This window comes from Gastrolobium bilobum, unplaced genomic scaffold (genome assembly GCF_033153095.1).
Source record: "Gastrolobium bilobum isolate Gb01-03AN ecotype WA unplaced genomic scaffold, APGP_CSIRO_Gbil_v1 utg341, whole genome shotgun sequence".
In the NCBI taxonomy this organism is placed as follows: Eukaryota; Viridiplantae; Streptophyta; class Magnoliopsida; order Fabales; family Fabaceae; genus Gastrolobium; species Gastrolobium bilobum.
Genome location: NW_026899046.1, coordinates 437,747 through 509,835, shown reverse-complemented (window position 1 = coordinate 509,835; position 72,089 = coordinate 437,747). Strand labels below are relative to the sequence as shown.

Here is a 72,089-nt window from a genome sequence, read left to right as displayed (position 1 = left end):
ATGACCTGAGCCCAAACCTCTTCCCTTCCCCCACGTCATCCCTATCAACCCTCCATCCATCCTGTCCCCAAGGTGACTGCACCCCCTGGGTGAGACACCGAAATGTCTCACCTTGGGATTCTAATTTCCTAGGAGACCGCCCCAAACACTATAAATGGTAACCCCCCATCGTCATACACTGACATCGTCGAAGCAGGGGCTGCATCACTGTTATCATAACAGTGTCAGTCACCCCTAACTGATCCCAAGGATGGTTCTCACCAACCCACGTAGGATCAACATCTCATTCCGCTATAAATACCCCCTTCTACACGCAAGGAGAGGCATCTTATGTATCATTATTCTGCCCATAATCCTTGAGTCACACACACACATACCCCCCTCATTATCATCTGTTATCATTCATACTTGGGATAATACCTCCTAGCTTGGTCTTTACCTGTGCTAGAGGTATAACTCATACAGTGACTCTATTCCTAAAGGGAACATAATGGGCTTATAGATCCCAACGGTACATTGGCGCCGTCTGTGGGAAACTATAAACTTATATTCCCAGTTTCCTACCAAAGATCTACAAAAGGCATATACTATATCTTAAACGAAGCATGGCAGTTACAACGAGAAGAACACAACCACCCCAGAAGGTCAGGCACAAACAGTCCATTCCAGCTCCCCACCATCGGTCCAGTCAGCTCCAGCCCAGCAAGTAATGGTTGCGACTCTCCCTCAAGTACTGCAGTCTGTTGATCCATAGTTATCGTTGGCTAATGCCAGAGTAACGCAGTTAGATCTCCACGTGACAATACGTGAGGTTCAAGCAGAAAACTTGGCCCCATCCCCACCCCCACCACCAGGAGTCCATTACGGAATGCCCATCCCAGTTACAATCCCCCAAAGAGTACCACCCACCGTGTATCAACAGTCGCCCCAAAGCCAACCAGTTGTCATGTACAACGACCATAGAATGCTAATGGCCACCAGATACCCTCCAGAACCTTACACCCACCATATTGGTGCTCCTTACCCCATACCACCTATGGCTGCCGGAATGTCATTTCATGGTTACGCAGTACTACCACATAACGCAGCCATCGCCCAACTTCAAGGATCATATATGATCCTACCACCATCCCAGCATCGCATTCACCACGCCTCAACTCTTTCTTTCTCAGTTGAAGCCCCCCAAGCACCCCGCCCACCACCTGATGCGCACGCGCATAACCTGAACACGCGTGCTACTCCTGTCAATACCTCTGGATAAAACAAGCCCCTAACTGACAACCTTCGCCTAACCCTTATACCTTTGGGTTTCAAAGGTCCTTCCAATATTACTACCTACGTAGGCGATAGTGAACTTTTTGAATGGATTCAAAAATTTGAGGCGACAATGACCTTACACGGCGAGACAGACCTCCTCATGTGCAGAACTTTCCCTACACTTCTTGGCGGAAGAGCTTTGGCATGGTACACCACCTTGCCAACTGGGAGTGTTGCTTCCTGGGATGATTTAGCGAAAAAGTTTCAAACTCATTTCGCGACAAGTCGCCGAATGCCTAAATCTGTCCATTCTCTTGAGAAAATCCGCCAACAATCAGGAGAGTCACTCAGATCTTTCTTAGACCATTTCGACAAGGAGGCTTTGCTGGTTCAGGATCTTGACCCCAAAGTGTAGGTACACATACTCTTGTCAGGTTTGATACAAGGAGTGTTTTCCTATGAACTCGCTCGCTATGAAATAACCGACCTGGAAGAGGTCAAGAAAAAAGCCCAAGAGTTAATGCGGATCGAAGAATATAAGCGGAGCAGATCTGATGACGGGCAAAACTGAGAGAAAAAAGCCTGCAAAACTAAGGACCAAGATGAAGAGGACAGAAAAACCCAGAAGTCCTCCAGATACACTGGTCGCCCTTTAGGGTGTGGCTCCTCAGGACGCCAGTCACACAACGTGCTGCAAACTGAGTATAAGGAGGAGCGTAAGACCAACCCCTAACGCCAAGAATCAGCTAGAGAGCCCGCCGTGTACTGCAAATTCCACCGCAGCAACCACCATAGCACAGAAGAATGCAGATCTATTAAAGAAGAGATTGATGAACTAATCAAAGGAGGAGCCTAGAGAAGATACAACAATTCAACCCGTGAAGCTGGTTCAGTCAGGAGTCGCCCAGAGAGAAGTAGGTCGCCTAAAGGAAGGAGGACCAACCGAGCTGACTATAGGCCTCGCCGTGATCGAAATCAAAGAGAAGATTCTCGAAGAGATCACAGAGAACAGACTGAACCAAGCACCAGAGGAAGACGTGAAGAAGAAGATCATGCTGTCGTCAAACATAATGTCATAAACATGATTTCAGGTGGTTTGAGCGCAGGTGGAGAAACAGCAAACGCCAGAAAGAGACACCTGAAGCAGTGTTTGGCGGTATCCGGAAAGATCATTAGCAAAACAAAAACCAACCTGGCTCTCGTCAAACCAAAGATCATGTGGGACAACAACGACTTGGACGATGTCTTCCCTGGACATGACGACCCCTTAGTCATTCAAGCTATAATTGCCAATTTTGGCATGAATCGAGTATTCATAGATCACGACAGTTCAGCTGACATCTTATTTTTACCTTGTTTCTGGGCGTTAGGTTTTACAGTCAATGACTTGACCCCAGTTGTAATAGAACTATCAGGTTTCAATGCAACAGTCACCAAGCCCCTCGGCATGATAAACTTGCGGTTGTCAATGGGAACACCACCCACTTCAAAGTCAACAGACATTCAATTCTTAGTGCTTGACACCCCTTCAACATATAACGCCATTCTAGGAAGAAAGATGTTCACCGCCTTTGAGGCCAGCTTCTCCCACCCGCACCTGGCAATAAAGTTTGTGGTGAGAGACAACAAGGTCGCAACAATAAAATGAGACCAAACAGTAGCCAGAAGCTGTTACAACATATCACTCAAACCAGCGTCAAAGGTCACCTTTAGAGACCAACCGACATCCCAGCAAGTAACAACACAGGTAATTAAAGAAGCTCCAACAGGAATGAGAAGGAGCATGAACAATGCTTTCTTGTGGAATTTGATGCAAGAGACGATCCTCGGATGGAACACTCCAGACCTACCCCAGACGGCGCGTTAGAACACGTCGTCCTGGGCGATGCTGACCATCAAACGACAATAATTGGGGCGACTATAGACCCAGATGTGAAATGCAAATTGATTAAAATGCTGCGTGACAACAGGGACCTATTCGCATGGAAGCCATCTGACATGCCAGGAATTGACCCCGAGGTATGTTGCCACAGGTTGTCGGTGGACCCTAAGGCGAAAGCCGTCACCCAGAAAAAAGGAATTTTGGCCCTGACCGCCAAAAGATTATCGATGAAGAAGTTAAAAGGCTCCTCGACGCCGGTTTTATTAGGGAAATTAAATACACAACCTGACTATCTATCCCGGTGTTGGTGAAAAATCCCAGTGAGACGTGGAGAATGTGTGTTGATTACACTGACCTAAACAAAGTGTTCCCCAAAGATGCTTAACCTTTCCCTAGCATCGACCAGCTGGTGGACAACGCATCCGGTTTTAAAATGCTCTCCTTCATGGATGCATACTCTGGCTAGAATCAGATCCCATTGCTGGAAAAGGATGAAGATAAAACTGCATTCTTCACTTAGAACGCCAACTACTGCTATACCATAATGCCTTTTTGGCTGAAGAATGCCGGTGCCACTTACCAGAGAATGATGAACAAAGTGTTCAAAGAGCTGATTGGCGACATTATTGAAGTTTACATTGATGACATGATCACCAAGTCATGATCACCCGAGCAACACCTCCTATACCTCCAAAGCATGTTTGACAGGTTAAGAGAATACAATATGAGGTTAAATCCTAGCAAATATGCTTTTGGAGTACCAGCTGGTAAGTTTCTAGGTTTCATGCTCATCGAGAGAGGCATAGAAGTAAATCCAGACAAATGCAAGGCGGTGATAGAAATGAGCAATCCCCAAACATTCAAAGAAGTACAGCAATTAACCTGTCGGATAGTGGCTCTCACCCGTTTCCTAGCAAACTCGGCACACAAGTCCCTCATTTTGTTCAGCCTACTCAAGAAAGGAACAACCTTCCAGTGGACCGAGGAGTGTGAAAAAGCCTTCCAAGAGTTCAAAAGAGCCATGTCATGTTTGCTAGTCCTCACCAAGCAAGATAGTGGTGAGACCCTATACTTATACCTTGTCGTGGGCGAAGAAGCTATAAGTGCAGCCTTAGTTAGAAAGCACAAAGACGAGGGGCAGAAACCGATTTACTTCATCAGCAAAGTTCTGCAAGGAGCTTAACTTCGGTATCAACAGGTAGAAAAAGTTTCTCTCACACTTATCTTCGTCGCGCGAAGGTTAACGCCATACTTCCAGTATCACCCAATTATTGTCAGGACCAATCAACCAATCCGCCAGGTTCTATATAAGCCTGATTTCGCCGGACGAATGATGTCTTGGAAAATTGAGCTGTCAGAGTATCAAATCAACTATGAACCAAGAACTGCCATTAAAGCTCAGGCCCTCGCTGACTTTATAGCCGAGATGACACACAGTCCTCAGACCGATAGTCAAATTGCTGAAGCCCCACCGCTAGCAATGTGGAAGTTATATGTTGATGGCTCCTCCAACGCCAAAGGTTCTGGCGCTGGGATGATAATAGAAAACCCAGATGGGTTTGCAATTGAACACTCCCTGTCCTTCAGTTTCAATACTACCAACAATCAAGCTAAATATGTGGCCATGATAGCCGGTCTGATCTAAGCTAAGGAGCTAGGAGCCTGACACCTCAAAGTCTTCAGCGATTCTCAGTTAGTAACCTTTCAAATATCTGGAGAGTATTAAGCCAAAGGCCCACTAATGTGCAAATACTTGGAAAAAGTGAAAGAGATGATGCGAACCTTCGAGATGGTAGAAGTGGACATTAGGCGATCGGAAAATACCCGCGCAGACATTCTCGCCAAATTAGCAAGCACAAAGAACCCAGATAACAATTGCTCTGTCATTCAACATAATTTTCCTAACCCATGCATCTTCATGAGTATTTCAGACACAACAACTAAAGTCGCCAAAGAGACGTGGATCACACCCATCGTCAATTACTTATCTGAAGGAATCTTTCCACTTGATCAGAAGGAAGCCAAGAAGGTGGTGCGAAGAAGCGCTTATTTCTGCATGATACAATGGCGTTTGTACAAAAGAGGGTGTTCAACCCCACTTCTAAAATGCCTAAACCCCAACGACGTGGAGTACGTCCTAGAAGAAATCCATGAAGGGATTAATGGCCATCACATGGGCGGGCACTCATTGGCAAGGAAAACACTCAGGGATGGTTTTTATTGGCCAACCATGGAACGAGACGCCCACGAGCATGTCAAAAAATGTGAAAAGTGCCAAAGGTTTGCCAACGTACATAAAGACCCACCAGAAGAATTGACATCAATAACATCCCCTTGGCCTTTTTACAAGTGGAGAATGGACATACTAGGCCCTTTCCCCATGGCGGCTGGCTGTGTCCAATGGCTGATTGTCGCAATTGATTACTTCACCAAATGGGTGGAAGCTGAACCTGTTGCTGCCATTACCTCCCAAAAGGTGAGAAAGTTCTTTTGGAGAATTATCGTCTACCGCTTTAGCATCCCAGGAGAACTCATAACAGACAATGACACCCAATTCACGGACGCCAAGTTTCGAGAATTAATGGAGAATTTGCAGATCCGTCACCATTTCGCTCCAGTAGAACACCCCCAGTCCAACAGACTGGTAGAGTCAGCCAACAAAATGCTGGCCCGAGGAATTAAGAAGAAATTAGAATCACATAAAGGGGCGTGGGTGGAAATCTTGGAGAATGTCCTTTGGGGCTACAAGACAACCGCCCAATCCAGTACCAGAGAAACGTCCTTCAGATTAACTTACGGCACTAAGGCCATGATTCCTGTAGAAGTTGGCGAGCCCTCTTGGAGGAGAGACCACGTAACCGAGGTTACCAACAGCCAAAGCCTCAGAGAAGCATTAGACCTCTTGGTCGAGCTCCGAGAACATGCAGCACAGTCTGAACGCTAATCCAAAGATAGGTCAGCCACCCGGTACAACAAGAAAGTCATTCCTAGGAAGTTCACAGAAAAAGACCTAGTTCTTAGGTGAGCAGACATAGGAAACAAGAACACCCGGGAAGGAAAGCTCGCCCCAAACTGGGAAGGACCTTACTGAATTGCCAGCAAGCTGGGAGGAGGAGCATATTTCCTTGAGACACTGGAGGGAAAATCAATTCCTAGGGCATGGAATGCTGACAAACTCAAAAGATATTACAGCTGAACCATCATGTAACACATAACTTCACTCTTTACCTTTTCCAAGTTTTTGTCCCAATGGGTTTTGCTTGAAAAGGTTTTTAACGAGGCAAGACATCACCTTTAATCAATAAACACTTGTGTCAATTCTTCACTACTAGGAATTCAATTTTACATACGTTTTTTTCGTTACCATAAATTTCTTACTGGGAGGGTTCTCACCCCCAGCCAACATACAAGTTACCGGATGGTTCTCACTCCCGCCAAACGTTGGACTGGGATGGTTCTCACCCTCAGCCAACATACAAGTTATGGGATGGTTTTCACCCTCACCAAACGTTGGACTGGGAAGGTTTCACCTCCAGCCAACATACAAATTACAGGATGGTTCTCATCCCTGCCAAGAGTTGGACTGGGACGGTTCTCACCCCCAGCCAACATATAAGTTACGAGATGGTTCTCACTCCTGCCCCTATCCAACATACAAGTTACGGGATAGTCCTCACCCCTGCCAAACATTGGACTGAGACGGTTCTCACCCCCAGCCAGCATACAAGTTACGAGATGGTTCTCACCCCCGCCAAGAGTTGGACTGGAACGATTCTCTCCCTCAGCCAACATACAAGTTACGGGATGGTTCTCACCTACGCCAAGAGTTGGACTTGGACGGTTCTCACCCCCAGCCAACATACAAGTTACAGGATGGTTCTCACTCCCGCCAAACGTTGGACTGGGATGGTTCTCACCACCAGCCAACATACAAGTTACAGGATGGTTCTCACCCCCGTCAAGAGTTGGACTGAGACGGTTCTCACCCCCAACCAACATACAAGTCAACCGTTGAACTAGGATGTATAAAGTTGCCATTGATTAATTTATTGAAGGAAAAATTAAGAGTTAAATTTAAAGTAAACTTTATTGATGCAAAAGGAAAGTACAAGATCATGGTCGACATACTAACCATGGAAAAAAGGAAAAAGCTAGAAGTAAACTAAGCTAAACTTGGCGATCTCCCATAAGGGTCGCCTCCTCTTCAGCCAAATGAGCTTCTTCAACTGTTTCGGCAGCGACAGTATCCCCACAACCACCTTCCGCTCTTTGGCCGGATAAAGTGACACCAGCAAGATCCACTGAAAAATCTTGCCCGGTAGCATCGCCAGCAGGATGGACCTCCCTCACGTCATCATCCTCCTCCTCAGTCTCGGGACCTTCCTCGATCAATACCACCTTCTCATCTGAAATCCGACGAAGTAGTCGGTTACCCTCCACCACATATTCGGGGCTAAGACCGATAATGTCTACCTCAGGATGACAAAGGACAACTTGTTGAAGAGCATTGTCGAAGGACTCATAAAAAATCTGGGCCAAGGCATTCTCCAACTCCTGCACCCGCCCAGATGATCGCTCCAAGTTCCCTTTGGCGGCCTGCAAGTCCCCTTGCACATCGGCCAACTCGACCGCCAACCCATCTTTTGCTAGCTAGAGGTTATTCTTCTCCGCCATGAGCTAATCCAAAGATTTAGACAAGTTGTCTTTCTCTTAATTCAGGCGTTTAACCTCCTCACTGTCCTTTTTCAATAACTCATTGCTATCATGAAAAGATTTGTTGGCAGTATGCAGGTCATAAAATTCTTTCCCAAGGCGACCAACCTCGGCACTCAGATCATCCACCTTGCGCCCTATTTCAGCTAGGCGATCACCCTGTGCTGAACAACGGTGATCAGCAGCAAGAACCGCCTCTTGAACCGCCAAAGCACGACCAATAATTACTTGCGTGCATTCCACAATCTCTTGATGGTTAATTTGCTCTGGCACCACCACGTTCAGCCCTGGCTTGGGGAAACTCGAATTGAGATCCCTTTCTGAAAGCTTCAATGCCCTAGTCAAAGGGATTGCAGCGGATGGAGGAATTTCTGGAGCGTCCGCTGTCACAATAGCCCTCTCCTTTTCTGGGGTACGTATCACCATCACCCCGTCGTCGCCAAAGTCATCAGAGAAACTGTCTATGGCATAACTGTCATTGCCTGTTGATTGCCTGGACTCAGTTGGCTCAGTCCTCACCGCCTTTGCACCCCTTGGCGGGACCAAGGTTTCATCAGCAGGTCTTTTTTGCCCAGAGCATACACGTCCAGGAGAGACAGATCTGGAAGCAGGTTTGCCAGCTGACGAACCCCCCCGCCTTGTTCGGCACCTCCTTAATTATGGAACCAGCAGCCCTCCTCGCCAACTCCTCGACGGGAATATCTGTTGCAGATCAAATTTTCTTCTTTGGATGGTGAAGAACTTTCTTTTTTCCCTTATCAGCATCCTTACTCTTTGTGGAGAGAGCAGGCACAACTGACAGAACCCCGCCGCCTGCGGCTCTGACCTTGGTAGCCGCCTCACGTGCAACCTTCAACGCATCCATCGACAAGTTTTCAACTGCAAATTAAGAAAGATACATAAATGTTAGCAAAAGACAGAAGACAAATACTCATGAAAATGCCATCGTAAACGTTAAAAGTCACTGTCGCACCTCCATAACATAACACCTTCTTTTTGGACCATCGCCCCAAAGGCTCCTTAAGCTTTTCAAACAATTCAACCACCCACCTTTCCTCCCGAGACAAAGTTTCATACCCAAACGAATAGCGACTGGCGGAAACCTCATAATGTGCCTTTGACCAATATAGCTCAATCCAACTCACCCCACTTTTTTGGTCAACAAAGAAAGGTACCTCTCCCTCATCAATCACAGGCTGCACCCAAAAGAAAGTCTCTCGCCACTTCTTGTATGAGTCAACATATATTGTAAATATCGTCCCTAGCTTTGTCCCCGCCTTTATCGAAACCCAACCAAACCTCTTTAAGGATGAAGACACTTGGAAACAATAGAAAAATAACCTTATGGAACACACCCATTCAAAATATCGACATATTTTCTCAAATACCCGATAAAATGCCCAAGCATTAGGGTGTAATTGAGAAGGCGCAACTCGCAGATGGGCTAACACTCCCATTTCAAATTCAGAGAAAGGGAACCTAACTTTCTGGTCGATAAAGTGGGTCTTATATACAAAGAATCACCATTGAGCAATCCCCTCATGGCGTGGCTTGTCACAAACTCGGTCCACCTCTCTAACTGACCAACATTGCCATTTGTGGTCATTAGCGGCACCCTCAGTAAAATCAAAGTTACCTTCAGACCGATAAGCCTCGCCTAAAGCAGTTCTGTCTGTATAACAAGAAGAAGTAGTCACCACATCTACGTCTACCCAGTTCCTCGCCAAAAAATGTTCGTGGGTTTGAACAACCGCCATGTGTAGCTAAGAAATTATCCACCAACAAAACCTGAGAGGAGTGACACACAAACAGTCAAACACCAAACATTTCAACTGACATCAAGAGAAGTCAACAAAGCCACCAAATCGCAAACCTCCACACCGCCCAGCATTCACCCCCTAAACCACCAACACTCCCCCCTCACCAACAAACACAAACCAAGTATAGTTCTGACACAAAATGAACTTACCTGCAGAGTCAGAGGTCTCCGAAGAATTGGAGGTGTAGAAGTCTGAATAGTTAAGGGGAGAAGACCACCATGAGGGTAGCACCTTGTAAAGCCCCAAATCCTTGGCGATAGCATCCCACACGTTGTAGCGTATGATAGAGGATAAAGGGAAAATAAGTCGCCCCACTCCAAAAGCAGAGTGTCGCGAAGAACGGCGATGCACGCCAGACCTATGATCATAGGAAGAACGACCAGAAGAATTGAAACGCCTCCTTTGTGGAGGACGAGGCCTAACACCACTCCGAGACACACCATACCGACGTTTACCCGGTCTAGAAATCCTCCCACCAGGTATGGCCTTACGCCCACCACGAAAATCAGAACTGGAAGCGTCACCAGAATACGGAACCACAGGTCCCAAAGCCCTTTCTGGCAAAAGCCTTTGGATCTCTTCTTCACTGAAGCCCAGAAGCTCAGTATCCTACCATGAGGTAAGGACTCAACCTTCCTCAGCACGGCTAGCGAGGAACGCCCACATAGCCTCCCTCACCACACAACAATCAAGTGCCTCAAAAGCTTAATCAAACGCCTCCTCTTTAACAACTACCTCCAACTCAGGCAAGGTCTCACCAGTCAAGTCGTTTAACTCGACCATCACAAGAAAGGGAAAGAGCAGAACCAAAAAGCCAAAGAAAAATAAAGAAATAAGAGAAGTCACAATACAAACAGTTACAAGCTAGTAACACTATACCTGCAGCGATGAAGACGGTAGTGAGTAGGAAGAATAGAGGGAGAAAAGACCAGCATAAGCACTCACACAGAGGAAGTAAAGCCAGAAGAGAGAAAGCAAGAACACGAAGAGCCAAGAGAGTGGTGAAAAAGATTACAAAGAGGGGGAAAACCCCTTCAAATAGAGAAGAGGGAGTAATATGTAGCGTACATGTGTAGCGTCTCACAATGTTGATCGTGTGATGGGAGCAACCGTCAGGCAATAAGTGGTTCAGATGAAGGACCCTATGGTAATTGCAACACGACAAGACATCCCTCACGTCGCATTAATGCGTCACATCTCACGACGTTAGGGTATCCACAGTTAATGGCAATGACAGAGTTACTCATCATTACAAACCCTCGAAAACCGAAAAGCCACCACTCCTCTCCAAGAGACACGTGGTCAATCATGGAAGTTGCTCATATCCTACAAGTCACTTAGACCGCCAGACACTGAGCCTCCCTCCTAGTCGCCAAGACTCCCAATGTCCACCAAATCGCCAAAGAGTCTCATGTCCTACCAGTCACTATGACCGCCAGACCATGAGCCTCTCTCCTTGTCGCCAAGACTCCCAATGTCCCATCAAATTGCCAAAGAGTCGTGTTTCCTGCTAACTTACCAAACTGATGTTTTCCCCTAGGGCGTCCAAGGCAATCTATCTTGGCACCAAGCTACACTTGCTACCAAGTTGGGGGGCTCCTGTTCTGGACGGCCCAACCCTATACGGCCCAATGACCTGAGCCCAAACCTCTTCCCTTCCCCTACGTCAGCCCTATCAACCCTCTATCCATCCTGTCCCTAAGGCGGCTGCACCCCCTAGGTGAGACGCCGAAATATCTCACCTTAGTATTCTAATCCCCTGGGAGACCGCCCCAGACACTATAAATGGTAACCCCCATCGTCGTACACTGACATCGCCGAAGCAGGGGCTGCATCACTGTTATCATAACAGTGTCAGCCACCCCTAATTGATCCCAAGGACGGTTGACCCCTTTTCACCAACCCACGCAGGATCAACATCTCATTCCCCTATAAATACCCCCTCTACACGCAAGGAGAGGCATCTTATGTATCGTTATTTTGCTCATAATCTTTGAGTCACATACACACATATCCCCCCATTATCATATGTTATCCTTCATACTTCAGATAGTACCTTCTACTTTGGTCTTTTCCTGTGTTAGAGGTATAACCCATACAGTGACTCCTAGAGGAGAAGGAAGGTGGGGCTAGGGGTTGGCGACCGCCCCCCTCCAGAATTTGATGAGTTTTCTTTAATGATCTTTAAAATGTTATGGTGGTGGTTATGGAGATGAATGTTCTGGAAGTGGGTATGGGAATGAGCATGAAGATCGTTTTGGTGGAAGGTATGGTATAGCTTTGGAGACTAGAACATTGAAGGCTTTTTCTGAAAGCACCGATTTTAGTAAATATATATTATGATAAGAGCTATGTATGTATAGTCCGTAGATACTAATAATTATGTGTAACTTTTCGTTTGAGTTTTAAGCTTTTTGTATTTTTTATAATAGTTTTTTACTATTCCTTCTTTGTTTGTTGCCTCGTACTTAACAACATTAATTCTACCATGGCAATATGCTTGTGTATTTCACCTTGTAATAAAATAAACCATGGGATTATTGTATATCTTGTTAAGGTTTCTTTACTCTTCTTTTTTTTACTATTCCTATTGTCAATTCTGTGGTGTGTGAGGGTGGTTATTGTATATGTTTTCTTTTGTCCTAGCCCTGCTACTTAACAAGAGTATATAGTATTAAAATTTATATATATATTTTTTTAAAAAACATCATTTTGATTATTTTTTTGGATACAAGTGGGAATTGAACACATAATCTAACCTACCAAAATCCCTCACTAGATCAATTCTAATGGCTACCCAGATTCGGTGTTTTATTCAATAAACTTTGCATTTCTTGGATGAAAAATTGAGTGAACAAAATCTAGATTTGATGGTATTAAATTTCTGAATATTTATTACATGTTGCTATAAAAAAAAATTCGCCCCCTCTAATTAACAATCCTGGCTCCGCCTCTGGTAACTCCATCCCTAAAGGAAACATAGTGAGCTTATAGATCCTAACGATACAAGCTCTAATTTTCAAGGGATAGGATATTATGACACCCAAATTATGTTACACCCATGTGACATCCAGTAAATCTCACCGTTAGATCACTTATGTTGATCCAACGGTTATATTTATATCCATCTTTGTATGGTCATGATTTCCCAAATTTAATATTTTATATTTATTTCTACCTTTGTATGGTTATGATTTCCCATATTTAATGCTTTCACTTTAAATTTGCGAAATCATGACCATACAAAGATGGAAATAAATATAACCGTTGGATCAACATAAGCGATCTAACGGTGAGATTGACTGGGTGTCACATGGGAGTAACATAACTTGGGTGTCATAATATCCTATCCCAATTTTTAAAGGTTATATATCTATTATGTCATGGATTTTATCATGAAGCTAGGTCACCGAATCATGACTGATCGTAATTCGTTATGGGTTCGGGTCCTTCGTAGCAAGTATAAGGTGGAGGAAAGGCTCATTCCAAGTATCTCGGCTTCCGCAAATGATTCTGGTTTATGGAAGGCTATTGTTAAGTATTGGCCTCAAACTCTAGAGAATTCTCGTATCATTTTAAGGGATGGGGTTCATACGTCTTTTTGGAAGGATTCGTGGGTGCCAGGATGTCCTCAACTTGTTTCTCTGGCCGTTCAACCTATTCCTCCTATTATGACTCATTGGTCTACATCTCAATTTGTAACTTGTTATGGTAATTGGGACTGGCCTTTATTTCAGCACCTTCTTCCTACTTCAGTATTAGACAAGATTCGTAGTGTGCTCCCTCCTACAGTGGATCCTTCTCCGGACCGGGTTATTTGGGCAGGTAGCCAAGATGGGGTTTTTTCAGTGAAATCAGCTTATAACTATCTCATGGGTACCTCGCATTATCATCAGGATAGGATTTGGAAGGTAATTTGGGCTTGGCCTGATCCTGAACGTATTAGACAATTCTTATGGCTTCTCTACAGAGGTTCTCTTTTAACTAATGTTCATAGAGTGCATCGTCACATGGCTACAGATGCAGGGTGTCTGAGATGTCATTATAATCTTGAGGATAGTTTACATGCCATTAGAGATTGTGCTGGTGCCAGGGAATTATGGGAGCATTGGGTTCCTCTTGATAACCGTAGTGACTTTTTCTCCATGGATCTTCACCTATGGATTCAGACAAATCTAGGATTAAAAGGTCCTTTCAAACTGATCGAACTTGGCCTTTGTATTTTGGGGTGATAGCTTGGTGTTTGTGGGGGGAAAGAAATAAGGCGATCTTTGATCAAACTATCACCTCGAAGTATGGTCTCATTAGGCGCATTACCTATACTTGTGGTAATATTCAATTGGCTAATGAAACCCTTATTAAGATTGGTCATCAGGAGCTTAGAAGAGAGGAACGTCTTATTCACTGGAATTTTCCCTCTGAGGGTTATGTTAAACTTAATGTGGATGGTTCCAGCATAGACAGTGGGCAAAGGACTGCATGTGGTGGAGTCATAAGGGATGCTGCTGGGAACTGGTTAACTGGTTTTACAAAATTCCTTGGGAGTGGTACTTCTACTTTAACGGAAATTTGGGGGTTCTTGACAGGTATGGATCTGGCTTGGCATAAGGGATTTAGGAGAGTCTTTGTGGAGGGTGACTCCAAGGTGGCTTTGGAATTTATAAGAAAAGGGTGTGACGTAAGTCATCCTCTTTCTGCTTTAATCATCCGAGCTCGTAGCATGCTTCAAAGAGACTGGATTATTCAGCTTAGTCATACTTATAGAGAAGGCAATTTTGTTGCTGATTGGCTTGCTACTCATGCACTTCATCAGGATGGACAACTGATTGTGCTGGATGTCCCTCCAACGGCTTGTTTGGAATTGCTTCGTAATGACTTGAGGGGAGTTAGTCTCCCAAGATTGTGCCCAGTATAGGACTTTTTTTTTATGTTGCTTTAGTTTTCATTGTATTTCCAAAAAAAGGAATTTTTTTTCCTTCTATAGACACAAATTTAGATGGCGCTCATTGATTTTTTTTCTTCTCTTTCTTGCTTCCACTTTCTCTCTCTTCTATGCTTGTGTATGTAGGACAAATCTTTTTTGTTCATGTGATATGGTAGTTATATAACCCAATATTTAATACCTAATAAGGGAAAAATTTATAACCTAAGCAAAAAGGTTTCAAACCTTAGTCGTCGTTTCACTTCAACTTTCAAAGAAATTAAGGGCTTTACTTAACGGGCCGAAATTAAAAATAAGCCCAATCCAACATAATCGGCTGACTGGAAGTATTTTAGGATGGTTTGTTTAATTTTTTTTAAAAAGCGTTTTTATTATATGACATTTTTTGAGTTTTTTTATTTAAATTTTTTGTTCTATATTATGATAAAAATAGTAAACTTATTATTTTTTGTGGTTGAGAGAATACTTGCGTCGCTCAAAGAGAGTTTCACTAACCTCAAGTGGTAATAAAAGCTCGAAATGAACGAATTGCTAAAACAGCAAAGCCCGTCAAGTATTAATCAGAGTCCAAGTCAAAGGTTTGTTTGTTTGTTTTTTTGTTTTTGGTAAATGGTGAGGGCCAAGCCCAAACAAGGAAACTAACTAAAAAAGAGATTCTACAGATAAAGTCAAAGTTATTAAACATTAAGGAAGTTGAACCCATATTAAAAGTCAGAACATAATATTAAAGAAAATGACACGAGAAATGATTTCAGCTTTAAAGGTCCTAAAGCCATGTGAACTTTTTCTTGACAAGTGATTTCTCACCAAATCGAAATTGTGCAGCCATGTGACATAAAACTTACAGTCAATACCATTATTCTTCGGTGCTGTGTGTGTGAGTAGGATCATCCACGTTCTAACCAAATGCTTTTTGGAGAAACCGTGTGGGGCCTAAGAGTAGGCCCTTTTTTTTTTCTTTCAATTTTTATGCGTAATAACAATGGTAATCTTTTCCTTCTAATGTTTGTTTAGACAATGACATGCATTCGGAAAAGTTTTTGTCATTTTAAATAACATAAAGTTATGTCATTTTAAAAAAGAAATAGACATAAGAAAGAAAAATTATTTAAAATTTAAATTAAAAAAAAATTACTCACTTTCTCTCTCTTATGATTTTCATTTTTTGTGTCTATCTCTCCTAAAATGACATAATTTATGTTATTTAAAATGACAAATACCAAACCCTTCTATTATATTATCAATTATTAACTCATAAACCATAAATCATCCACATTTTTTCTTGGCCCTTAATCCATGTCCTTACGATGGATTACTCTATCCATTATAATCAGATTTCACTAGGATTTTCATGTACCTTTTTTCCCCCTTTTTACAAAAATTAAAACAATTAATATAAAAAAATTAAAAAATACTTATTGTATTGTACTCCCCATAACAAAACTCAAAATGTTACGGGAGTGGATTCTCTCATGTGCTAATTAACATGACCATGTCATGTGGAACAATCATAACCATACATGAATGAGTTAATGGTGATAAGAGAGGAGAAAGAAAAATATAAGGATAGAAAGTTACACAATCATCATCGTTGATTTAATTATTAATGATTAAGATCTTCCCGCATGAAATAATCATATTAAATTACACATAAGAAAATCCATTTTCAAATGTTACAAACAAGTCCCGTGAGCAATGGAGGAATGCCACGCAGATCCCAATGCAGAAAACATCCTCGTGTTTTTGTTGGAAATCAGATTGGGCCACGTGGCAGTATCTTAAGCTAAGTTAACTACCAATGTAAGTTGTCTACACGGTTTGAACAACGAGACAAACGGGCCGTTATTTTATTACGCTTCGAGACCCAAAACCGTGTAATATCACACATTTTAAAATTACATTGTTTTTTAGCAGAGCATGTGATGTTACTGTTAGTTGGTTACACTATCACCTAATGGTTTTTTTTTTTTTGGTAGACACACTATCACCTAATGTTAACTATTTAAAAGAGTATTTTGAGATTAGGTTGTTAGAAATTTTTACACTCGTTTTTAAATTAAGCGAATGTATTGTTAGTTCACAACTTTATTTCGTTTAACAAATAATCAAAGCTAAAATCTGAAATAATAATTAAAAAAACCCCGTAGGTGAAGCTTTTCTCATGTTAATGTTATAGTAAAATTATAAACTTTGATAAAGATTTATAGTATAATTATATAGGAAAAAAGATTTCTCATGTTGCATGAGAAATCTCCTATCTTACCACTCTTACTTCGATGTCCGTGCCAAACACTTTTCTATTTTTTATTTTTTCTTTAAAGTGGGCCCCACGTCTTTCTCTCTCCGTAGGAAAACTTGCATTTCTCATGCAACATGAGAAATTGCAAGCCCAATTATATAAGACTTATCACCAAAAAATATTTGGATTTAAACTCAAATCGTACTAATTGTTGTAAGTTGAAGGTTGATTAGATGTACCAATTCCATTGACTATATGCATATAATTTAAAACATATCGAATTCAAATGTAAGTGATATTATATTTTGAATTAATATTAAGAGAAAAATATTTTTGCAGATAAGTTATCTACTTTTATTCCCAAAATGATATCGTTTTAGTATTGGAATCTTAAAAAATTATAAATATAAAAATTATTACAACTATAAAATAAATTAAAATTACAAAAACACCATAATTTTCGTCCCAAAATAACGTCGTATTGGGCTTGCTGCATATAACTTATCTGCAGTAACTGCAGAAAAACGAACCCTTAATATAATTAATCAAAACTCAATAGCAACAATCTCAAAGAATTATTTAAAAAAATTACTTTCCCCCTTTCATCAAGTGAGAGTTTTATTACGTTACTACACTAATTTAACGATTCAAGTTATCATTTTGCTTGTCATCTATTTATTTTTTGCCAAAAGAATATATCACATTTATGTAATTTATATTCATTTTTATAATTTGCTTTCTCTTTTAAAAAGTATCACAAAAGAAATGTAATTAAATCTTTAATAATTTAATCATGCAACACTCTTTATATTCAATTATTGAGTTAACTATATATCACATTGATCAGAACTTCCAAAGATGGTCTTATTGAAGTCGTAATCCTAGTAGAGTTTGCTTACAAGCAGAGGATTGTGATAATTTACTAATTTATTCTAGGATTAATTTTTAATTCATAGTTTTAGTTATTTAATGATTGAATTGATTTAATATTAGCCTTAGTTAACTGGTCCCCCAGCTTTTGTGTTAACGACTGCTTGGGATTCCAAAGATCAGCAAAACATGATATGATTGGCGATAGAATTGACGACCAACCTAAAGACTTTAAATTAAAAAGAGGGTTGGCTAAAGAAGTGACCCAATTTTCCTATTAATTTTCTTTCCTTTTCTAATCTTAATTTCTTTTGTGTTAATGGAGCCCACACGGTTTAAACAAAGTTGGCATCCATGATTCTTAAGGTTCCTCCAGACAAGTATTAGCATTTGGGACCCCAGACATAGTAGACTAAGTACTACCCTTATCGATATTACCGTGTGGGTTAATCTAATCTCTTAGTACTTAATCAAAAGATTACTCCATCTTTGATGTAACCTCAAGCTTATGTATAATGTATTAGTTCTTATTTGTATATTACAAACCTTAACTAATCAGTTTGATTTGAATATGATTTAAAACAAAGAAAAAATATATTGTTATTTTAGTTAAAATTAATTTTTTATTTAAAATTTAAATTAAAAAAAACCACCCATCTTTTTCTTCATGATTTTCATTATGTATTTATTTCTCTCACTCCAAATAACACAATTCTATATCCTTTAGATGACAAACACAAAACCCTTAAAACAATTCAACGTGTAAATGCAATTTGTTTATCGTATCACACTGCTGAAATTGGTTTTATTCAAAAGGTGCGTTAATTAATTACAAGATTTGATAATTGATATATTTGCGTACTCGAAAGTAACGTATGGTCTTTTGTAGCTGATCTAATTGAAGATTTTGAAGTGGACACCGACTTGTTATTTGATTTTGAATTTTAAGACGATTTTTTTTTTTGAAGTTAATTTTTCAAAAATATTAACGCTCTGTTGAGCACCAAATTTTGTTTTTCAGGGAGTATATATATATATATATATATATATATATATATATATATATATATATATATATATATATATATATAAAAAATTTCTACAGCCACTTTAGATAAGGTTGTCTACAGCTACCCTTTTTTCACTAAGTACGACCGGTCGTACATTAAAATTGCATTTTCTCTCTCCGCCACGTCAGCCGACAATATCTGAGGAAAGAGAAAAAAAGAACAACTTTATTGTTATAACTAAGTACGACCGTTCGTACTTAGTGAAAAAAAGGGTAGCTGTAGACAACATTATCTAAAGTGGCTGTAGAAATATTTTTTCCTATATATATATGGGGAAGGATATTGTGACAACCAAGTTGTGTTACTACTAAGTGACTACCAATTAATCTCACCGTTAGATCGATTATGTTGATCCAACGGTTATATTTATTTCCATATTTGTATGGTTATGATTTTCCATATTTAAAGTGAAAGCATTAAATATGGGAAATCATAACCATACAAAGGTGAAAATAAATATAAAGTATTAAATTTGGGAAATCATGACCATACAAAGATGGAAATAAATATAACCGTTGGATCAACATAATCGATCTAACGGTGAGATTAATTGGTAGTCGCTTGGTAGTAACACAACTTGGTTGTCACAATATCTTTTCTCTCTCTCTCTCTATATATATATATATATATATATATATATATATATATATATATATAGGAAAATATACTCTTATGTTGTAAGAAAATATTTTTCTCTCCTACACATACATCGATTTTCATGTTACTTTTTTTTTTATAAGTGGGTGGGTCTCACACATGATTATCTCTACAACATAAGAGAATTTCTCTCCTATTGCATGAGATTAATAAAGTCTTTTATATATATATATATATATATATGATTTTAATATGAGAGATAAGATATTCTACCTATATATCTTGTTTACTCATCCTAATATCGTTATATTAAAATCTCAACTAATTTTTCTTCTTTCTTTCTTCTTTTCAGATTCTAATTCAATGACGTTGCATATGAATAAGTAGATTAAGTATGAAAAAAAAATATGTAGAATATTATACCCCTTGAAATGAAAAAATTTCTAAAACTTGTTCTCTCTCTATTTTTGTTTTTGGTGTATGTTTTCGTGTGTGTAAAAGACTGAAAGTAGAGGAGTCAAAAAAAGCAGAATATAGGACTTTATCCATCTACCCTTTTGATACTAGATATCACTCTCTTTAACTGCCCTGCAAAAGTTTGCAAAACAAATTCGTTAGTTCTTTTCAAGAGTCATTGTTTTCTCTTGAGAGAGACAATGTAATTAACTTTGAGATCACTTTGATTTTTTGCGAGCAGAATGATTCTCTGGAAACTAAACCCCTCAATTAATTAGGTATTATACTTTCCCTTTCTTTTGTTACCAACTCAAATTTATAAAGCGATTCACTTATAGCACGTACCTAAAATTAAGCAAGTACAGAAGTTTCAATCTCACAACGAAACAAATAAAACCTCAAACTTGGAATTTGTTTCTAAAATGAAATCAAATGAATTACCGTTGTGCATACACAATAACGAACTTAACCCAAGTCCAAATGTTTTATCGTTTCATTTTTCTCATGTTGCACGAGAGAATTATCTTTTGAAAAAAAAAATAGTTATATACTACGGGTAATATACAATTATAATGGTTAAATTATTTTTTCTCTTTGCCACGTCAGCCAACAATGTCTGAAGAAAAAGAAAACAGTTTTAATATTATAATTATGTACTACCATTAATACATAGTTATTTGTTTTTTCAGAAGAGATTTTCTTTTTCAACAACATAAGACAATGATTTCCCATGTTTTATATAGGAAAACAAAAAATTACAAAAATGCTAACTTGAGTGGTAAAACTATATCTTAATATATCAAACTATTATTTTAAACATTCTTGAATAACAAGGAAAAATGTTTATAATTGTATGTATTAATAGCACAACATAGCCTCTATTATCTATACATGATTTAGAGCCATTATGTCGAAAGTTTTGTCACGTGTAATTGATACAATGATTTAGATTCCTTTAAAAAGTGTAAACTTTCCATCTTAAGCAAGATTTAAAAAAAAAAAAAAAATTATACGGGTCATACATAAATTAATAAAATTAATTTGAATTCTCATTTTGAATTTTGAATTTAAAATTTGAATTTAAATATAGTCATGAAATTAGATTTGATGATAATAGAGAAAATTAAGAAAACCAATTAATTAGATTGATTGGCTAAAATTAGGAAAACCAGTCAATTAGATTGATTGATAAAAAGAAAAGAAATACCCAATATGATTGGGAAGTAATGAGGCGCTAATTAAGGGGGTTGATTAGCCATCATATTTAGTTTCACTTTTTTCTTATTTAAATGAGATTTTATTATTATTTTGCTCCATCCAAAACCCTAGCCGAAACGTCTCTTCCATCATCTGTGTCTCATCCGCTTATTCTCACTCTTCAATATATCTCCCACACAATATCCCTTCCATCTTCCTTTTCTATCATTCGAATTGCAACTTCCTCCAAAATTAAAATGGCATCTTCGAGTTCTGGCTCAAAACAAACAAGATTTGAAAGAAAGCTTCAGGTGTGTAGGAAACGACAATTGAAAAACCCACACAATTCAGGTAATTCTGATCTTTCACAAACAACATTCCACTCAACAATTTTGCATCATTTATTCTTTTCTTCAACGGAACTATTTCATTTAAATTTTATACTCTACAATGAAAAATTTATATCCCTCTATACTCATAAAACAATGTTTCTCTTTAAACAATTATTTCACACACGTCTAATGCCCAATATTAATTTCAACTATAATTATAAATTAAAAAGGTTTATTATTTTTATGGTTGTTTCCCATTAAGCTTCTAAGGAATATAAACCAATCTTCTACCTAGTGCAATGGAACGAGACTGATAGTTGAAGAATTAAGAAATAACCCATTGGTGCAACTGTCATTACAAGAAATTATATTTATAATAAAATTTACATTCCACGAATGAATATGATTCCATAAGATCGTGGCATTCCTTTGAGATTCGAAACAAGGAAATTTCCAATTAGTCTATGATTTACCATGACCATTAATAAGAGTCAGGGCCAATCTCTTTCTTATGTTGGATTATTCTTAAAGCCTATTTTTACCAATGTTATAAAAATCGGATCGACCCAACTGGGTCGATCCGAAAACTGGTGAATCGGTCATGTAACTAGTCTAATTTTCATATTGAACCGACCATGTTATAGAACCGGTGTGACCCAGCTGATTTTTATAAAAATCAGTGACCGGGCTCGGTTCATAAAAATAATAGAAATGATTTGTTCTCATCAATTGATGTTTTTCTTTTTTTCACTCTCACACACAAATGGTTTGTTTTCTTTTGAAAAATTTGAGTTATCTGTAGTTTATTAACTTACATAGATTATAAACCTATAACACTAATATTATATTGGTTATGCAATATCCAGGTAAGAACTGAGATGAGAGAGATATAATATCAGATAGAGAGATCAAATCATATTAGAGATAGATCAGAGAGGAGATACAACAAGAGCATAATAAGAATTGACAACAATAAATGATGGTGAGATGATATCTTATCTACTTAAGGAGAAAAAAGACAAAAAAATAAAATTGATAGATCAGGTGAAAACTTTATTAATATATTTTGATTTTTAAAAAAAAATAATTTTTTTTTAAAAAAATTTTAAAAAAATTTACGAAAATGCCATTTGACCGTGTCGGACATGGTCAAATTCGCGTGTCGGAATGGTCAACGTGTCGGAAAAAGTTGACCGTGTGTCCGACACCGTGTCGGAGCATGTCAGAGCGTGTCGCCGTGTTGGAGCGTGTCAGACACGACTCTTCCTGTTTTTACAAGTGTACGTGCTTCCTTGCCAGTGACCTAGTAACTCAATACCTCGACCAAGTCAATAACTGGGCCGGGTTTAATAACATTGATTTTTACTGATGGACAGCTAAATGTTGCTGTTTCTAGAGCAAAATCTAGGAATAGTTTAAAGATTTTAATTTTAGATGAAAATGGAAATTCATGTAAAAAAACTAATAATGTTTTTTACCAAGAAGTGTATCAAAAGATTTAAATTTTAATACATGAGTCTTTAGTCTTCTATTAAATTTAGTGACATTTATTACATTCATATTTCCTTCAAAATTTATTTTTATGTATTTTACAATTTTTAGCATATAATATTCATATCAATATTTACTAAAAATAATTCCATCATAGCCCCGGTGCTTCGCACGAGTTAAAATACTAGTATATTATAATTATCACAAGAACATAAGATTAATATAGCAATGTGGGACTTCTTATCGACTTACAAAAGCTTACTACAACTTTAAGCCTTTTACAAATGAACCCTTACAAATGATGAAATAACATAATTGGAGTCCATTGAACAAGGTTGCAAAGTCAACTCAGGGATGCTGGAGATGTCGAAAGGACGAAAATTGTTGGAAAGACAACTTAGTAATATTTATAACCAAAGAAGAAAAAACTTCACTCAAATGACCATTAGCGAAAATTCCTTGACAATCAAGTATAAATAACAAGAACTAAAATTTATTCAAGTTCATCAAGAACAAAATTTTGAAGCTTCTATCACAAACAACCTTAGGAGACCAAACCAAAGCACATATAGGATAAAGTTAGACAGCGTTAGATGCAACTTACACATTTCTCCCCCTTAAAATTATATATATTTGTCATTGAAAAAGAGACTAATAATGATAAGGAACATTGAATCTGATGAGAGAATAATGTAGGTATGGTGTATCGAAAGGGAAAAGGGGTAAAGGGCAGATACTAAAAATCATGAACAATAATGGAAAGAAGCTATAAAATGGGGAAAAATAATGCTTGAAAAGCTGGAATGCTAGGATTATATTGGCAAAGGCTTAAAATAATGCACATTCAACAAAGAAGGACCAAATCTGGATGAATCTTGCATGAAATATCAAGAAATAGCTATAAAAAGTCACTCAAAAACATCAAAATGTAGGAGAACGAATCAGAAAAGGTCCAAAAACATGGGGACATGTTGCGTAAAATCGGCAAGTGTACCGATCGTACCAAGTAATAAAAAGATGAGTAGAGTATCGTCTCCACGAGGATTGAGGCACCAAAGTTATTATAACTATTCCTCTCTTGTCGGATTAATAAAATGGTTTTAAAAACAATTATGGTTTGTGAAATATGAGAACAATTCAAGAAAATGTAAACAATTCAAAGGTTCTTTAGAAACTCAAGAACACAAGATTAAAGGTTGAGAAAATATTTGAGAAAATATTGCGGTAAAGAGACGCCAACACCTTTATGATCCCCACCTTGCAACTTGGAGTACATTTACGTTTACTTATTCAATTGATCAAACGATTCATCATCTTTTATATGATTAGTTAAGCACTAATCCCTTAGTGACTTTAACCTTATTAACTCTATTAGAATCCTAATCCCTTAGAAATCCCTTTTTAAGTTAACCCTTAGAATCAATGAATCTTTAACGTTTGCGGTTCATGTAGCCTATCCCTAGTGCGTAAATGAACAGTTATCTTACCCTTTGTCAAGAATTAGAATTCCAATATCCCTATTGAAAACCCTAACCCTCGCAATCCTAATAGATTGATCAGTTCCAAAAGAATTATGTAATGAAGAACAAGGCAAGATAAATTCAATTTAAATAAATAAACATAAACTTCAACCAAACTACAAGGGGTTCACATCAAGGGTTGTGACCCTTACCACAATTATAGAACTAGCCAGACATGTTCATGTCTGACAAAATAATCATAAAATAAAATAAAATTAAGAACCTAAAGAAGAGAAAGAAGATGAAGATCTTCCGTCTTGATCGATCGGATCTTTGAAACTCCAATAAGCTCCCAAGAATTCTCACTCTCTTTGTTTTTTTTTCTCTTCCTTGTTGTCAAAAGTCCTTCCTTCCTCTGTTTCTGATCCTCTTATTAGGTTTTGGGAAAACCTCCTTTCAATTGCTCTCTAATTGGGCCTCCTTTTTGAGTAATTCGCATCAGATAAAAATTGAAAAGTATCACCCACGCACTTTGCGCCAAGTCTGGCGCACTTTGCATGAGAAAACAGAACTGAAGCTGTCAAACGGCGAACCGTGCTCCAGGTCCCGAGCACCGTGTGCCAGGTCCCGCGCACCGTGCGCCAGGATACAGGGACGATGTGCATAAAATGGCACACCGTGCGCCAGGTCCCGCGCATCGTGCGCTAGCTGGAAAATTGAACTTCTCTCTTTTGCTTCCTTTTGTGGCATTTCCTGCTATTAAAACACATAAATTGAGTGAGAGAATGATTGAGAAGGAATAATCAATATTTCTTGCATTTATAACTTATTTTCACATATTTATGATTAATTCCTTGCTTCTTTTAAGTTAGAAAGCATCATATGCTAGACACACATCAAACAATTCCCAGATTTAGATGTTGTTGTCTTCAGCAATAAATAGAATTAAAGCATGGGAAGCAAGGTTCAATTAATCAAGCATAGCATTGCACAGACAATCATAAAGATTACTATAATAAGCATGAATGATTTCCACATCAAACTTAAGATGATGCTTATCAACTACATTCAAATATCAGAGTCTAACTTGATTACCCCTCACGAGACATAATATTCACTCATCACTTGGTGTTTGGGGGTATTCATCATCACTCATTCCCTCACAGTTGCTGTACTACCATAAACTTGATCCTTTTTCTCAAGTTCCTGAAGATGAGGAACATTAACACATGCATGATTGATCAAAAGGGCTTCTTAAGGTTATAACTTGGCTTGGCTTAAGGTTAGGATCTTTTGGAAAGTAGCTGAATAATTATTGAGATTGAAACACCATTTTCATTAAGACTCAATCATCTCTCAATTCAAGTTCCACCTCCACTATTTATTTGAATTCATGATTCATCCTTTTTCTCACCTTTTTCTTCATCATTGCTTTTCAATTTTTGCAATTTATTTTTCTTTCCTCTTTAAATTCACGTGAGAACTATTCTTTTCTTTTCCTTTTCAACTGCTTAACTTCTAGTGGAGCTTACCTTAATCACTTCTAACTTTTGATTATTGACATTTCAATCTCAATCAAGGTAAGTTCTGATGGAAATGGTCTAAACAGTTTAATAAGGTAATTGAACAAAAATGGTCTCAGGCTCAACATGGCTAGCAATGGATGATTTCTCAGGTGGCTACTTGGCCATAAGCTAATAGAATAAAATGCCTCTATCACTTCAATCAACACATGCATTGGAGAGAATTAGATCAAGTTCTAGAGTACTACTGCAGTGAGGACTCTCTAAAAAAAATTTAACTGTATCGGCACAATCCTCACAATATGGTATCAAACTAGACTCCTCTTAATTTCATTCCAAGCATCATTATCCATTATCAACACAGAAATCAAACAAACGAGCAATCATAATCTCTATTCATGCTCTATGCAATGACATGACAAATACTATATATCATGCAACGCTTTCTCATTTTCAACCAAGGAATTGACTGAGTAGCACATCTAAATCTGAAATGTGCTTTCGCATAGCAGAAAATAAAAAAAATTTACTACTAAAAATGAAAATAAAGTGGAAAGGTTAAAATAACTCCCCTGAAATAGCTATAAATCTGCTGAACCTTTGCTGTTATTCCTCTGTGTGTAATACTTCAAATAACGCGTACGCGACCCAATTCCCAGATTTAGAATATTGTTGTCCTGAGCAATAACTAAACTAGTCGGAGAAAATACTGTTGCGCAAGTATAAACAACACACATGTGAAATATCAGGCAGAAAATAACATGACCAATGTACTGGAGAATTACAACCCAAAACACTAAAGATGTCTAAATGACCTTAACATAATTAAATAAGAAAATGACTCAAAAAATTATTGGGTTGCCTCCCAACCAGCGCTTGTTTAACGTCACGAGCCTGACATACCCTATGTGATCATAGTGGTTGGTAACTCAGGCTCAATGATGACACCATACCCTTGCTCAGAATTTGTGTCCTACCATGGTTATACTTATATGCATGTGGATGAGGAGGAGGGCTTTCAGAAACTTTAAACTTAGTTTTCACATGCTTTTTCTTGCTCTTGGGCTTTTCCATCTTAACATTTGGCTTGTGTTCGTCATGTCGCTGATGAAATTCCTTCTTGTTCCCTTCCTTAATTTTTTTCTTAGCCATGTAGTTGACTTGATTCTTAGATTGAGAGGCAGGCAATGGAGGAGCTTCATTTATAGGTACCTTGAATATTGCTTGCTCTCCATCCACGTGCATTATCAACTCACCCTTAGGTACATCGATTAATGCTTCTGAGGTTGCTAAGAATGGCCTCCCGAAGATCATAGGCACACTGGCATCTTCATCAATGTCAAGAATAACAAAATCGACAGGAATTAGAAATTTGTCTACCTTGACTAGCACATCTTCCACAATACCATGTGCTTGCTTTGTTGAGGGGTCGGCCAGTTGAACATTCATCCTGGTTGGCGTCACTTCATTAATCCCCAGCTTCTTCATCAGGGTTAATGGCATCACATTAATGTTGGCACCAAGATCGCATAAGACTCTCTCTATAGTCGTCTTGCCAATTGTGCATGGAATACTGAAGCTTCCAGGATCCTTCAACTTTGGAGGCATGTTTTTCTGTAAGATTGCACTGCACTCCTCTGTTAGTGTAATCGGTTCATCCTCTGTGAGCTTCCTCTTCTTAGATAATGTTTCCTTCAGAAATTTGGCACATGAAGACATTTGCTCCAGAGTTTCTGCAAAAGGAATATTAATCTACAATTTCTTAAAAATATCTAAAAATTTAGAAAATTGCTTCCTTTGCTCATTTTGCTTGGGCCTCATTGGATATGGAGGTTTCTCAAAAGGTGAGAAATCTCATTGCTTCTTTTGAACTGCAGGAGGTTGTTCATTTGCTTCTTCTTTATCCTTTTGAGCTTGTTCATCCTTTCTTGTAGAAACTTCAACTTCCTCTTTTTCTAGCTCCTCATTTCTTGTAGTGATGACATTGCATTGCTCCTTTAACACTGCATTGCTCTTTTCTTGACTCCTCTCAGCTAGTTGTCTTGAAAGTTGGCCAATTTGAGTCTCCAAGTTCTGGATGGAAGCATCTTGGTTCTTATGGTAGGCTTTTGTTTCATTCATGAAGGCATTAGTATTCTAGATGTGATCATTGGTGGTCTTATAAAGTTGCAGCATTGCTTTCTCTAACTCAGATGGCTCTTTATGTGGAGGAGGAGGAGGTTGCAGGTCATTGTTGGATTTATAATCCAAACATCCCCCTTGATTTCTCCTTTGAAAGTTGCTTCCTTGGCTACCATTCTGATTCCTCTGAAAGCTTTAGGTATTTTGTGGTGGCCTTGGATCATACCAAACTCCATTGACCTGGAACGGTTCAGCTCCCATGAGTGTTGGGCACTCATTAGTCTATTGCTCCCCTTTGCAGTACTCACAGTTAAGTAAATTAACTTAAGCTGTTGAGACTTGCATCTTATCTAGCTTGGCATTCATACTAGCTAGCTGTTGAGAGATCATCTTCTGCTCAGCTAATGACGCATCATTGTTCTCCAGTTGTATAAGTCCTTTCTTTGGCTGAGCATATTGGGCTGCCATAGACGCATTCTCATTCCTTGCCATAAAATCAATCAGCTCTAAGGTTTTAGTTGCTGTCTTCTTTCCTATGGTTCCACCATCTGCACCATTGACAATCATTCTGGAGTCTGGTGTCATCCCATTATAGAAGACTCTGACCTTCTTTGTGTTTGGCAAGTCATATTGGGGGCACTTCCGGATCAGTTCCTGAAATCTGGTCCAGACTGCACACAAGTTCTCTCCCGGTTGTTGAGTGAAGTTGGTAATTTCATTTACCAACTTGTTGTACTTTTCCATAGAAAAGTGCTCAGCAAAGAATTTAGCTGCCAACTCATCCCATGTTCTGATGCTGTTGGGAGCTTGTCGATCCAACCATCTGAGAGTTTTCCCGGTCACAGCAAACGGAAACAATCGGAGTCTGATCGCATCATCTGATACTCCGTGGTGTTTGGTTGTATCACAGATTCTTATGAATCTGTCTATGAAGTCATGAGGATCTTCATAGTCCTCCCCACCAAACTGAGTTTTCTCCACCAATGTGATCAGTGATGGATGGATGTCATAGTTGTTGGCATTAATCGGTGGCCTCACAATGCTGGAATTGGGCCTTGTAAACAATGGAGCCAAGATTGACTCCATCAACTCTTCTTCCGGTGGTGGATCTTGAGCTGCCATCTCCGTTTCTACTTCAAATTATGAAGTAGAAGTTTCTGCTTGTTGCCTCTGCTTGGTAAGTTGTCTTATCCTCTTTACAGCCCTTTCTATCTCTGGATCGTAGATCAAAGTTTCAGGATCAACTGTACCACGCATAAACTAAAGCAAACAGATCAGTAACACAATATCCAATCAAAAAAATCAAAAGTTATAAATAAACTTGGCGTATTCAATCCCCGGCAACGACGCCAAAAACTTGTTGCGTAAAATCGGCAAGTGTACCGATCGTACCAAGTAATAAAATGATGAGTAGAGTATCGTCTCCACGAGGATTGAGGCACCGAAGTTATTATAACTATTCCTCTCTTGATGGATTAATAAAATGGTTTTAAAAACAATTATGGTTTGTGAAATATGAGAACAATTCAAAAAAATGTAAACAATTCAAAGGTTCTTTAGAAACTCAAGAACACAAGATTAAAGGTTGAGAAAATATTTGAGAAAATATTGCGGTAAAGAGACACCAACACCTTTATGATCCCCACCTTGCAACTTGGAGTACATTTACGTTTACTTATTCAATTGATCAAACGATTCATCATCTTTTATATGATTAGTTAAGCACTAATCCCTTAGTGACTTTAACCTTATTAACTCTATTAGAATCCTAATCCCTTAGAAATCCCTTTTTAAGTTAACCCTTAGAATCAATGAATCTTTAACGTTTGCGGTTCATGTAGCCTATCCCTAGTGCGTAAATGAACAGTTATCTTACCCTTTGTCAAGAATTAGAATTCCAATATCCCTATTGAAAACCTTAACCCTCGCAATCCTAATAGATTGATCAGTTCCAAAAGAATTATGTAATGAAGAACAAGGCAAGATAAATTCAATTTAAATAAATAAACATAAACTTTAACCAAACTACAAGGGGTTCACATCAAGGGTTGTGACCCTTACCACAATTATAGAACTAGCCAGACATGTTCATGTCTGACAAAATAATCATAAAATAAAATAAAATTAAGAACCTAAAGAAGAGAAAGAAGATGAAGATCTTCCGTCTTGATCGATGAATCTTTGAAACTCCAAGAAGCTCCCAAGAATTCTCACTCTCTTTGTTGTTTTTCTCTTCCTTGTTGTCAAATCCTTCCTCTGTTTGTGATCCTCTTATTAGGTTTTGGGAAAACCTCCTTTCAATTGCTGTCTAATTGGGCGTCCTTTTTGAGTAATTCGCATCAGATACAAATTGAAAAGGCCCACGCACTTTGCGCCAAGTCTGGCGCACTTTGCATGAGAAATCAGAACTGAAGCTGTCAAACGGCGCACCGTGCGCCAGGTCCCGAGCACCGTACGCCAGGTCCCGCGCACCGTGCGCCAGGTCCCGCGCACCATGCGCCAGGTCCCGCACACCGTGCGCCAGCTGGAAAATTGAACTTCTCTCTTTTGCTTCCTTTTATGGCGTTTTCTGCTATTAAAACACATAAATTGAGTGAGAGAATGATTGAGAAGGAATAATCAATATTTCTTGCATTTATGGCTTATTTTCACATATTTATGATTAATTCCTTGCTTCTTTTAAGTTAGAAAGCATCATATGCTAGACGCACATCAAGACACAACCTAAAAAAAAAATATGAATAATGGACTCAAGGCAGTAGGCATTAAGTCTTCACAAGGGTGCACTAGAAGGCTTTTGGACCTAGGTCTTGGATGGATTGAATTGTCTTGCCAAAATAATCCAGAACAATCGTTCATTACCCAAAAATCTCGTCAAAGAAAGTTTTAAACGGTGGACTCACTCTCAAAGAAGACCGAATATGGACAAATTATTCCAAGATGCACTATCTATGGAGGGCTGGATGGAGGTGACCGACATACGTGTTTTCACATATGTGTGGAAGGATTTTTTTGTCGCTGCTAGAGGTAGCGCATGAGGAGGTCTTTGGCTACCCGACTTGGATGATTGGTTAGATCGGGAAAGGCTGGTGCAGATCCCCTGGTCAACATCCAAGAAAGGTTGGCTGGAAAATTTTCTAATCACCAAAAAATTCACCAAAATTTTTCTGCTGGAATGGATAGCAACGGAGGGTTACCGATATAGGTGGAAAAGCGAGTCAATAGTGTAACACCCTGTAGTACTCCGGTTGTTAACATCATGATATAATAGCGTACTCAGCGAAAGATTTTATTTAAAGATTAATAAAATATCTCGTAGAAATACGAATAAACTTTTTCCAAAACTTTTTCTGAAAATATTTCTAAAAATATTCACACGAAATATTGCGAAAGAGTAAATCTAAACATATAACTACTAATTAATCCCATTAGCTTGTATTAGTGGCCATTGACTAACCGGATATGACAACAAGTGTCATTCCTTCCAGAGTCTCACGGACAGCATAACGATTGTTTAACGGATAACTGCAAGATAAGAATCTCACACACAATTACACCTGCTAGATATATTTATATATCAGTCAGCTTGCAAGTTCCACACGGACTGTAATCCCCATCTAGGATCAGTACATACATAATGGCTCTGTGCCCAAATTAATAAATTCATACATCATGTCTATATGTCCTCATCATATGCATTTAACATAACTTGTAACAATTACAGACATAATCCAGAAGTTCAATTAATAACAATCCTGAGCATTATTACATACAACACATAGTCTCAAAATATACTAACTAGGCATGTCAAAATACTACACATGCCACATAACAACATAAAATAAACAGCAACCACAATCCACTAATCCGTAGCTGGGCCTTTTCCCTTAGACTGCACACTGCTACCATGGGTACCTGAAATGATGTCCCCAAAAAGGGGTGAGATAACAACATCTCAGTAAGCTCAAGGTTCTTAGAGGATCCTCTAATCCCCTGAGCCCACTTCTTGCATGACAAGTCAGATATAAAGCATATAATACAGGCATAAACATAGCATCAGGATATCATCCTTGTGTAACCCCAGGGTCAAAGCCATAAACGGTTACACATGTGTGACTCCAGGGTCAAGCCATAGACAGTCAACACAACCTCAGTATGAAATAGATCCTAGAGTCAAGTCATAGGCAGTCTACATACCATGATCACTGGCCAGGATTCTTATAACATATATCATCAGTGCATCATCATAACATCAAGAATCATATAACATCTATATGAATGTGAATGAATGCACATATACGTCATATCACATACTTTCATACAATACAACTATAATTTCCACCATCATGATGGGGCCACAAGAGAGATGATGCAACTAGAATTAGGATCTTACCTCACTGAGCTTCTCACAAGCCCAACTCCAACAGTAAAACACGTGTTCTCCAATAAATTCTCAAGTGCCAAGTCCTCTAGGCAAACCTAGAATCATTTACATCATTAATACTCAATCACTTAATGATTTCACATTTCATTCTTACATGCCAATAATATGCCCATTACAAGTCTAGACCTTTTATCACTTAATTACATAAGGAATTGTTGCCTAAGTCCACAATAACTCATTAGACACTTACTCTATTAATAAACTCTCTTAGATTAAGGAATTTCACCTTCACTTATAACTAATCAAGACATTCATCATCAATATATGTCATTCATAACCTTGAATATTAATTATTATAAGTTACTGATGGTTTTCATAAACCCACTTAGCCTAAATCTCACTTTTATGTTTTTCTTATAACTGTACACGCTTCTGTTTTCTAGTCACTGTGTGCAACCCACTTATTATAAAATTCTCATATTTTAGTATGTTAATCTAGACTCAATTAATTTCTAACAAGGTATCACATGCCTCATTTGGAGTTTTCTAGCTCCGGTTATCACCGTTTGAAGTTGGACAAGCAAAACTGTCTGCCAACCCCAAACAGAGCCCTAAACATCCCTCACAATTTCTGCGATTCTGGAAAATATACTAAACCAATTGCTCTCAAATTTTTATATAGAAAAATAGAAACATTCAGCTTTAATTCGATATATCATTAGCCTAATTTGAGTAAGAAATGAGTGAGAAAAAAATTCTTGGAAGATGCAACCACGTACAGCCCCTGTACATGGCCTCCCTGGGCAGTCTCCACTCAATCGGACTTACAGAATGCTACACATCTTCAAATGGTACCAAATTTTGACACCACATATCTGACATCTCATGATTCAAAATTATGTATGGAACATCTCTATTGGACCTTTGTGGAGGGAGATATGCTCTCCCAAAGTTAGCCTAAAAACTGGTCATTTAACCAAAGTGTGTTTAATTAGCACATCCTAATTAGGTTTAGTTGGAAACCCTAAGTGAACGTAAATTTAGGATTTTTCATTATATCCCTTATGCAATTCCACATCATCACTTATGCATTAGTTTATTTATTTCACTAATTACATTATTAGTGGTCCTAAACCCTAATTTGTTCAAATTTTAGTGTTTAAGATTTAATTAATTAATTATGCTTAATCCACCTCCCTTGGTCCCTCCATTAGTGTCCTAATTAAGTATTAGAACCATTTTAAGACATCAAACCCTAATATATATCTATATGGCTGAATTGCATAGTCATACGATTAAGGTTTTTACTTGCCTTTTTAACACACTTTCATGGTTTAATTAAGTCCTTTATGTCTTTAGTCCCTAAAGGTGTCATCTTTATTAATTTAAACCATTAAACCCTAATATTAATGAAGAGAGCAGAATCAAAGCATGGGATTTTTAGAGTTCTTAGTTCATCCACATCAAGAACAACTTACACACAAGCCAAATGTGACACTTTTTCTTTTAAGTCTTTATATTTCTTGAGTTTTAGACTTCCACCAACACATTTAACCATCAAGATCCCATTTTTAGTAATTTACAACATCATTATCAACATATAATCATTATGGCCGAAATGGAAAGTGGAAGGAAGAAGGGTTTGGAGTCATCTTTTCCATGGATTCAAGCCTTACTTCTCCAAGATAGTTCTTTTAGTTCAGGCTCCAACCTTTACTTACCAAGAATGCTTCTTTTTCACCAAGAACACACCTTCATAAAATATTCAAGGGTTTAGAACCAAGAACGTGAATTTAAAAGAGTAAAGGTAAGGTTTTTCAAGAAGAAAATGTAAGGAACTTACACTAGAACTCAAGGGAATAAGCACCAAAGTGGTGTTCTTCAAAGAGAACTCAAAACACCATCACCATGGCTTGAACATACTCAAAATCACTGTTGTATGGAGGTCTATTCACCGTGAAAATTTGGTTTTCAAGAATAAAAAAGGTATGTTCTTGAAGAGGATGATGAGAGGAACAACTTTGGTGAAGGAGGTATGGTGATTTGGTGGAGTTTTGATGAAGAAAACTTAGAGAGAAGGAGGAGAAAATTTAAAAAACCTTCAAGGTAGAGAGAAGTGTTTGGGCTGCTGATGAGAATGAGGGGAAGGGTCTCCTTATGTTTTTAGAGTTTTTGCCATGTCATTAAGTGACTTTCTGTCAATTAGTGACACCTGGTGTAATTTTTCTCTGAACGTTTATCAAATTTCTACCCGGAAACACCCAAGACTCTAACTTTAAGTAACTAACATTAATTTTGTCTAATTATCATGTTCATAACTTAAAAATTTGATTACTAGATCACAGATCCACTTATCGCAGTTTAATTGCACTGTATACTTTACCGATGTTCCTAACTGTACCCGAATTTCATAATTTCTTAACTTTAACATTTTTGTTTTAATTATGACTTGTTAGGAATACATTGGGCTTTCATTCCATTATTTCATCTATTTCCCATTACGAGATTCTACCGGTTACTGTTACAACAGCACAAAATATCCGGTAAAAGTGACTTTTCACAAATACCCCAATATGGGTATCAATCTTCACCATTTCATATACTAATCTCATTCATGATGTTTATAGCATTAGACTAGCTCTCTAACTCAGATTTGCTAGATTGGAGCTATTCTACAGACTGATACTGCGTCAGCAGTCAGAAACAACAGCTGAAAACTCAACTGTTCAGAATACCCCCAATATGGGTATCAAACTTCATCAAATCTTATGCTTACATCAGTTATGATATTCATATCATTAGAATAGCACTCTAACTTAAATTTACTGTACTGGAGCTATTCTACAGTCAATTACTGCGTCAACAGTCAAAAACAGCAGATGAAAATTTACCTGACTGGAATACCCTCAATATGGGTATCAGAATTCTTAGAATTTCATTCTCATTCTATTTATGACCGTAAGGTCCTCATCATAACCCTCTAATTTAAAAATTATCTAATTTAAAAATCATCATATCCATAAGGTCTTCACCAAAAAAGTCACCGAAATTTTTCTACTGGAATGGATTGCGACAAAGGGTTACTGATAGAGGTGGAAAAGCGAGTCAATAGCCCCGACCCAACCCCAACTCATCGGTAACCCACAAAAAATGGGGTGAGGCAGGTTCGCTCGCTTATAAAAGTGTTGGTTGAAAATATCAACCCATCCCATTTTATAGCGGGTTAGCTCGCTTAAAAAATTAAAAGTTCAAAAATAAATTTTTTTTGTTAACCTATTCAAAAATAATTGTATTTATTAGTGTAATAATCCAGGAAAATAATAAAAATAATAATAAAAATCATGATAATAATATTATTGGTATGTACCCTAATATGTATGTATATCATTAGTCATGTTTACATTGGCATAAGGTGGTATTATAGAAATAAGCATTGATGTAATTTTATGTTGGCATTGGTTGCCATTAATCGTTACTAGTATGTCATTATTTGATTCTAAAATTATAACGTTAATCGGTGGTAATTTCAATTTGTAATGTTCAACATTTATTTTTGTTATCATTTAATTTTGTAACCGTTAAGATATGAATTAATGCTAATTAAAGTAATTATGATTATCATTAATAATTATTTAACCGTTTAATATTACGTGCAATTAATGACATTTTTACATTACAAAATTTTAATTATAAATAATAGCTTAACCTAAAAAATCAAATCATTTACAAATTCTCTCTATTTCCTTCTCATTATTCTTTCTTTCTCCCAACACTTTTAAATTCTGTTGCAACTATTTTTCTCTTAACTATCAACTATGATTTCCCTTGTGAATCACTTTTATCCTGAGGAAGCCTTCAAATATGGAGTTCATGTAATCCTGATCCTTAGAGTATCATAGGTTAGTTTTATATGAAATTTGTTATATGTAATCATGATACTTAAGGTATTCATGGGTTAGTTTTATATAAAATTTGTTATATGTAACCTTGATCCTTAGGGAATCATAGGTTAGTTTTATATGAAATTTGTTATATATAACCCTGATCTTTTGGGTATCATAGGTTAGTTTTATATATGATTTATTATATGTAATCCTAACCTTTACGTAATCCTAAGTTCTTTATATATGAATTTGTTACGGTTAATCATAATCTGTAGGTTAGTTTTTATATGAATCTTGATTGCGTAATCCTAATCCGTAGGTTAGTTTTAAATGAATTTTGATAGTATAATCCTAATTCGTAGGTTAGTTTTATCTGGATCTGGATAGGATAATATCAACCTCTAGAAAATCATAGGTTAAATATATATAAATATTATTGGGAATTTTTTTGGGTTTAATCTTAATCTTTAGAAAATCACAAGTTAATTATATATGAATTTTCTTGGGTATAATCTTAATCCCTTAATGATATTTAGGTTGAAGTGTTAATCGATTATGTGTGATATGAATCTTACCTCTGATAAATGTTTGATATTTTATTATATGTGATATGAATACAGGTATTCGCATTTTGAATTGGATTAGTTTTGAAGCAAAAATTATCTGATCCAATCCTTTCGGTTTGGATTTTAAAAAAAAATACGATTCAATCCAACCCAATTTTATTCGGTTGTAGTTTTTTGAAAAGCCTAAAATTTCAGCCATACAAATCACCAGTTATATCAAAATAAAGCCATGCAAAGTTACAAACCACTGGAAAATTCAAGTCTTGAAACTAAAACAAATCTTAAAACTTGTGAAGAGTTAAAATAAATTAATAGACAATAAAAACTAAAACAAGATTTGCTATCAATAACATCCAAGATTCCAAGCCTACAAAACGACAAGATTCCAAGTCACCATCTTTCAAAAATAATAAATACATAATGTGTAACATCCTGGGCACTGACGAGGGCAGGGAGTGGTCGCCGGTGCTAAAGGGCACAGACGAGAAGCGACTCCTAGCAGGCTTCCAGCATGGGGTACATGAATGAATCAAATCAATACCTGAAAGAAGAAATTTCAAAAACTGTGCAGGTATAGGACTGTACAGTTATGGATAGCTTATAAGAGTTAATAGGTACTACTTATACTAATAAGATGTATCTACTTTTTGGTAGCCCATAACGAAAGATCTCCATACTTAAGCATGCTTGACTTGGAGCAATTCTAGGATGGGTGACGTTCTGAAAAGTTTTTCCATGAAGTGTATGAGTGAGGACAAAGCACACTGAATCTCGTGTTAGTGTGTGGGACATTTATTGATCTTGGAAGTGGTGAGGCATTACATAATGCATTGAATCAATTTTCATTAACCAAACCGAAAATCAATCTAATCCAATTAAAATATATGAATTTTTCTTATTTTTGATTTTTCGATTAATTCGGTTTTCCGGTTCGGTCACCAAAGTTTGGATCGGTTGATGAACACCCCTAGATATGAATCTTACCTTTGATAGATGCTGGATAATTTATTATGTATGATATGAATCATACCTTTGATAAATATTGGACAGCTGATGTGGAAATTATGATACTCCTTGAACAAGCTAAAAGATGATAAAACTAATGCGTCTGATAATCTTTTTGTTGGTCTTGTGTTGAGTTAGCTTCCTGCTGAATGGAATTCTTTCAAGACTGAAATGCACAGGCTGAAAGAAGAGAGTGGACTGGATGAATTAAAGTGGTTTATTATATTTAGGATCAAAACTATTCTAAGAAGAGTTTGGAATAAGCAGGACATCAAAAGTCAGTTGTCAACTTAGTTTCACATTCCAATAAACCTTAGAAGAAGTCCAAGTCACCAATAAATGAATTCTCTTCACAGTTAGGGGCCAAAAAGACTATTTTCAAAAGGAAGAAGAAGGGGAAGTGTCATAAATATGGAAAGTGGGGTCACTGGGTAGCGAAATGTAAGCTACCAAATAAGTTAAAAAAATAACATACCACAAAATGAGGCTAATATGTTAACTAATGAACCTGATACTCAAGCTTTCATTAGAATGATGAAGAATGAAAAAATCAGTGTCTCTTCTTAGTAGTGGTTGGATAGCAGAGCTACTTGTCATGCTACAAATCACAAGAATTTACTCACTGAGGTCACAAAAGTGAAAGACATCACGAAAAATTGCAATGTTGGTGAGACAGATGTGACTCATGCTAGAACTGCAAATTTTGTGCTTTCTTCAAGTAAATTACTAACTCTAAAATAAGTTAGAGTAGTACTTTTACTTAAAAAGAATTTGATATCTTTTTTTGATAAAGATGGTATATCTTTCTCAACTAAGACTAAATGAGTAACTTTATATGTTAACTCATGTTATTTGCCAAAATGGTTAATGGTATGTACAGGTTGAGTTTAGATACTGAGAGCATAAATCATATGACTTCAACTTCGATTGATGCAAAGTTGTTACATAATAGACTGGGACATGTGAACTATAGGAAAACGCAACATCAAGCTAAAGCTCATGATATTCCATTGGATGCCTCTATTCAATTTGACAAATGTGAAATATGTGCACAAACTAAGATCACTAGAAAATCTTCTAAGTTAGTTTCTAAAAGCACACAACTTCTTGAGCTAATACATTCTGACCTTTGTGACTTTAGAAATTATGTTGCTAGAGGTGGTCAAAAGTATTCAATAACATTCATAGACAATTTTTCTAGATATTGTCATGTCTATTTGTTGAAATCGAAAAAATGAAGTTTCAAGTCAAGAGTAAAAAACCAACTCAACTTGAAAATTAAGAGGTTTATGAGTGATAGAGGAGGAGAATACACAATGACAAGGTTCAAGGAATTTTGAACTTCGGAGGGCATAATACTTGAAACCATTCCTCCTTACTCACCTAATCAAATGGTGTTGCCGAACATAAGAATAGAAGATTAACTGAAATGTTAAATTCTATGTTACTTACAGCTAGCATGCCTTCCTCCTATTGGGGAGAAGCAGTTCTAACTGCTAATCACATCCTAAACAAGTTGTCACACTCTAAGTTGCCAATGACACCTTATAAGATATGACATAAACGTCATTGTAAATATAATACTCTTAAGACTTAGGGTTGTATTTCTTATGTAAGAATATAAGATCCTAAGAGATCTAAGGTGGGACCTAAAACTATTACTTGTGTATATCTAGGAAGTGTAGAAGACAATGTTGTAAATAGATGTTTGGATCTATCTACTAACGCATTGATAGAATCTAGAGATGCAGATTCTTTGAGAATAATTTTCTCAAAGATAATGGCTTGAGTGTTTTTGGAAATACAGATATGATTTTAGAATCTCTTATAGAATCTGAAGCAAGTCTTTTTGATACTAACCCCACACAACTGGTTATTCAGTACTAGTTAGAGTATTTACAAGAAAAAGAGTTTCCAAAGACTTTGGTGAGAATTTTGTCACTTACCATCTAGAGGATGATTCATTCTCCTATGAGGAAGCAATGAAATCTAGGGAATCTCTACTGAGGGTAGAAGCCATAGATGATGAAATGAGCTCTTTGCTACAGAATCATACAAAGCAGCTAGTCAATTTGTCGAAAGGGGCTAAGGCTAGTAGGCTGTTAATAGGCTATTTAAAATAGTGAGGGAAATGGGGTTAAAGACTATGTAGATAAATCTTAACTACCATTTACTTACGTTCTAATTGTGTGTTTTGAATTATTGAATCTTTCTTTTGTTGGCAAAAATGATAAGCACAATTTATATGTTTCATCGATGTTCATGGTTGCTGATTAATTTGAAAAAGGTAAGTTATCTCATTCTAAACTTGATGAAGATAACTTGAACCTAATTCAAAGATTCTACCTAGAAGACTTGTGTCATTCCAAACTTAATGATACAATCTAACTAGGTTGGACCATCCTTTTAGTTAAATGATCTCTTTCCAAACTTGATGCCAAATTATTTGACTTTGAGGAATCAGTAATTGTGACATTCCAAATTGAAACATTGGAATAGTTGTTTGCTTAAAAAGCCAGTTGGTCTTGTTTTTAATTGAAACTTGACATCACTTGACTAGGTTATTGTAAGTGACTTGACTATTAGTCCTGTCATTGAAACTAGACAATGATTATTCTTTTACAAATAAGCTTAAGTTAATGGTTCTTTTCAAATCAAATTGTTTAGGCCTTGTTCATAATTTATGAAACTGGCTTGATGCTTATGAACATGATATTATGATGCTTTATGACATTATAATATGTTCTTCTTTGCCTGATGATATGATGCTAAGTTCTTTTAGTAGAACTAGACATCTTTGGTACATTATTCAACTGATTGAATTCATGATAATATGAATTTCATATTTGATATTCTACCAAGGATGGCAAAGGTGGAGGAGAGCTTAATGAGAGGGATCTTGACCAAGATCGCCTCCTTAATGAATGAATATATCATTAAGAGTGTGTAGGGACTTGACAATTCACCTATATTGCCCATTTTGATGGAGTCTGTAATAGCCTGTTGTACACCGCTATTGTTAACATTAATTATGATATTAAGCGCAGTTACAATCACAACAATTCATTTATAAAAATACGAGTAAACTTTTTCCGTTTATTACGCGAGTAGTAAAACAATAAAAGCGTAATAAATAAAAGTTGTGATCGTAACTGTAAAATCTTTGTGGAATAATTATTTAAAGTACTTTTATAACATGTTTTACATCTCTCAATTCACTAAGGGGTTCCCATAAACCCACTTAGCCAAAATCTCACTTTTACGTTTTCTACCTATCCGAACATGGTTCACTCTTTATTTTTCTGCGGAAAAACTGCATGATACGCGCTCCTCATCTTTTAGTATGTTATTCTAGACTCGATTACCTTTCTAGGAAGCTATCACACGAGTCATAAAGTTCTCGTTTGCTCCGGATATCGCCGTTTGAAGCTCAACAAGCAAATCTGCCAGCCAACCCCAAAACAGCTCCAAACCTCCTTCACTAAAACAATTACTTCAGAAAATCCACTCAACCAATTTCTCTCAAATTTTTATATAACAAACTAGACACCTCAACCTTAAATTTTACATATCATACACCTAATTTTACCAAGAAACGAAGCAGGAATAAATTTCTCAATTTCGGTCCAGAACTGCCTAATGTACAGCAGCCCACTGTACAGTCCGAGTTCACAGCCCTCTACAGGCCGAATTCCAACCCATAATTTTACCAAATTTTACCAAAACATAGAGAACATCTCAAACTTCAAAACAACATATGGCACGTCCCTATCGGACTTCTGTGGAGGGATATATGCTCTCCCAAAGTTCGCCTAAATTCTGCCAATTTCTAAAAAATTCGCCAGAGTTTCCTTGTTTTTCCAACAATCCCCAAATTTGTACAAGTGATCTATGACCTCAAATGGTACCTAATAATCATAGGGTGGCACACACAAGGACCAGCAATGCCTTGGGGCTCTTACAACCCTTCACAGTTTATATCAAAATACTCAATTCATACCATATTGCTTACTTTATTAACACTTAACATATTTCAATCACCAATGTCCATTTGCATGCATTTTCTAAACATACACATAATCATGATCCTAAAATAGGGCTATTGCCCTTCCATCATATCACATGCTTCCATATTACATCAATATTCATATACATATTACAACTTCCAAAAGAAACATTACACTTTACAACCCATAATCTTTAAATACAACATAATGAATAAACCTCAAAATGACATATGTAACTAGACTTAGGCAAAAATGACATGAACAAATATGAGAATAAATCTCCTCCTATATACATATGCGATGTTCATGCCCTAAGTCTAGCCTAGGCCCAACGGCCACCAAAATGCAAAATAAACAGTCCTATGTCTCAGTCATCCCATGGGCTTCTTGCCCACCGCTCCTGCACCACTGCTACCTCCTGAAATAATGCCCCCAAGACGGGGTGAGATATACGAATATATCTCAGTAACCCAGAAGTTCTGAAGAATACTCCGTCCAATGGCTCACTTCGATGCATATAAATAACATACAATAACATCTTGAAAACGGGATAAAGCAAGGGATTTAGAGAAATAGGGGAGCATAGGGATACAAAATACGACGAAGCTGGAATGGTCAATGCCAAAACCACGCAACGTCCAGCCTATTGGCTTGGCATATAAGCCTACGGGTCTCAACCAAGGCGTGTTCCCAGAACATCTAACCAAGGCACCCTCCATCCATATACACCCGAGACTTCCTAGTGTGCTCCTATCCGGATCACACACCACGACCCTAGGTCAACTGGAACTCCCTCTCGGAGACCTATCCAGTGGAAGTCCGTAACGCCCGAAGGCAAACTGTCTACTGGCCAGAGACACGGTACATCCTATGTACCAGCACACATACTATATGCATGAACATGTTATCCTATATTACTTACATACACTTCCTACCATCACCCTCAACGGGCATGGTGGAACACACAAGGGGATCAAGCTCCAGTACCAAGAGGTTACCTGTATAATCCTCTCCACGTAGCTCCAATGCAATTTATATTCTAAACTCGTTTCACCACAGAAATGCCTACACAGAGAACATTCTCAATCAATTACCTCTTATACAAACGCATGCAAGTTATAATTCTACAAGCATGGTTCCAATTACTCACCTCAATCCCACTTGGTCCGGGACCAAGGGCAATCCACCGAACTCACGGTTCAGGGTTCAAATCTATGTACGACAACCTACAACAACCATGTACGAATCATCAATACACGACAAATCTATCAAAATACGAAAACGTCAAAAATCTCCCCCACCCTAAGTAAGTTCGGCCCTATTAGTGTTATTTTGCAATTTATTTTTCTAAAAAAAATCTCATTTTCTTAGGCATCCTTCGGTTACCAAAAGATCATATTATGTGCCACTTTTCATTTTACATCATTCAAACATCGTTTTGCCTAATATTTTGCTCTAGGTTCCATTACACCACTCAACACTATCAATTATTTTTCCATTGGTTTTTCAACCTTCAAACCACCACACAACCCTTCTAATTATCTTACAATACACAACACATCATTCAAATAATTTTACAACATCAATTCTCCATTTATTCCAATTTGGCCGAATTGTACATAGGTACACCTCAAAGGATTTTCAATCCAATGCAACTACTCCACACCTCATACAATCCTATTATAACATCAAACAACCATACAACAATCCAATCACACAATTCTAACACAATTCCAAAACACAAAGTCATGGCATCCTCAAAATTTTCCTAAGTTAAAATCATATTTTCACCAATAATTTTTATTGCATTTATAGCTCCTACACATCATTCTAAGAGATATTCATCTACAAACATTTTCCATTTGAGCTCTAACAACACACATCAACCAAAAATAGCTTAGGGTTCATGAAAATCAAACTCATCAATCAACCATCAAAAGGTGAAGAAAGTTACTCACAATTACGTCACAAGGCTCCTCCTAGCACCCCACAAGCAATGACTTAAGAAATCAACCCCAAAATCACAAAAACTCCAAGAAATTCGTGACTTTATATGCCTATTTTTTCACAATAGGGAGGGTTTCAAAGGAAACTAATCGGTGGAACGGGTTCGGGTGGTGATTTCCATCGAATTTCAAGACAAGAATCACTCGATTCGGTTAAGAGTTGATGAAGTTATGAGATGAAGAAAATCAAAATAAAAAATGGAGTCAAGGGGGGGCTGTCGGTTTGAGCAAGGGAAAGAGAGAGAGAAGGTGATGAATGGTTAGGTGATTAGGTGGCTTAAGTGGTTTTTAAGTGAGGTAGGCCCCACCGCCACCTTACGCGATTTCAAACTAACTTCAATTTTTCCTCCAATTCTGCTAAACGTCCATAAATTACAACCTATTTAGAAACTCTAATTTTTAACATTAACCATTGTCCTTAATTACACTTGATCAGATGAATCAGGAGTTTTCCGGTCGTTCGAAGAAAATGTTGTTTTAAGTTGTTGCGCACGTCGTAGGCATGCTTCCCAAAACTTACTAATTTCTATCAATTTTCATCAGAAATCACTTTTCCTAGTTCTATATACTATTTATAACTTGTATTCAAAATCTAGAGCTCAAAACTCAACCGGCACATTTTACGGTGTAATCGTACCGCGATATTTTTACCCGGTAAAAACACTATTCACTGAATTTTCTGAAACTTGCCTACCCACTCAATTTTTCGTTCTGAATCCATTTCCAGGGTTATTTTTATCATCTGAGACCTTCTACTCAATTTTACCTTCCTAGGGTTGTGTGGTTGGCTATTTACCGGTTTGCCATTTCTTTGTATTTTGGCCTAATTTTCAAGATTTTCACTAATCTTTCACTTTAATCCACATTTAATATATTAATATTTAAACTTAGAAATGCGATGTGTTATAGAGTCCATGCATTTGAGACTTACATTTTACTATCTTTATTTTATGAACATTGTTGATTATGGATTGATTTTGAGACTTATTTTGGATTTTGGGATTTGAATGAGTTTAGATTGAATCTAAAACTCTAAATATTTATATTGGTATGTCGATCTCAAAATAGGTTCATGATAATTATTATTTTTATTTAGATTGCAAATGATGATTGAGTTTAATAACCTACCGTTAAAACTCTTTGATTGATCCGAGTTAATTGTCTTGGACTGGATGTGAAAAATTCATATTTGTTTGAACATTACATTGATCACTCTATTGTGTTGTATAGTGAACATAGGAGGAGATTGCTAGATATATTAATAATATAATCCAATATTATGTTCACATACAAGCTCAATGGATGAAAACATAGTTATTTGGGCCCATATGGGCTAGAGTCCATTAGTTTGCATTATCTCTTGAGTTTTTTTAAACTGGAGGTAACATTGTTGAGCATTTCAAACTTGATGTCTCTTGATGTAATACTTCAAACACCTCAAAATCCTTCTCTCTTAAACTCATTAGCTCCGACATAGTATACAAACCGATCAAGCATAGGATACTTCATTTTCGTGAAAATTCTCCAAGAGATATACGTATAAGTTTTCTTATTATATTCTATTATTCACTTATGTCCAACATTAAACCATTGAGATAGATCACGCCCCACGTACAAATTGATGGCCGCTTTACGATTAAAAAATTGATAATTTTGACGTTATAAAATGCATTAAAGATCCGGGGTACCCAAAATTCAACTTTTTTTTCCTTTTTTTTTTCCGAACAAAACAATATAACTGAAATGGAGATGGAGTAAATGTCACTCCTAAGACAGATGCCAAAATCAATGGAGATGAACCACTTTGGTTCTCACGTGATCGTGTCTTTGCGATGAATTTATTATTCTTGCTTGAGCACAAAATCGACATAACCATATTTGGCCGACAAAGAGTTAGTGGGGTTGGACATGTGTTCGATTCCCGCTGAATGCATTCTTGGGGAGGGGGCTGAACCTTTAGCCATCACTGACCCCCGCACTCCGGATTAGTCCCATAGTCGACTCAAAGAGTCGAAGCTTGTGGGGATACCAAAGGGAGCCAACTCGCCTCAAAGAGGTAATTAGGGTTTGGTAACTCCAAAAAAAAATATTTGGCCGACAAAGTACTGCTAATCATTTCTCAAATTGCAAACTAAATGGAGGGACCCCATTTCGTAGTTTTCTTTTTTTTTATTCGCATGTTTAGATGGATATTGAGATATCTTGTAGGCTTGTAAAGGGATCAACCTTATTACCTCTCATCAATTCCACTAGAATTATGCAATCCACATTTCCAACCGGATGATAGCCTTTGCTACAACTTAGCTGTATGTGTTCAACCCAAGAGGCACGACATATACGATAATGTGGGCCAATGGTGAATTGGTCCCACACCCACCTAGTTAGATATTTCAGATCTAATGCTTGTAAATTTATGTAATAGTATAATTAGCGTATTAAATTTTGTTTTTAGATCTACCCTATTCTATTTACCTTTTTGAGGCAAGTTGACTCTCCCAGTATCCTCACAAGTAGGGGTGAAAGTGGGCTGGGCTGGGCCGAGCTTTGCCCCGTAAAGTCTAAGCCTATGTCAAAAAATTTTAATTTGGCCCGGCCCGATAGCATAGTATGAGTCTAACTGTTAGTCTGTCTTGGCCCATTTATAAAAAAACAAATAGTCCGGCTCGGCCCGTTGGCCTGTTAATTTTTAACTTCCAAGCAGACCATAAATCAACTCCACAAAATACTCAAATTCTAGTGTGAAGAGAAAATCCCGTTTAAGGTATGAGAATTTTTGCTTTTATTGGATTTAAAAGAAGGTTGTAAAGAAACTTTAAACTGCAATATATAAAAAAATAATTTAAAGAAAAGTTTTTTAAAAGTAGTAGTCAATGTTAGCAGGTACCCCTGTTGATAAAATGATAATCAATATGAAGTGATTTTGCCTACCAACCTGTGGAGCAGCATCAAACACACAAAACTGCTTATTAAGATTTCCATCCAACTCCAGAATTGCAGCTACATTACCACATCTGTAACAAAGACGACAATGTCTTACTAAAAGCATCAGAACACAAATAAGAACAATCATTTTAATCGATTATGCACTTGTAGCAATAATTTGGAGCTGACCAGACAGTAACTATCTGGTTATTGAACATCTATTTATATCCTTCCATTACCAACTGATGAGCACGACAAATATAGTCAATGTTATTAGAGTGGTTAAAAGAAGTAACAACACTGCCACCAAAATTTGAAACCAGCACCACGGGGACTCAGCCCTCATCCATCCACAATATCTTCAGGATCTGACCATAGGAGGTCACACATAGTACTATCATGAGGTACTTCTTGCTTCCGATCAATAGTTCGTATCTGGATATGAAAAAAGAATAATATATACAATATTGCTAATGTACAATCTAAGACTTTAAGACAAATAAACTGGGGTAGAATTTCTAACCTGATCCAATGTTGAAATGGCAGGAGAAAGACCACCATGAACACTGAAAATCCTGTTTTCAATTAGGGCGGACAAGCTGCAGTGTGTTTTTGCACATACGAAAGCCATTAGTGAAAGATACAAGTTATAAAAAGTAAATATGTAAATGCAGTTAAGCAATTTGATATATAAATTGTTTCCCGTTAAATCCTAAAAAAATTTATTCTTGCTTATTTTTATATATTTATTAGACAAGGCTATGAAAATAATCAGTTTACAGTTTTTGGAATCACCCACCCAAACCTTTTTCCCTCTTAAAATACACAGAAAAGATACAAAAGCATCCTTCTAGTTTTAACCCAGTTCAAGTCCCCCAACCCAAACCCCTTTCCCTCTTAAAATAGAAAAAATATATACAATATTGCTAATGTCAGAGGAAGCAAGGACTGGGCATCACGATTCTGCAAAAGAAGAAAAACAAAGAAACAAATAAATAGACCAGAAAATCATCAATTTCATCTTAATTTCTCAAATCACTTGCAATTATAAGAAGAGCAAACCAAAACCCTAAACCCTAGAGTCTAGTTAGTGTTGCTGCTACGAAGATAGGAAACTGGAGAAAGTAGGGAAAACAAAAAGGAAAATGGAGTATAAGAAAGAGAAGGACCTTCGAAGATAGGAAGATCCAAGGTGAGGGAGAGAACTGCACTAACAATTGGAGAAGAGTCCCTCTTCAGTTCTCTTTAAGTCTTCACTCTTCACTCTAGGAACTGACGGAAGTATAATGGGACTCTCGTAGGGCGTAGGCTGTGCCAAAATATTATGAAGGTGAATAATTGGGCCAGCCTTGGAGGCTCATGGGCCAGGCTTAATAAATAACATTCTGGCCCAATTATGTAATCAAACTTTTACATCAGCCCAAGCCCAACCTGCCAAGTAAAAAGGCCGAGCCAGGCCAGGCCACTAATGGGCTGGGCTATAGGCCCCTGTGGGCCGGCCGGCCCAGTTTCACCCCTATTCACAAGTTTCGGCTATTTGAGTCAGTTATGTGACTAATTTGCAGTGCTGGACGGGTTATAGATAAAGATATTTAAACCCTTCCCAAATGTGACATGTGGCTATCGAAACGAGGCCATTTTATTTCCATTGCTCACAAGCGTATTAAAATATTGATAACGTATTGTAGAGTGGGCAAATATTCCAGACTTTCAGTAATTAAAAGTGATATGGTAATGGTGTATGATGCATTTCTCCCTCTTTTCTTTATGTTGGGATCTATGTTGCACCAACACCGATACGGGACACGACACGATACTCTAATACGTTATTTTAAAAAATGTTAGATTTCGACACGTTAAGACACGTTTTGATATTAAAACTTTTTAATTTATGTAGTGTATATTATATTTAATATTCAATAATTTAACAAAAAAATAAAACTAAACTTATAATATCCATTAATTTTGCAAAGAAACATAAGATATCACGAGTATTTATATTAAACTCAATAAAATGGTAATCGTGATCCAACAAATCTAATAGTTGAAACTAAAAACGTAACGCAACCTTTGAACCCCTTTTTGAGTCTCTATAACGCGTGTTGGAGTGTCGGACATAACACATCAAATTTTTTGAAGAGCCGGTGTATCATAGAATGGGATGACTTTCCCAAAGATTTCTTGTATAATATGTTAACCAAAATGATAGTAAAATCATTGAGAGGGGATAATCAGTGTTAGAGAAATCACTTCAACGATATTCACAATTCCATGAAATATCCACAAGAAATTGTAACATGCAATAACACAAAGTTAAATTGTACCGTATGAAAATATATAAATGCAACAAGAAAAAATCTGAGTCCAGTGTTAGACATTGTGTCCTTAAGACAATATGGTCCTCTCTATGGTGCTCAAGATTTGTAGACAATTGTCTCTCAGGATAGAACGAATTACCTCTATTCTCGTGACAACACTTCCATATAGAATAGCCTTATCGAACTCAACATATAGACCAATCGCACTGAAGTAGAGAAATGCAAATTTAATAGGAAAAGCTATCTACAAAAAATACTGATTCTCTATATATTTATAGGAAACGTAAGATCACGATTCAAAAGGCACATATTTGTCGACGAAACAATACATATATTCGACGATGAAAAAATACACCTTTTCAAATCAAATTTCTTATTCATAAAAATAATTAATTAAAAATTAATTCCAACATAATAATATGCTAAAATCAACCAGAATATGGGTATTAAGTTTAATTTATTTATTTATTGTTAAAAGTTTAGGGGAGAAGAGTTTGTCTTATTCTAATGGAATAACATGTTGCATGTCATATAAGTTTTAGCAATGTATATATATATATATATATATATATATATATATCTGTGTGTGTGGGGTAAACATTTCTACAGTCACTATCGATAAGGTTACCTACAACTACGGTTTATAACTATGTACTACCAATAGTACATAATTATAATATTAAAGTTATTTTTTTCTCTCTTTAGTCACTTTTCAGAACTTGTCTGCTAACGTGAAGAGAAAAAAAATAACTTTAAAATTATAACTATGTACTATCGCGGTAGTACATAGTTATAAGGGAAAAGTATTTCTCCAGTGACTCAAAACGACGTTGTTTTGGAGTTATAAGATTAAAAACTTATAATGATAAAGACTAATATAACCCTGTAATATATTATAATTACAAAAATACTTATAAAGAAAAGTATTTTTGTAATTATAATATATTATAGGGTTATATTAGTCTTTATCATTATAAGTTTTTAATCTTATAACTCCAAAACGACGTCGTTTTGAGCTCACTGGAGATAACTTTATCTCCGGTGACTGGAGAAATCCTTTACCCTAGTTATAAAGGATAGCTGCAAATAAACTTTATCTAAAATGACTGTAGAAATATATATATATATATATATAGGGTTCGCTTTTTCTGCAGTTACTGCAGATAACTTATCTGCAGTAAGTCCAATACGACGTCGTTTTGGGGCGGAAATCATGGTATTTTTGTAATTTTAATTTATTTCATGGTTATAATAGTCTTTATGCTTATAATTTTTTAAGATTTCAATATCAAAACGACGTCGTTTTGGGAATAAATGCAGATAACTTATCTGCATTAACTGCAGAAATATTTTTTCCATATATATATATATATAACGAGGTACATAATTTTTTTTTTAGTTAACCCAACCCTAATTACTTCTTTGAGGCGAGTTGGCTCCCCCAATATCCCAACAAACTTTGACTCTTTGAGGTGGCTATGAGACTAATCCAGAATGCGGGACGAGTCAGGAATAAAGATATTTAAACCTCTCCCAAAAGTGACATGTGAAGATCGAGTCGAGACCCTTTCTTTTTCGCTTAATCAGCTCCCTTACTACCAACTAAGATACTACCATTTGATACGGTACATAATCTTTTAACCAAGTATTACTAATAAAAATCAAAACCAAAAACTTTTAAGTCGAGGTCTAACTTTACACGGGCGTTGGCTTCCGTTTTTGCTATTGAATGATTAAATTAATAATCATAGCGAGTATCATGCTATGTTTATCACTACTTTTTTGGTTACAATGTCTATAATTAATTTTAATTCTTCATATCATGGCTTCATAACATGCCTAAGACAAATAATCATATGATTTTGAAGACGGTCACTGCAATAGTGCAATGCAATCACTTCTTTTACTCTCTCTCTCTCTCTCTCTCTCTCTCTCTCTCTCTCTCTCATAGCAAACTAGCAAAGTGATTGTGCAAACTAACGCTCAATTGTTATAGTTTTATGATTTTTTTAATAAGAAACATTAATTGTGTAAATGGAATTATATTTGATAAAAGTTGGAAAACGGCATCCCTGCACGCTTTCTAAGATGTATTGACAATGAAAAGTTCTACTGAACACAACTGTTTTTTTAAAAAAAAAAAAAAAAAAGTTATAGATAATGTGTCATTATTTGTTTTAATCTCATTTTGTTGTACTTTATTATTCGTTATACATTTCATAAAAAAATTCTTTTGACATTTACGCATTTTCCATTAATAACATATGCCACATTAATTAATCAAGAATATGAATAATAAGACCCGTAGTGGGTACAACACAAAGGCAAAAGTTCCTAAAATTCTTGAACGCCACAAGTGGACAATATATTAATGCCATCTCTTTGCACCATTTAATGGAGAGAGAAAAAGAGATGAGAAATCAATAAGGTCACACCCCTAAACAACCCTTTTAGCCTCACTATTTACTTGTAAAGGTCACAATCAAAGTCATAAAAACTAAGTATGGTTTCAAGGTTCTTCCTGTCTGGCATCTTCCCTACCTATTAGCAAGCTTATTCCCGGAGTAAGGTGCACTTGTGCTATCACCACTGACCACCTCTTATAATGCTTAAATTTGCCGCTTCCTAGGTTGTAATTGGGACACTTAAGCATGTAGATAATTTGAGAAAGGTGAACCCAAATAGCACATATTCTCAATCAAACCCAGATGGAATATAAAGGTATACGTGCCATATTGAACTCCTTTTTGGGCTTTGTATTTTCAATTTGGATTTACTATTCTCTTACTTGAAAGCAGAAAACAATGATTAAATTTTGCCATTAATTAAATATGTAATTAGTAGGTGACCTATACTATAACGCTTCACGGAATTAACTAATTTACCCTCATCCTAAGTTTAACGGCCATTATGGTCATGACAAATGATTAAAAAATGGCATGTCTTCAAGGATGAAACCGAACGAACACATGTCCTCCCCTGCAGGATATATATATATATATATATATATATATATATATATATATATATATATATTATGCAATAATCATAATCATATAAAAGATGAATAATGATTATCATTTAGTAATTACTTATTTTAATATTTTTTCTCTCTCTTTTTTTATCATTATTAATCCACCATTATATGATTATGATTGTTCACGTGACCATGTTATGTCTTTTTCAACATGAGAAGATTAACTTCCATATAATTGTAGGGTACCCTAGCTAACTTACTCAAAATATCATTTGATATACCTACAAACTATAGTGCCACGGTCTTGATTTCGTCAAATGGAAGCCTCCTTTCCTACTAGTACGACTTTATTGTTTCAAGGGGTCCCTCACCTTTCTTAGGGGAAATTTTGATCGTAAGTTTGGTTACCAACTTCTTTTGTGACCAATAAAACTTATATCTCTTCACCGCAGTGGCGGAACCATTTGGTTTTTAGCACTGGCGGACCCACGTTGGAAGTGTCAGACAAGATCAGCTTCATCAAGTAGGTACTTCCTCTGGTATGCTTGGAGTCCTCCACCAGGAATTCATTGGAGATGGAGACATTATTGACAAGAAGAACAGGCAAGAATTTTTTGAGATGAAATGCTGCTCTCTGAAGATAAAGGATCTAGAAAAGCATTTTAAAAGAATGATGCAGAGATTCTATTTGTTGAATGGATATAATGATCCAAGCCTCAAAAACACTTATGTGGCTTCTCTTCCTAAGGAGATTCAACCAGAGTTGAACAGGATGGCAATTGCTCAAGGCAAAGATTTCACAGCCCTTACTATGGGACAGATCCACCAACTGACTCTTGAAGCGGTTGACAAACTCTGCAAGCAGCATAAGTATATGACTGATCTGATGAATCAAAGGTCAAAATATACTCAAGCCTGTAAGAAGTCTTACCTGGAGATAAAATGCAAAGATAACAACTGTGATTGCAAAACAAAGAAAAAGACACATTTCAAGAAGTACAATCAGAAGCAGAAAGGCAAAGGCAAAAAGTTCCAGAAACAATACAGGTTCTTCAAGAAGAAGAAGTTTCATGGGAAGAACAAAGGCCAGAAATGTTTCATTTGCAAAAAGAAAGGTCATTTTGCAAAGAATTGTCCTAACAAGTCAAATAAAATAGTAAAAATGATAACTGCTTTAAATCTTGACGAAGGAGATGCAGAATCTTTGTATTCTGAACAGAGTACTGGAGATGAAGATACTGTTTTTGCACTACAGGGCTCTTCCTCTGATTCAGAAACTTCTGACAGTGATGTTCCAGTTTTTGCTATAAATGAAGTGTTCTATTTAAGCCCAGAAATACCTAAGCCCAGTGTAGAAGTTCACATTTTGTCATCCAAATTCAGTCATCCTAAACAGGTGATTGCCTATATGGATACTGGTGCTGCAAGATCAATGATGGATCCTAAGATCTTACCTCCTGAAGCATGGAAAAAGGAGACAACTTACTTTGTAGCAGCTTACTTTGTAGCAGCTGATGGAAAAGTATTCAGAACCAATTTGATCACCAAACAACCTATAGGGATAAGATTTTCCCTGGATGCGTTGTCTGGAAAAATGTTATTGGAACTCCTCTGCCTGATAAAGACATTTTGATAGGCATGGATGTCTATACCAAGGCTAAAAAACTTCAAATTCTTCCCCAAGGAGTAAGATTCAAAAGAGACTTCAAGCCCTATTCAGAAACCTCGAGATTATATGCTCTTTCTGAAGCTCCTCCTGAACTTGAAGATATCAAAGCCAAACTTCAGCCTCTGTGTACAGATAATCATGGAGAATTCTCCCATCCAAATCCTCTGTGAAAGAATGAAGAATTTTTTGTACAACTTCCTTTCAAGCTCAATGAAGATGTCAATCCAACCAAAGCAACTCATCCAGGAATGTCCCCTTCAGACCTTCAATTGGCAAGACAAGAATGCCAAGAACTCTTGAAGCAAGGTTTGATAGAAACCACTAAATCTCCATGGGCATGCCAAGCGTTTTATGTAGAAAAAAGATCAGAGATGATCCGAGGCAAGAAAAGATTGGTGATTGATTATAAGCCTCTGAATCATTTTTTACACAGTGCATTTCCTATCCCAAAGGTTGATACTTTTCCTGTTCTTTTTAAAGATGCTCGTATCTTTTCCAAGTTTGATATGAACTCAGGTTTTTGGCAACTTGGATTAGATCTTGCTGACAGATACAAGATTGCCTTCTGTATTTCGAATGCACAGTACCAATGGACAGTGCTTCCATTTGGTCTCAAAGTGGCTCCTTCCCTTTTCCAGAAAGCAATGACCAGAATCTTTGCTCCACTTTTAGATACAATTCTTATCTATATTGATGATGTTCTTCTTTTCTCTAAAAATATGGAAGAACACAAGAAACTGCTCAATCAGTTTGCAGAATTAGCTGACAAACATGGGATAATGCTTTCTGAGAAAAAGATCTATATTGCCCAGACTGAAGTTGATTTTTTGGGAATGCATTTCTCCAAAGGAATGTATCAACCACAGCCACACATTGCAGAAGGACTTGCAAATTATCCTGATGAAAATCTCACTGTGAAACAAATCCAACAGTTCTTAGGAATTGTTAATTATGTTAGAGATTTCATTCCTCATGCAGCAAAGTACACCAGCGTATTGTCAAAGCTTCTAAAGAAAAATCCTCCTCCATGGGGTCCAGAACAAACCCAAGCTGTCAAGGAACTGAAAAAGATTGCTCAAAATCCACCTGCCTTGAAAATTCCCCGTACTGGTAAAAGAATTCTTCAAACAGATGCCAGTGATCATTTTTGGGGAGCTGTCTTAATAGAAGAATATGATAACAAGAAATACTATTGTGGACATGCAAGTGGACAGTTTACAGATGCGGAGCTACATTATCATACCACTTACAAAGAAGCCCCAGCAGTCAAAAATGGAATCAAAAAATTTGATTTCCATCTTCGTGGTCATAATTTTGAAGTCCAGATGGATAATTCCTCCTTTCCAAAAATCCTGGAATTCAAAAACAAAATGCCACCAGACCCACAGATCCTCAGACTGAAAGATTGGTTTTCTAGATATGATTTCACTGTCAAACATATCAAATGAAATCACAATGTCATCCCTGACCTCTTATCCAAACCTTCCAAATCTTCTAAACCTAAAGCACCTGTCCAAGTCATTTCCAGCATAGCTACTATCCTGTTTCCTCTAATATTCATGCATGAACCATTACCCATAGCAGCCAAGCACAAAAGAGTCTATCCTCAAGAATTAGGTCAACCTACCTCAGTCTACCAAATTCAAAAGTTTGCCCAAGACTTTTATTTTTATTACACCAATGAAAACAAAAAATGTCATCCCTTCAGTCTTTAACCCAGAAATTCCTTTTCTGCATATTTTAGAAGTTTTTTGTGATGTAGGTTATGATATTACGGAGAAAACACTCTGGAGCATATGGTGTCTCACAGTCAACCATTCAGTTCCTCTTGCTCTCAAGATTCAAAGGACTTATGAGATTCTGATGACTCCTCAAGCTGCAGATTACTTTTTATGGACCTTGTTGGAATGGTATTCTCCATTACCATGGTGGACAAAAGAACTGCACAAGATCATTCTATCCAAGGAACAAAAAGGAAAAACAGAAGAAGAGATTTCAAAAATCACTGCCATTTTCATTATCCACAGACCTTACTGGCAAAGGCCCGATGGAATTCTTTGGTCTCAGAATATTGCATACCTCTGGGGATATTTCAATGATTATCCATTAGATCCATGTTCCAAGACAACTCTGCTAAAACATGTCCAAGAACTTAATGGGTATGTAGAACCAGAAGACTAGCCCAGTTCTTCACATGGCCCAGGCCCAAGTTCCTCACGAGGCCAAGATCCAATGCAAATTGATTTGATCTTTGATCCAATAGATGATGATGCAAATGTTGATGTCATGGAAGAGATAATTGAAGAAAAGGCCAAAACAGACAAACCTTGGTGGGAAAATATGTACGGTGAGGTCCACGGAGAAGAAAGGAAAGCTCTCAACTTGTCCATTAGTACCGACAGCAATGATGATGTCTAGAAGTACAAGAACACTTGTGTGTTTGTAATTTAAAGAGTGTGCAATAATTCAACTTTTAGAAAAGTTGAATAATTAAAGTGTGAACAATAATACAACTTTTAGAAAAAGTTGTTTGTCTTATGGTATAATTATGTTTGGTGAGGTGTAATTTCCTTTTTTGTCGTTATTATGGTTCCTTGCCTATAAAAGGAACTTTGTGTGTTATGGAAGCAACTAGATTATGAGCGGTTCAAGCGTTAATTTAAACTTTCTTTACAAAAAAAAAATTCGGGGAAAACTAAATGTGCGGACATAAATTTTTTTTTCTGAGTCCGCCACTGCTTAGCATAAGTTGATTTTTAAAAATATTACATTTTTTTAAATAATGATATCACTTTTATGTTGGTTAGTTTTTAAAAATAATACAATATTGATACTAGTTAAATTTTATTAATTGAATCTATTGATTGACTCTTTTCCTGGCTCTGCCATTCGGTATATGATATTTACCATATCAGTGAGTCCGGCAAAGATTGAAATAGGTAAGAAAGATGCTAATTATACAATCCATATACTCTTATACCTTTTACATTTATCTATATAGTAAAATTAGAATATATATATATATATAGGAAAATAATTATCTCATGTTGCATGAGATAATTATCTCATGCAACAGAGATAAAATAGTAGGGTCCACTACTTTTTCTTCTTTTTCTTTTTTGAAAAAATAGTGGACTCCACTATCTTATCTCTGTTGCATGAGATAATTATCTCATGCAACATGAGATAAATAGATCTCATATATATATATGTGTGAGAAAAATATTTCTCAAGCTCCTTGAGATATATTTATCTTCGGTTACTTTAAAACTATGTCGTTTTGTTTATTTATTTTTTTATATTAATTGATTCACATTTGAATGGTTATGATTCTCTTTTTCTTTTTCTAAATCATTTTCTTTTTCTTTATCACCATTGATTCATCCTTGTACGGTTATGATTTAGTGGCCAGAGATAAAGTTATCTCAAGCAGCTTGAGAAATGATAAGCCTTATATATATATATATATATATATATATATATATATATATATATATATATATATATATATATATATTATCTTTTCACACCGGTGTCAAATTTTGAAATTTGATACCAAATTCTAACCATTGACTTCCTTCAATCAACGATTATCATTTATTGGGAATCGAACTTATTAATTAACTATTAATTTCCAATAAATGATAATCATTTATTGGCGAAAATCAACGGTTAAGATTTGGTGTCAAATTTCAAGTTTGACACCGGTGTCAAAGAATCTTGCCCCTATATATATATGGTAAAATCATTTCTGCAGCCGCTTTACGTACAGCAACGACAGATGTATGTTATGATTCCCCACATTTAATGCTTTCATCCTTTGTATGGTTATGATTCCCTGCATTTAATGCTTTCAAATATATATATATGGCAAGTATTTGATTGCTACACGTACAGCAGCTGCAGAAATGTAAACTCATATATATATATATATATATATATATATATATATATATATATAGGCAAAATAATTTATAATGTGACTGCATATAAGTATTGATGAAGACACCTAAAAACTACGTCGTTTTGGGTAGGATAAAGGAAGTTGGCATTCAAAATTAATTGTAGAAAATGAAAATATTATATTTATTTCCACTTTTTTATTATTTCGATTCCTCATATTTAATGCTTTATATTTATTTTTACTTTTGTATGATTATGATTTCCCATATTTAATGCTTTCACACTATAAAACGACGTAGTTTTATATGACTGCACCAATCCTTAGGTGCAGTCACTGTATATCCGCTAAACCCTATATATATATATATATATATATATATGAGATAGGATTAGGGGTGTTAACAGGCCGAGCCGAGCCGAGCTTTGGTCTTAAAAGGTTAAGCCTGTGTTTAAATGTGTCAGCCTGACCTAGCCTGTTACCTATTATGAATATAATTATCAGCTTGTGGCCTGTCTTATTTACAAAAAATAAAAGTCTGGTTTAGCCTGTTAGCCTGTTTAATAAGGCAACAAAAAATTATCCAAACAGAATATACAATCAACAGCACTAGTAATTCCATAAATATTCATAAATTCAATGTATATCCAAACAACATAATATAGAACAAAATTATTCAAAAAATCTGTTTAACCAAAAAAATAGGGTGAAATGGATTGAGGAGAGATGGGGCTATTACAAGTAGAATAAAAAATATAAAATAAAAATAAAAACTAATATACTAGGTGAGCCTGAGAGGCTCTAAGGCCGAGCTTTTGAATTGGAGACTGAGGTCTTTTTATTAGACGAGCTTTTATACAAGTCCAAGTTTGGTTCCAATAATCAATTTCAGACATGTAAGTTCAGGCCTTCACGAACCGAGCCAAAGGCCCCTGGTTTGTTTACCACCCCTAGGTAGAATCCTTTGACACCAGTGTCAAATTTGAAATTTGACACCTCATTTAAGAGCCATTAGATCAAAAAAGATCAATGGTGTCACATGCTTACAAATCAGAGCCATTGATCTTTTTTTATCTAATGGCTCTCATATGAGGTGTCAAATTTCAAATTTGACACTGGTGTCAAAGGATCCTATATATATAGGGGTAAACATTTCTCCGGCCACTTGAGATAAGCTTATCTTAAGCCACTGATTATAACTATGTACTAAGGACAATACATAGTTATAATATGCAAGTTATTTTTTTTTGTAGACTCTCTCTCCACATCAGCAGACAAATTCTGAAAAGTGTCTGAATAGAGAGAGAAAATAACTTGCATATTATGTGTGGTTTGAGATAATGGAGAGATAAGTGTGTGGTTTGAGATAATTTTATCTCAAGTGGTTGGAGAAATATTTTTTCCATATATATGTGTGTGTAGTTCTAAGTCCTAACAAGATTGAATGATAATAGAGAGAGAGTCTTAAGCCCTTAGTACATAGTTATAAGTGTGTGGTTTGAGATAATTTTATCTCAAGTGGTTGGAGAAATATTTTTTCCATATATATGTGTGTGTAGTTCTAAGTCCTAACAAGATTGAATGGTAATATTTATTCTTTTGGCTTTGAATTTGAGGTAGTTTGCTAAACACATGCATGCCTAATTCTTAAGTCAAAGTTAAGTGCCATGAGATTTTTTATAGTTACGTATTTTCTTCCTTCTATTTTGTTTGTAATAAGTGACTTGCCGAGGATAATAATTGGCTTGTTTGATTGTGTTCATTTTTTTTAAAAAAAACTGTTTAATATAATAGTTAATGAAATATATCTTTTCTGTGTTTCTTTTTTTAATTTAAAAGTCAAAAAACAAAACAGAAATGACTAAAATATGTTCTTTAAATTTGATTCTAAAAATTAAAAAGCAGATATAAATTTTAGAATTATTTTTACAAAACAGACATTATTAAATATGTCTTTTTGTTTTGATGTTGTAAAAATTAAAAAAAAAAACTATTTTTGGAAACTGAATTCAAACTAACCTACTCTTTTTAAGTTTTTAGTTTTGAATATCAGAAAGATTTTGCATGCACGACAACAGAAGGCTTATTATCAATATATAGTAATTAAATTAAAGTAATCAAAAATCTATTCTCATAGGCACGTCCTTGGTGGGCCGGGATGTGCTCGGAATAATTGCAGGAGAAAATATGTGAGAGCAATTGGATTGTTCGGGAGAAAGTGTATATATGAGGAGCAAGTCTTTCCACATTGTGCAAGCGCACACATATCAAGCAATATAGGGTTTTTACGAACCACAAATTATCATTATCAAGGATAAATTGTAAAACAAGCGTTGTAAAGAAGAAGAAAATTATTTACAAATGCAATGCATGAGTTAGTTGGGAACAAAATAAAAAGTTAGAAGAAAATGTGTACTAAGGCATTAACCGTCCTATGGTCGAGGTTACCCAAATAGGCACTTATCACCATCTCAATTGAACAAAGTCAATGACTCTGGAGTGATAATGAACTGGGTTATCCGTTCAACCTTAGTTTGAGTTTTTCCTTGAGAAAGTTAGAAAACATTGGAGTTGAGAGCAGAAACAGAAATTGGGGAGCAAAGAGAGGAAATATGTTGTTCATCAAACAAGAACAAGTAACAAAAATAAAAATAAAAATAAAAATGACTTTGTCTCAAGATAAAAATGTAAGCTAAGGTTGGTATTTTCACCCTCTTAGTTGTTCCTTTAAGGCTTCGGAGACATGTTCCTCTATCACCAAGTTTTAAAACTCAAACAGTCTGGAGAAAAGGACTTTTACACCAAACTACTTTAAGAGTCCTATTAGCTAAAACTCAAGGGAGATCATGTTTTCCTTCTTCGAAGAAGAATGGCTGGCCTTGTGAGGGTTTCATCGGAAATATCCTAAGACTTCTAATATTGCTCCACCTTATCTTGTGAGGGTTTCATCGGAAAGGTTGGCCTAGGATGAGGTTGCAATCCAAGAGGTTTCACAATATCAGAACATTAAACCAAAGAACAACACACATTTCATTAAAGAGAAACAAATTACATCATAAGTCCAGCCTAAGACAAAGAATGTTACTTCTACTTCATCCTTGTCTACTAAGAAAACTTAGTTCATACTAAGGAGCATTACAACAGAAAAAATAAGAAAAACATAGAAATAAACTAAGAAAAATTAAATTGGTTCGGAGCAGCAGCAAGAAGAAGAAGGTGAAACTGCCCAAAGGCCCTTGAAATGGTTGTCTTCCTCATATTTATAGGCTCCAGATTCTTCAAAGGTGTTGTCTTGAACATTGATCCTGATCCAACGGTCAGGATCGCATTTTCCTCCTGATGAATGATGTCGCTCCTGCCAGCTTAGCTTTGGTTATATGGGTTATTTCGCTTTTTCTTTTGAATTTTGCTAAAGTGTGTGCTGTTTGGAGCTGCAAAAATAGTGAAGAGGTCATCCATGCTTGTCCCCCACGTTTTATTCCTATTTTTTTGTTTTTTTGTTGTTTTGTTGTTTTTTTCTGTTGTGTGGTTGCTTTTCAGACAAAAGTGCAGGTACAATAGTGCTTTTTTTGCTTTTTGTCCTTTTTATCTTTTGTCTTTTTCTTTTTCCCCAAATTTTCTTTATTTCTGAGTTGAACCTCCTTTAAATGGTCATTGGCCTCCTAAAAATGCAAAATAGTCCATTAACCCCAAAATTATTAGAAATAAACCATTTTACACCCAGTTGCTCTCTAATTTCCAGAACTGCAAGTTGCTCCGACCCGAATAACAATTAAACTCTCCTGAACAAACTTAGTTCTAAATGACAAAACTAGCAACAAAAATAGGGTATTCAACAGTAAAATACATAAGATAGCTCTTCACTTTTGGGAGCTATCAAATACCCCAAAACTAAATATTGCTCGTCCTCGAGCAATCCTTTTAAACTTTACAGCCCTTTGAGTTTTTCAATTGCTCCTCAAAAATTTTCATTATTCAAAACAGGAGCCATTTAACCAAAAAAATTCACTAATTACATTTTTAGACTTCCTCATGTTTTATAAGGTTCAACTGATTAAGCTCAGAGAGTGTGTGACCAAGATTTCTCATGGTTGCTCCTGAAACAACACTTGGAAATCAATGTTAGTTCATGAATATAACTTAAAATGAGTCTGTGAGCACCTTTGTAAATTTTACACAGTGCATTTCTCCCCTTTTATTCACTGGTCTTTGGTCTGGAAGTCAACTATCATTGTCATTGAATAGGCTGACCTTCTACAGTGCACTCTTTGAGCAGCTCTTGCTCCAACTTTTTATAACTTAGGCCCTTTGGGTGCAATTTTGGGAGCAACGGAGCAGACCTTCGTTTCTTTTCTTTCTTTTTTATCCGGGCATTTATCATAATGCCAACAAAACAATGTTTAGGTGCAACAGTCCTAAGTTGAATAAAATCCAATTTCATCAATTAATTTCCAAGCATGGTTCAAGAGCAGTCAATCAATTTCCCATATTATGCCTTAAGTATTCAAGCTCAACTAAGTTAAATTTAAAAATAGAGGGGTAGTCATATTCATGCTCTTAGCTTTTCAAATAATATAGAGTAATGGTTCCTTGTTTCAAATAATTTGAGTTTAAAAATCAAGGAGCAATTGTACAACTTCATTCAATCGTCATTGGGCTTAACACATGTAGAGAGATTAAAATAATAAAATGAGAAATCAAAACAACAACACATACATATTTATCCAAAGCAGAAGTATCCAAAAGAAAAGTAAAATATTTTTTGAAAATAAAGTAGAGTGACTAATCCATGGTACACTGTAGTAACAAGAGAAATAAAAGCAGAGAGCAACAAATGAGAGAGAGGTAATCACATTCCATATCCAACTATCACATATTCATTCCACTGAATATAAACTAGGATAGAACAACATGGAATGAATAAACTTGGGGCCACAGTTGTGACCCCATTGCTCCTCATTGTTGTCATTAGCTCCTGAGCATCTGCATCTCCTTTTTTTTCTCTAGAAGTTTCTTCTAAGTTCGAATTGCTCTTGAAATTTTGGGTTCAAGTTGCTCAAGAGCAACCCCAAAACTAATTGTCTACAGTGACCTTCAAAATTAGAGGAAACTAAATTAATTGAAAAGAATAAAAGAAAATAACTTAAAATAAAAGCAAGTAAAGAAATCTAGGTTGTCTCCCAGTAGATCTTCGTTTATAATCCTAGCTCGACTTTTGCTCCTTGTAAGGTTGTTGGGTGGTTGCTTCGGAGATAGAGGTTTTGGCTTTCATTTTTTCTCTAAATGATTGAGTGGTTCAAAGTATGCCTTCCCTCTTGCTCTCAATTCGTCTAGTGTCTACCCTTGCTAGGTACTCCTTCAAATTTTCAAAATCTTTCACTTCTTTTTTTTGGCTCCTTCAGTTGCTTCTTCAGTGAAAGTTTAGTCTTAAAATGAGGTACTTCAAATGAAAGTAGGATAAACCCTCTGTTAAGCTAATTCCTAAATGATTATGCCACATCATTTAAGGTTGGTCCTTTATGTCCATTTTGTCCTTCTACATTTCCTCCATTTTCCTCATTGTTGTTTTCATTACTCTTGTTATTCTCATTGTTAAGTACTTATGCCATTCTGTTTCTTTTAGTTATTTGAACTATCTTGCTAGTCCTAATTATTCTTTCAGGTTCAGGATAAAATAATATCATTCCAAGAGCAAGTTCATCAATCTCAGTGTTCATAACAATAGGCATAAATATGGGAGCAATAGGTCATCAGTGTTCAGAAAATAAAAATAAAATGAAGAAAAACAATAAAAATAAATAAACTTTACAGAAGAAAAAAAAGAAAAATGCCTCTTTCGCCAAATTATCCCCAGCAATAGCGCCAATTGCTTGGTGGGTCGAGATGTGCTCAGAGTAATTGCAGAACAAAATATGTTAGGAGCAATTGTATTGTTCGGGAGCAAGTCTGAGGAGCAAGTCTTCCCACTTTGTGCAAGCGCACACATATCAAGCAACATAGGGTTTTTATGAGCTCCAAATTATCGTTCTCAGGAACAAATTATAAAAGAAGCGCTTTAAAAAAAAAGAGTTATTTACAAATGCGATGCATGAGTTAGTTGGGAACAAAATAAAAAGTTAAGAGCAAATATGTACTAAGGCATTAAATCGTCATATGGTCGAGGTTAGCCAAATAGGCACTTATCACCAGCTCAATTGAACAATGTCAATGATTCTGGAGTGATAATGAACCGGCTTATCCCTTCAATCTTAGTTTGAGTTTTGTCTTGAGAAAGTTGGAAAACATTGGAGTTGAGAGCAGAAATGAAAATTTGGGAGCAAAGAGAGAAAATATGTTGTTCATTAAACAAGAACAAGTAACAAAAATAAAAATAAAAATAATTTTGACTCAAGATAAAAACGTAAGAGCTGCTTAGAAATGTAACAAAATCATTTACCGTTTTCTAATAATTTAATTTTTTTAAAAATTAATTCATAACGTCACTCATACTTTTTTATTTTATTTTTAATTTCTCTTCACCCTTTCTTAATATCAAAATCTAAAATGAAACTCAGCAGATTGGAGTAAGAAATTCTTAGTGTCTCTTAACCAGACCTGGTTCTTTATACCTACTAAATAAATCAAAAAACTTGTATTTTTTTTTTTTGAATACATTGAAGGTATCATCTACGGAAGGTAATTTTATTCGAATCAGAAATATCTATATCATGGTGGGACTCCTCTTTCAAAGGAAAATTTTTATATTCATACGAACTTGAACCAAAAAATTTATTTAAACCGAATCAAGCATGTACCACTTGAACCAATCACATTGGGTGTCAACCAGAATTTAATAGCATAAAGCTTGTTTGACTTTGTTTTTTTAGCTTAAAATTTATTTTAAATTAAAATTTAAAATAATATTTTAATAAATATATTTCAAATTATTTGAGAATTATATAAAAAAAATGTAGGCTTAGAAGCTATTTTCAAATAAGCATAGTTGTAAGATTTTCTGAATTTAAAGCCCATTCTTCCTTCTTCAACTCCTTATTCAACGCCTTGCAAATAACTATAAGTCGGCGCGGAAAACCGTTGGCAACGGTAAAAAGAAGTTGTCGCGTTCCTAACAACTTCGGCAGCAAGGTTATGAAGAAGAGAAAAAAAACGAGAGAAGTGTCAATAAGGATTTTTTTTTTGGAACTGATCCTAATTACCTCTTTGAGGCGAATCAAAATCCTCCGGTATCCCCACAGGTTTCACTCTTTGAGCTACTTATGAGACTAATCCAGAGTTCGAGTGCGAGTCCAAAGATTACGGTACTTATAAGGATTTTAGATTAAGTGTTAATGTTGAAATTGAAAATCTTAAACGAGAATATAAATGAAATAAAAACTTCTGATAAGATCAATTTTCATTTTTTAAATAAAAAACGTTTTTTAAGAGCTTCGTTAAAACATTATTTGGTCGTATTCTCTTTTTAATTGGAACAGAAAATAAAAGGTTTAATATTTCATCAGAAATGCTCATTGATATGAAAACAATTTTCACTTAACTATTCCTGAATGGCTTCGGGTGATTTCTGTCAATACACAAATAATAAAAATCAAAAAATTAATGATATGCGTTCAACATATGATGCTTTTTAACTTAAAAGAAGCAAGAAATTAATCATAAATATGTGAAAATAAGTCATAAATGCAAGAAATATTGATTATTCATTCTCAATCATTCTCTCACTCAATTTATGTATTTTAATAGCAGGAAACACCAAAAAAAGAAAGAAATGAGAGAAGTACAAGTTTCCAGCTGGCGCACTTTGCGCGGGAGTTGGCGCAAATTGCGCCATTTGATCTAGTTGCCTCTGTTTCTATGGCGCAATGTGCGCAGCATTTGGCGCACTTTGCGCGGGACCCGGCGCAAAGTGCGCCATAAGACAGCTTTCCTAAACCTAATAAAAGGATCAGAAACAGAGGAAGAAAGAACTTTTTGACAACAAGGAAGAGAAAAACAACAAAGAAAAGGAGAATTCTTGGGAGCTTCTTGGAGTTTTGAAGATTCGAGCGATCAAAGACGGAAGATCTTCATCTTCTTTCTCTTCTTTAGGTTCTTAATTTTATTTTATTTTATGATTATTTTGTCAAACATGAAAATGTCTGGCTAGTTTTATTATTGTGGTAAGGGTCACAACCCTTGATGTGAACTCCTTGTAGTTTGGTTGAAGTTTATGTTTATTTATTTAAATTGAAATTATCTTCCCCTGTTCTTCATTATATAATTCTTTTGGAACTAATCAATCTATTAGGATTGCGAGGGTTAGGGTTTTCAATAGGTATATTAGAATTCTAAATCCTGACAAAGGGTAATATAACTGTTCATGTATGCACTAGGGATAGGCTACATGAACCGCAAACGTTAAAGATTCATTGATTCTAAAGGTCAACTTGAAAAGGGATTTCTAAGGTATTAGGATTCTAATAGAGTTAATAAAGTTAAAGTCACTAAGGGATTAGGGCTTAACTAATCAATTAAAAGATGATGAATCGTTAGATCAATTGAATAAGTAAACATAAATGTAATCCAAGTTGCAAGGTGGGGATCGTAAAGATGTTTGTTTCTCTTTACCGCAATATTTTCTCAAATATTTTCTCAACCTTTAATCTTTTGTTCTTGAGTTCTAAAGAACCTTTGAACTATTTACATTTTCTTGAATTGTTCTCATATTTCATAAACCATAATTATTCTTAAACTATTTTTATTAATCCAACAAGAGATGAATAATTATAATAACTTTGGTGCCTCAATCCTCCTGGAGACGATACGCTACTTATCATTTTATTACTTGGTACGATCGGTACACTTGCCGATTGCGCAACAATTAACTATCATTTGTCAGTTGATCAAATGCAACAAAACTGTAGACTCCATTGGGTTAATTTTTTTTTTTAGCTTAGTTAAATATAATTTTATTAAAAACTTTATTATAATTTTTTTATGGTAAATAAAATAAAAAAAGTTAGAAACTTTCAAGAGAAGCTTTTTTAAGAGTTTTTTTTTAGTCCTTTTTATTTCAGTTATGATCTTTTCCAAAATTATATTTACAAATTTTAATGTTTATTGGCAATTCATTTGATCTTCTCTTCTCCTCCAAAATACTGTGAACGTCACCAAAACGAATGATTAAGTTATATATTATTCATTATTTGATCTATTTTTCTTTTTCAAAAATTTTGTCTTTATTTCTTATTATATTTGTATCCGTTATGATAATTTTAATTAAAAACAAAGCTTATAAAAATTATTTTATAAAATAACTTATTTCTAACTTGAGCTTTAAAGAAACTTTTAAGTCAAATTTTTATATAATCACAAACAATTTTAAACTTTATTTTTTACGATGTTATTTTTAACTTTACCTTAAAAATAGCTTTTAACTGGAAAAAATAACACAGCTATATATCTTATATATCGAAATAAACCGTCCCCCTATTCGAATTTTGTGTGGGAAAATTTTGATAAATAGAGAATCGAATCCAATTCGATTAAGTAGGTTTAATCTAGTTCTTGATAGCTAACATGATTGCGTAGAAAAATCAAAGAGTCATTCCATGGATGAGAAAAAATGCGGGAATGAAGAGACGACCAGCATGTGGGTTTTTCAATGGGAAACCAAATGTTTATTTAAGCTAGTAAACAAAAATTCTCTCGAAATTCTAAGTAAAAGTTAAAAGAATCCTACCTAATTGAACTTTAAGATATTAGTTTGATATGATTACGGTTTAAGTTACTTGTAACATCAATTTACTTTAAAGATATTAAAGAGATATAATATAAAATTATTGAGGTCTCATCATTTATAAACTTCAGTTGTTGAATTGAATTGAATTGATTATTTATCATGATACTAGAATTTGATTCTCACCACCCTTGAATTGATTATTTATCGTGATATTAGAATTTGATTCTCACCACCCCCGTTACATAGTGGAATCAAGTCAGCAGAGTAGAACTAAAATAAGAATTTGTGCAGTAAGTCCATCACTTATAAACTTAAGCTTTTGAGTTGAATAGTTGTTAAAAAAAAATTAGTCATCTTACACACAAACTGCTGCCGCTAATGTTCACACGGAATCGCATCAGTTTGTCAAATATAGATGGCAAGCATCCCCCACTTAAGTAAATCGTCAACCAAAACAAACACAATTATTTCATATAAAAAAAATAAAAATAAAAAAAGGAAGGTTATACTTACAACTTTTTTTTTTACAACCTCTTACAACTATGTCTTAACACTGTTGATTCCACCAATCAACGGTTATTATTTATTGTGAATTAATAATTAATTAATAAGTTTAATTTGCGAAAATCATAACCGTTGATTGACGAAAATCAATGGTGTTAAGATATGGTTGTAAGAGGTTGTAAAAAAAAAGTTGTAAATATAACCTACCTCGTAAAAAAATACACACGTTTTGCTGATAATATCTACACTAAGTATAACAAAACTTTTTTCTTATTTTTATTTCTTTTCATACATAAAAACTGTTAACGTTATATTTCTCAGCTGATAAACTTCTTGCTGGGAATGCTAAATAAAGGTTGACGAGAAGAAGTTAAAGATATAATAGAGGAGTGCTCAATAAGTGTGCTTCTAGATGTTTAGAATTTAGGATATTCCAAAATATCCTCTGAAACTTCATAAAGAGGTTGATTTTAAAAAAAAAAATTCTCTACATTTTGTCACACTACAAAACCTCTTGTTTTCCTGATCATAATGTTCCTGAGATGATAACATTCTCTCTACCTATCAAGTCATATTACCTAACTTAGTTCTTACACTAGATTACCCTTTATTAGCTTTATTTTAACCAATGACCCAACTATCAATATATAGTAAAACTTTTGTGCGCAATTTTTGGTGTACGTAGTGGCATCTGTTGCACCCTATGCTTTAAAATATTTTAATGATGACACAATTGATATAATTAAATTACAAATCCTAACAACCTTATTTGTTGATAAAAAAACAGGATGATTTTTGTTGGGTGGTTACAGCATATCAAAAGATTGTTGAGATTCCAAATCTGAAGATAAGATAAAGCTTGAAGTTGTTGCAGTCAATTGAAGATAAATAGCAGAATCAAAATTTGAAATTAAGAGATAAGGATAAAGTCTAAACAGCATTATCATGGGAGCAAAAGTTTATGAAATTTTTTTACTATATATATACCCATGCTCCAATAGTCTCACAGTGAAGCAGCAAATGAGATCTAAATTTTTAGCCTAAGACTTGTGTTCTTTATTAACTTTTTTTACAAGCTTAGGTTTTAAGTGCTTCATCGTCACCTTTTAGCTTTTCTAGAAGTATTAGTAAGGTGGTTCATTTTAAGTTGATTTTTCTCCGTGTGTGGAGACTTGCTATTGTTGCCTTGTTGGTAGTAACAATAGGTGCGGGCTTATCGGTGGATAAGTGTAAACTTTGATTTAAAGGGTTGAATCAAAGTAATGTGCCTCAAGAGTAGATTAGGATCTACTTGTACTTGAGTATTTTCGCTCATTGAAATTAGTGAAGTTTTTTTTAAATCCCATTGGATTGAAATCCAAGTGGGTCGTGGTTTTTTACTCCTATTGAGCCTAGGAGATTTTTCCACGTAGAAATCATTGTGTTTTTTTTATTTGTGCATCATTCTTGTGATTTCTTTTTATTAGCAAAAATTAGAAAATTATATTAAAAATTATATTTGAATAAAAACAAAAAAGAGAGATAGGTGCTACTACTCAATTCAACCCCCCTTCTTGAGTACCACTGGGACTAACAATTGGTATCAGAGCGTGGTTCTCTTTATTTTACAGGTAATTCCTGAAGAGTAGATCCAAGAATGGAGTCAATCCGAGAAGGGTACTCAACTCAAAGGCCACCGCTTTTTGAAGGAAAATTCTTCAATTACTGGAAGAATCGAATGGAGATTTTCATAAAAGCCGAGAATTATCAAGTCTGGAATGTAATCGAAAATGGTGATTTTGAAATCACTAAAATGAATGACAAGGGAGACTTGATACCAAAGCCAATCAATGAATATATCGATGAAGACTGGAAAAAATTAGAATTCAACGCTCAAGCCAAAAGACTTCTTCATTGTGGTCTTGGCACACAAGAGTACAATAGAATTATGGGTTGTCGTACAGCAAGGGAGATGTGGAATTTATTGGAAGTTACCCATGAAGGAACAAATGAAGTCAAGCATTCAAAAATTGATTTGTTGATGCATCAATATGAACTTTTTTCCATGAGCCCCAAAGAAAACATACGGAGCATGATAACACGATTTTCAAATATTGTCAATGAACTTGGTGCATTGGGAAAAATAATCCCAACTGATGAGCAAATTAGAAAAATACTACGCAGTCTACCTCATGAAGATTGGAGACCAAAAGTGATTGCTTTACAGGAGACAAAAGATTTTAAAATATTTACACTTGAGGAGCTGACTGGATCACTAATGACTTATGAGATGCAACTTTTATCTCATAGTGAAACACTCAAAAAACACAACGACATTCAGCTCACACTTAAGGCGGAAAAAAGGGGCAAAATAAAAAATCAATCTCAACGGGAAAAAGGAATAGCTTAAAAGTCAGAACGAGAGGAGGAAGATGAAACAGAAAGCGATGAAGATGAAGATCTCGCTATGGTTGCTCGTCGATTCAAGAAATTTTTCAAGAAATCAAAAGGCGACTCAACAAATAATCGCTCAGGAAGACAAAAACCTAGGGTTGATGAAAAATGCTTCAAATGTGGAAAATCAGATCACAAAATTAGGGATTGTCCTTTCCTGGAGAATGAATCGAAGAAGGAACAAAAAGAGCATGCTAGGGAGAAACAAAAATATCAGAGAAGGGATTTCAAGAGAGCTATGGTGGCGGCATGGTCCGATTCAGAACCTGAAGAAGAAAAATCTGATGAAGATGCACAAGCGAATCTTTGCTTAATGGTGCATAGCGACTCAGAAACTGCTGATGAACCACAAGAGGTAAATCTTAAAATTCTTAAGTCTTATTTGTGTTCTTTGTCTAAAAAGCATCTTGTTAAGCACATAGAAATTCTGATTGACGAATATGTGGCTATGTGTAATGAAAAAAATGAAATTATTGATGAATATAGTGAATTAACAAAGGACCTGAAAAATGAAATCAAGATTAAAACATGTCTGAATGAAGAAAATAAGAAGCTCAAGTCAGAAATTATTTTGCTAAAAACTAAAATTTTAGATGATGAGAGATCTCTTGAATCACTAAATGAAGAATTAAAAAAAATTAATTCTAAACTAAATCATGTAAATATTGAGAATGCTAAGCTGAATTTAGAGAACCAAAGTCTGGCTGCTAAAGAAAATGCCTTGAAAAATGAAACCAGTAATACAAAAGAAGAAATTACTGTCGCTGATTGGTTTATTAAGAGTATGAATAAAAATAAACAAGGCCTGGGATTTTTTGGTGTAGCAAGCAAAAATAAATGGAAACATGTTGATTTGTTTGACAAAAAGATATGTTTACATTGTGGGAGAGTTGGTCATCTTAAGATTGATTGTAGGAAAAGAATTGATGCTTATAGGAAGAACTGCACCTATTCACTTAAGAAACAACGTGAAATCTGTTTTAATTCTAAAATTAAAAATAAAATGACAATTCAACAGATATGGGTGAGAAAAACAAATGGAGTTAAGCCTGAGATCAAGAAAAAAGAACCCAAACAGGTTTGGGTTCCTAAATCTAACCTTTAATTTTCTCTTTTGCAGGCAAAAGTGAGGGGGAACAACCTGTGGTATCTTGATAGTGGTTGTTCTAAACATATGACTGGAGATAAATCAAGATTTATCTCACTAATGCCTTTTCAAGGAGGGAATGTGACATTTGGAGATGACAAAAAAGGTGAAATCATTGGAATTGGTAAGGTTGGCAAGTCACCTTCTCACTGTATTGATAATGTCTTCTTGGTCAAAGGTTTGAAACACAATCTTTTAAGCATTTCTCAATTTTGTAACAAAGGTAATAGAGTAGAATTTACTTCTGAAAATTGTTTAGTGAGAAAATTAAATTCAAATGAAGTAATTCTAGAAGGTAAAAGAGTAAGAAACACTTATCAAGTAGACTTAAATTTTATTGCAAGTGTTTCTTTAACTTGTTTAAGTGTCCTAGATGATGATCCTTTGTTGTGGCATAGAAGAATAGGACATGCCAGTTTATCTACCTTGAAAAAACTAAGCTCGCTTGATTTAGTTGTTGGCTTACCATCAATTAAGGTTGAAGATAACCAACTGTGTGAAGCTTGTGCAAGAGGTAAGCATGTTAAGTCATCATTCAAATCAAGAACATGGTAAGTACCTCTAAACCCCTTGAGCTAATTCATATGGATTTATGTGGACCCATGTCAACCCCTAGTAGATCCGGAAAGAATTATGCTTTTGTTATAGTTGACGATTTTTCTAGGTTCACTTGGGTTA

General features: G+C 35.8%; 1 pseudogene; it reads right to left on the bottom strand.

The window, feature by feature from the left end:
• Window positions 1-29,110: 29,110 nt before the first annotated feature.
• LOC133286516 (serine/threonine-protein phosphatase PP-X isozyme 2-like) lies at window positions 29,111-51,594 on the bottom strand (annotated as a pseudogene).
• Window positions 51,595-72,089: the final 20,495 nt, after the last annotated feature.